This window comes from Myxine glutinosa, chromosome 8 (genome assembly GCF_964187855.1).
Source record: "Myxine glutinosa chromosome 8, kmMyxGlut1.1, whole genome shotgun sequence".
NCBI classification, from domain to species: Eukaryota; Metazoa; Chordata; class Myxini; order Myxiniformes; family Myxinidae; genus Myxine; species Myxine glutinosa.
Genome location: NC_136268.1, coordinates 151,670,986 through 151,743,074, shown reverse-complemented (window position 1 = coordinate 151,743,074; position 72,089 = coordinate 151,670,986). Strand labels below are relative to the sequence as shown.

Sequence of the window (72,089 nt, the reverse complement as noted above, 5' to 3'; positions counted from 1 at the left end):
GAGACAGGAAAATGTGAAAAAATCAATGAGAATCATTAGAGAAGTGAAGATTAACATAATCCCAGAAAATGAAACAGTGATTTCAGAGTTTTTGAAAAATGTTAAGGATTCTGCAAATTATATATGTTGTTCATGTCACCGTTTAATGTACAGAATGACAGTTATACACTTGAATGAAGATAGATACAAGAAGTGTTCCAGCAGTTTGTTCAATGATGTACTTTCATATAGATTAAAGTCGCATGATGGCCAAGAGTGGATATGTAGAACATGTGATTTGACTCTGAAGACAGGAAAAATGCCTGCACAATCAAAGGCTAATAACTTGTCGCTACAACAACAGCCACGTGAACTGAAAGACCTAAATGCGCTGGAACTAAGATTGATATCGCAAAGAATCCCATTCATGAAAATGGTTGGTTTACCAAGAGGAAAACAACATGGTATACATGGTCCTGCAGTTAACGTGCCATCAAAATTAGATGCTGTTTGTAAACTGTTCCCACGATTGCCATCTGAATCACAGATAGTGCCCATGAAGTTGAAACGGAGTCTGAAACATTCCTCTCATTATATGTATGATTATGTACATGCTGATAGAGTTTTGAATGCTTTGCGCAGGTTAAAGTTAGACAACCCTCATTACACAAATATTGAAATCAATGAAAACTGGGCCTGTGATGCTGCACATGATGACATTGAGCTTTGGCAAGCAATTAGCTGTGATGATCCTAGCTTGAAGAAACGAAAACAAAGTTCGTGTGAAACACAATCAACACCTGGCTCTACTGACCATAGTTCAGAAAGTGTAGCACAGGGCTGTTCAGAAGAAAAACAACCAACATTTGTGATTGATGTATCAATGTCAGATCTGCCACAACATTGTCAGACAGACTATGCAAAGTTGAATGTCTTAGCTAGGAAAAACAGGATGAATATTGTTGACGTTCCACGTGATGGCAATTGTATGTTCTATTCTGTTTGTTACCACCTTGACAGGCTAGGAGTGACTACATGTAACCCAGTTTTGTTGCGTGAACAAGTTGCTGATTTCATGACCACAAATGCTGAGAATTATCGTGACTTTATATCAGCCAGGATAGCAACAGAAAATTTGTCTAATGCTGATACTGAGCAACCAACGGAACATGATAGAGCTATCAGGGAAATACAGGATATCGAAACACAAAGAGAGTTGCAATGGATAAGGTACATTGATGAAGTTCAATATGGAAATCAATGGGGAGACCACGTAACACTACAGGCACTGGCAGATATGTTTTCATTCACTGTTTATGTTCATGCAACGTCAAGCTCTACCATGCACACTGTATGTTCCAGATATCACAGTGATAAGGAATTTCATCTTGGATTGATTGGTCAATCTCACTATGTTGTGTTTGAGCCATACTCTGTATGCGATGGTACAAGTGTATCCTTGTCAAATGACGAAGTGCTTGAAAAACATGTTAATATGTCTGACACGAGTAGAGTGGCATCATCTTTGGAGACTGAAACGTGTGATGGAAAGACAACTGTGACTAAGGAAAACACATTAAGTGATGACTCTGATGAGGAACTAGTTGCTGAAGATGAGCATGCTTTTGAAGAAGCTTCTAAAGTTTGCGGCTTGCCATATGAAACTAGCATGATGAATGAAAATCCAGAATTAGTAAACAAATTGATAAGTGTTGCACCAGGAGATAACGAGAAGCCAATGCCACTTCTGAGTGATCCTAATTTTGAGGAATTGTCACATCCAGATAAATATCCAGATGGATCAAATGCACTGACAACTGATCGACCAATTCATTTAACTCCACGAAAATACTTCAACCAAAGACTACTTGATGTAGATGGACGATTTGCGAAATCAATTGAATATCTCCTTAGTGCACAATATGCTACTGAAAGCAAACAAGTTCAGAGTGATATCAATCACTTCATGTTTCGTAGAGCTAGTGGCAAACACTTTCGTGGCAAAAGACTCACAGCTGGTATGGTGAAAAGTGTTGAACACATGAGTAGACTTATACAATCTGACCATGCATATAGAATCCTGAAGAATGTTAGAGGGACACAGGCCTACTTTCAAACTGTATTTTATGATGTACTCGCCATGGTTCGACAAGTAGGTAATCCTACATGGTTTTTCACAGTATCTGCTGCCGACATGCAATGGCCTGATGTAATTCAACCAATAGCTCGACAGTATGGTACAATACTGAGTGACGATGATGTGAAAATTATGTCATTTGCAGATAGATCAATGTGGTTGAGATCAAACCCTGTCACTGCTGCACGCCAGTTTCAATACAGATTAGAGCTTTTGTTCAGAGATGTACTGAAATCGAATGCTCATCCGCTAGGTGAGATTGTTGACTATGTGATCCGTATAGAATTTCAAGCTCGTGGATCTCCTCATGCTCACACATTACTTTGGGTAAAAAATGCACCAAAATTAGATGTTGCATCTGATGAAGCTGTTGCATCTTTCATGGACAAACATGTATCTTGTGCTCTGCCAGATGATGATCCTGTGCTACACACATTAGTTGAAAGGTTGCAAGTCCATAGTCACTCGTCTTACTGTAGAAAAAAGGGTTGTTGTCGATTCAAATACCCAAAACCACCGAGTTCAAGAACTATCATTGCCAGAGAACCAGATGAACAAAATTCAAAACTGGTCAAGGAAAGTGCCAAGTGTGTTCTCAGCAAAGTGAAAGAGGTATTGTCCGATGAAAGTACCCCAAAGAATGTTAGTATGAAAAAACTGTTGGATATGGCGAATGTACCAGAAGAACTTTATGCAAATGCGTTGCCAGTTTCTGAGAAAGGCAAACATATACTGCTGAGGAGAAACCCTTCTGAAGTTAATGTTAATCCATACAATCCTACTGTATTGAAAGCATGGCAAGCAAACATTGATATCCAGTTCATTGTTGATGCATATGCATGTGTTATGTATGTAGCTGCTTACATGACCAAGAATGAAAAAGGTGTAGGAGAGCTATTGAAACAAGTGTGCAAAGAATACAAAGATCAGGACATCAAAACAATGTTGAGACGTGTGGGATCAGTATTCTTGAACCATCGTGAAGTAAGTGCACAAGAAGCTGTGTATCGAATTTTGTCAATGCCAATGAAGAAATTCAGTAGACAGGTGTTGTTTGTCAATACTGATGCAAAAACAGAACGATCAGCTGTGCTGAAACCACAAAAAGAGCTTGATGATCTGGATGATGGAGATGAGGATATATTCCAAAGTAACATCATCATAAGATATGCTTCAAGGCCTAACATATTGGAAAACCTGTGCCTTGCTGATTTTGCTGCCAATTATACGGTTAGTCATTGTGACAGAGGTGAAGAGATAGATGACAGTGTTCCTGTAGTATTAGAAATGGATCAAGAACAGGCAGGATTAGCTGACAGAGATAGACTCCCGAAGTACATCAAGTTGAAAGATGGCAAAGGAACAATGCATAAACGTCGATGTGAAGCAGTAAATCGATTTAGAAAGTTTAGTTTTGAAAAAGACTCCAGTAACTTCTATCGAGCAAAACTGATGCTATATTTACCATGGAGAAATGAGGATGTTGATCTGACTGCAGGCTTTCCTGATTATGCTTCTCATTATTTTGCCGTTGCCGATGCCATATGTGAAAATGAGGCAAAATTCACACAAAATTTGGAACTAATCGATCAAGCTATGCATGATCATGCAGAATATGGACCACCGGAACATGCATGGGCAAACATTGCACCCGGTGCTGAGCATAACAATTTGCAAGATATAAATGAAGACATTGATGTGGAGAGGGATATTGACCAGGAAGATCTTGATGCAAATGCCAACATGATTGAATGGCCAAAATGTATCCAGACATCAGAACTTGTAGCACGTTATCAAGCTGAAGCTGACCGAGAGCTTATGTCACCCTCAGAATATCGAAAAATGATTCGTAGACTCAATGTGAAACAGGCAGAGATCGTTTTTTATCACAGACAGTGGTGCAAAGCTGCCATAATAGCAATGAAACAGGGTAAAGCTGTAAAACCATACAGACTTTTCTTGAGTGGTCCTGGTGGTGTTGGAAAAAGTCATGTGATAAAACTGATACATTCAGACACTAGAAAGTTGTTAGCACTGTCAGGTGGGATAAAACCAACAGATGTCACGGTGTTGTTGACTGCTCCTACAGGAGTTGCTGCATTTAATATTGGAGGAATGACCATTCACTCAGCGCTGCTTCTCATAACAACTAAGTATGGGAAAGAAGGTGACCATCTGTCATTTGAGAAACTGAATTCTCTACGATCCAAGCTGGAACATCTGCACTTGGTTATCATTGATGAAATTTCCATGGTTGGATCAGATATGTTGTTGAACATCCACAAGCGTCTAGAGGAAATTAAAGGAGTTACTGGAGATTCAATATATTTTGGTAATGTGTGTATTCTTGCAGTTGGAGATTTGTATCAACTTCCTCCAGTGAGACAGTCACAAATATATCAACCTGTACGTGATCCAGTCGAAAGGTTGAATGGTTGTCTCTGGAAAGAAGAGTTCAAAATACATGAGTTGGATGAAGTTATGCGTCAGAAAGATGACTGTGCATTTGCAGAATTGCTTTGCCGTGTTAGAGTTGGGAAATGTACAAATAGAGATCTGGATGTATTGAAATCTAGAGAAATCAGTTTAGATGATCCAAATTACCCACACGATGTACTCCACGTATTTGCATTCAACTGTGATGTTGATGACAGGAATATGGCAAAATTGGAGAAACTTGCACCAAGTCCTAAACAGCGTATTTACATTCATGCATCAGATGACAAAACGGACAGCACAGGACAACTAAATTTGGAAAGAATACCAACTTCACAGAAACGTTCTGAAACTGCTGGTCTTCATACGACTCTCATTTTGGCAATTGGTGCACGAGTGATGCTCACATATAATGTGGATACTGGAGATGGACTTGTTAATGGTGTAATTGGAACTGTTGAAAGTATCATAGAAAATACAAACAAAGGAGTTGCTATAGTTCTGGTGAAATTTGACAACGAAAATGTAGGTACAAGTGCTATTTCTGGAAGTCAGTGGAAAGACCGATATCCCAATGCAGTTCCAATCAAAAGACACGAAGGGAAATTTGAAAAAGGAAACAGGAAGGCAGCGCAAATCTCCAGAAGACAATTCCCGCTTACACTGGCTTGGGCAGTAACAATTCATAAGTGTCAGGGTCTCACAGTGGATGAAATTGTTGTCAGCATGAAGGGTGCAAAACGATTTGGAAAAGGACAAGCATATGTGGCATTCAGTCGAGTGAAGACTCTGCTTGGTTTGCATATACTTGACTTCGATTCAGCTGGAATAAAAGCTAATGATAAATTGGAACATGAAATTAATGAAATGTGTGTTAATACATTATCAATGGAAGAGTTAAATCTTTTGACCTTGCACAAACCTGACTGGATAACAGTGGGTCACTTAAATATCCATTATTTCCTGGAGAAATTAGCAGACCTGATGAGTCATAGAGAAAATCAAATTTTAGCTGAAACAGATGTTATGTGTTTCACTGAAACCTATCTGACAGATGATCATAATGTTGATGAATTTGCTGAGAAATATGGATATACAGTTTTCAGACAAAATATTCCAAGCATGCATGATCATGGTAATTTGCACGGAGTGATGATATGTGCTCTGACTGATCTGCAACCTAAAGAACTAGAACTGATATCTGTGAAAGGATTGGAGTCAAAAGCGATAGTTTTAGAAACGCAGAAATCACGTTTTGTTGTTACTGTAGTTTATAGGAAACCATCATTCCCAATGAAAACCTTCTTGCTACAACTAAGTAGTCTTCTTGATTTGATGCCATTACATGTGCCAACAATCATACTTGGTGACTTCAATGATGATTTGACAAACCAAAGACAAACAGAGTTGACAAAGCTCATGCAATGCTATGGATTCAAACAATGTATTAACCAGGCAACAACAGATAGAGGTACAATGATAGATCACATATATTTCAATAAAAATGAACCGGAACAAGTTCACATGGACGTGCATGATACGTACTATTCTGATCATGACATGACTTTTGTCACCACAGAGTGTACATGAATGGTTCATGAGACATAATTGATGTCGTTGTAAGTTGTTATAGCAGATATTCTCCGCAAGCATGACATATATGACAGCATACTATGATTTCAAATAGTACATTACATATCTTAGCCCAGACAGAGCTACATTATCAAATATTTACCTGATTGTAATTAACATCAGTAATTAAATATTGATACATGTGAACTTCCTCCAGTGAGACAGTCACAAGTCTATCAACCTGTATGTGAACCAATAAAGGTTGAATGGTTGTCTCTGGAAAGATGAGTTCAAAATACATGAACAGCAACACTTCAAATTGGATACACTTCTTCATCAGAAGCTATATCAAATTCTCTAGAACTGCTAAACCCAATGGTGTCAATCATGACCAGTGAATGATCTCGTCATCTGAATCTTGTAACACCAATGACCTCTGGTGTGATACTATACTGTATGTGACTTGATTAGTGTTGTACAATGTTGACTACCCTTTGTTAAAATACCTGAAAATGAGTTTGTGATTTTACATCATTTGTGATTTTATATCATGTGATTTACATTTTACACGTCCAGCATGGTGATTTTAGTTCGGTGGGAATCAGAATATGGTTTTGACATACACTCAATATCTTGGTTCACATTTCTGGTACAGAGTAGTATGTTGTGCACATGTGTTCTGAGCATCTGTATTAAAGATAGTATCTCATCTTGCATATAATGCACTTGTGTGATCTTACTCTTCACAACCTTTGATTTTCTCCTCAGTGCTAGTGGACACAGCCTTCATAACATTCAATCGACTCAGTTGAAAGTTCAATGACATTCTAGAATGGCTGAAACTGGTCAGAAAGTATCTCTAGTATTGTTCTTTGTCAGGTCGATCTTGATTCCTGGATGTGACTTGTTTTTAGTTAAATACCAAAATGAGTGGTGTTTGGATCAACGATTACAAAGAAATTACGACTGATGAAGCTGAGAACATCTGTTATATTGCAGACAGAGTTAAATGCAATTATGACGTCATAAGGGAGGCACCTATGACGTCATCATTAACATATTTTATTCCCCATGGAGAGTTCTTTACAATGAGCCATGTCTCAATTTTTTCTATTCAGCACTTTTGGAGATATCGAGGTGCAAGGTTTTTTGGTTTTTCAAAGATGGCGGCTGAACCACGTGACCGATGACGTCATCATGAACATATTTTATTCCCCATGGAGAGTTCTTTACAAGGAGCCATGTCTCAATTTTTTCTATTCAGCACTTTTGGAGATATGGAGGTGCAAAGTTTTTCGGATTTTCCAAGCTGGCGGCAGAAGCACTTGACCGATGACGTCATCATTAACATGTTTTATTCCCCATGGAGAGTTCTTTACAATGAGCCATGTCTCAATTTTATCTGTTCAGCACTTTTGGAGATACAGTGGAACAAAGTTTTGCCGTTTTTCCAAGATGGCGGCCGACCACGTGACATATGACGTCATCATTAACATATTTTATTCCCCATGGAGAGTTCTTTACAATGAGCCATGTCTCAATTTTTTCATTTCAGCACTTTCGGAGATGTTGAGGTGCAAAGTTTTCCCATTTTTCCAAGATGGCGGCCGAACCACGTGACCGATGGCGTCATCATTAACATATTTTATTCCCCATGGAGAGTTCTTTACAATGAGCCATGTCTCAATTTTTTCTGTTCAGCACTTTTGGAGATTTTGTGGTGCAAAGTTTTGCCGTTTTTCCAAGATGGCGGCCGACCACGTGACTGATGACGTCATCATTAACATATTTTATTCCCCATGGAGAGTTCTTTACAATGAGCCATGTCTCAATTATTCTGTTCAGCACTTTTGGAGATATAGTGGTGCAAAGTTTTGCCGTTTTTCCAAGATGGCGGCCGACCACGTGACATATGACGTCATCATTAACATATTTTATTCCCCATGGAGAGTTCTTTCCAATGAGCCATGTCTCAATTTTTTCTGTTCAGCACTTTTGGAGATATAGTGGCGCAACGATTTGCCGTTTTTCCAAGATGGCGACCGAACCACGTGACTGATGACGTCATCATTTACATATTTTATTCCCCATGGAGAGTTCTTTACAATGAGCCATGTCTCAATTTTTTCTGTTCAGCACTTTTGGAGATATAGTGGTGCAAATTTTTGCCGTTTTTCCAAGATGGCGGCCGACCACGTGACATATGACGTCATCATTAACATATTTTATTCCCCATGGAGAGTTCTTTACAATGAGCCATGTCTCAATTTTTTCTGTTCAGTACTTTCGGAGATATAGAGGTGCAAATTTATTCGGTTTATCCAAGATGGCGGCCGAACCACGTCACTGATGACGTCATCATTGAGGCACAGTATATTAGAGGGCAAGACCATTATGTGTGCAAAGTTTGGCGATTCTCCGTGCAACGGTGTAGACGCAGTGCTGCAAACAGACAAACAGACAGACAAACAGACAGACAAACAGACAGACAGACAAACAAACGAACAGATCAACATACTTGCCGGAAAATTTTTCCGGCAAGTAACGAACAGATCAACATACTTGCCGGAAAAAAATTTCCGGCAAGTAACAAACGAACAGATCAACATACTTGCCGGAATCTTTTCCGGCAAGTAACAAACGAACAGATCAACATACTTGCCGGAAAATTTTTCCGGCAAGTAACAAACGAACAGATCAACATACTTGCCGGAAAAAAATTTCCGGCAAGTAACAAACGAACAGATCAACATACTTGCCGGAATCTTTTCCGGCAAGTAATGAAAAATCGGTCAGAGACCGAGGACTTGCCGGAATTTACGTTTTTATCGGCCATTTAGGACAAATATGGCGGCCGAACCACGTGACCGATGACGTCATCATTAACATATTTTATTCCCCATGGAGAGTTCTTTACAATGAGCCATGTCTCAATTTTTTTCTATTCAGCACTTTTGGAGATATGGAGGTGTTAAGTTTTTCGGTTTTTCCAAGATGGCGGCCGAACCATGTGACCTATGATGTCATCATTAACATATTTTATTCCCCATGGAGAGTTCTTTACAATGAGCCATGTCTCAATTTTTTCTATTCAGTACTTTCAGAGATATGGAGGTGCACATTTTCGGTTTTTCCAAGATGGCGACCGAACCACGTGACATATGACGTCATCATTACCATATTTTATTCCCCATGGAGAGTTCTTTACAATGAGCCATGTCTCAATTTTTTCTGTTCAGCACTTTTGGAGATATAGTGGTGCAAAGTTTTGCCGTTTTTTCAAGATGGCGGCCGACCACGTGACTGATGACGTCATCATTAACATGTTTTATTCCCCATGGAGAGTTCTTCACAATGAGCCATGTCTCAATTTTTTCTGTTCAGCACTTTGAGATATCGAGGTGCAAAATTTTTCGGTTTTTCCAAGATGGCGGCCGAACCACGTGACTGATGACGTCATCATTTGGGCGCAGTATATTAGAGGGCAAGACCAATATGTGTGCCAAGTTTGGCGATTATAGGTGCAACGGTGTAGACGTAGTGCTGCAAACAGACAAACAGACAGACAGACAAATGAAAAATCGGTCAGAGACCGAGGACTTGCCGGAATGTACTTTTTTATCCGCCATTTAGGACAAATATGGCGGCCGAACCACGTGACCGATGACGTCATCATTAACATATTTTATTCCCCATGGAGAGTTCTTTACAATGAGGCATGTCTCAATTTTTTCTATTCAGCACTTTTGGACACATAGAGGTGCTAAGTTTTTCGGTTTTTCCAAGATGGCGGCCGAACCACGTTACATATGACATCATCATTAACATATTTTATTCCCCATGGAGAGTTCTTTACAATGAGCCATGTCTCAATTTTTTCTGTTCAGCACTTTTGGAGATATAGTGGTGCAAAGTTTTGCCGTTTTTCCAAGATGGCGGCCGACCAGGTGACCGATGACGTCATCATTAACATATTTTATTCCCCATGGAGAGTTCTTTACAATGAGCCATGTCTCAATTATTTCTGTTCAGCACTTTTGGAGATATAGTGGTGCAAAGTTTTGCCGTTTTTCCAAGATGGCGGCCGACCACGTGACATATGACGTCATCATTAACATATTTTATTCCCCATGGAGAGTTCTTTCCAATGAGCCATGTCTCAATTTTTTCTGTTCAGCACTTTTGGAGATATAGTGGCGCAACGATTTGCCGTTTTTCCAAGATGGCGACCGAACCACGTGACTGATGACGTCATCATTTACATATTTTATTCCCCATGGAGAGTTCTTTACAATGAGCCATGTCTCAATTTTTTCTGTTCAGTACTTTCGGAGATATAGAGGTGCAAATTTATTCGGTTTTTCCAAGATGGCGGCCGAACCACGTCACCGATGACGTCATCATTGGGGCACAGTATATTAGAGGGCAAGACCATTATGTGTGCAAAGTTTGGCGATTCTCCGTGCAACGGTGTAGACGCAGTGCTGCAAACAGACAAACAGACAGACAAACAGACAAACAGACAAGACCAATATGTGTGCAAAGTTTGGCGATTCTACGTGCAACGGTGTAGACGCAGTGCTGCAAACAGACAAACAGACAGACAAGATGGCGGCCGAACCACGTGACATATGACGTCATCAGTAACAAATTTTATTCCCCATGGAGAGTTCTTTACAATGAGCCATGTCTCAATTTTTTCTGTTCAGCACTTTCAGAGATATGGAGGTGCAATTTTTTTCCAAGATGGCGGCCGAACCACGTGACATATGACGTCATCATTAACATATTTTATTCCCCATGGAGAGTTCTTTACAATGAGCCATGTCTCAATTTTTTCTGTTCAGCACTTTTGGAGATATAGTGGTGCAAAGTTTTGCCGTTTTTCCAAGATGGCGGCCGACCACGTGACTGATGACGTCATCATTAACATATCTTATTCCCCATGGAGTTCTTTACAATGAGCCGTGTCTCAATTTTTTCTATTCAGCACATTCAGAGATATGGAGGTACAAAATTTTTCGGTTTTTCCAAGATGGCGGCCGACCACGTGACTGATGACGTCATCATTAACATATTTTATTCCCCATGGAGAGTTCTTTACAATGAGCCAAGTCTCAATTTTTTCTGTTCAGCACTTTTGGAGATATAGTGGCGCAACGTTTTTCGGTTTTTCCAAGATGGCGCCAGAACCACGTGACTGATGACGTCATCATTTACGTATTTTATTCCCCATGGAGAGTTCTTTACAATGAGCCAAGTCTCAATTTTTTCTGTTCAGTACTTTCGGAGATATAGAGGTGCAAAGTTTTTCGGTTTTTCCAAGATGGCGGCCGAACCACGTCACCGATGACGTCATCAATTGGGCACAGTCTATTCCAGGGCAAGACCAATATGTGTGCAAAGTTTGGCGATTCTACGTGCAACGGTGTAGACGCAGTGCTGCAAACAGACAGACAGACAGACAGACAGACAGACAGACAAACAGACAGACAAACGAACAGATCAACATACTTGCCGGAAAAATTTTTCCGGCAAGTAACAAACGAACAGATCAACATACTTGCCGGAATCTTTTCCGGCAAGTAACAAACAAACGAACAGATCAAACATACTTGCCGGAAAATTTTTCCGGCAAGTAAAAACAGACAAACAGACTAATGAGTTCTAAAGGGTAATTCCAATGGGTTCTAAAGAGTAATTCTGAAGGGTGATTCTGAAGGGTAATTCTAAAGAGTAATTCTAATGAGTTCTAAAGGGTAATTCTAATGAGTTCTAAAGGGTAATTCTAAAGGGTTCTAAAGGGTAATTCTAAAGGGTTCTTAACGGTAATTCTAATGAGTTCTAAAGAGTAATTCCAATGAGTTCTTCAGGGGTAATTCTAATGAGTTCTTCAGGGTAATTCTGAAGGGTTCTAAAGGGTAATTCTAAATGGTTCCAAAGAATAATTCTAATGGGTTCCTTAGGGTAATTCTGAAGGGTTCTGAAGAGTAATTACAATGAGTTCTAAAGAGTAATTCCAATGAGTTCTTCAGGGCAATTCTAATAAGTTCTAAAGTGTAGTTCTAAAGGGTTCTAAAGGGTAATTCTAATGTGTTCTAAAGGGTAATTCTAAAGGGTAATTCTTAAGGGTAATTTTAAAGAGTAATTCTAATGAGTTCTAAAGAGTAATTCTTATGAGTTCTAAAGGGTAATTCTAAAGGGTAATTCTAAAGGGTAATTCCAATGGGTTCTAAAGAGTAATTCTAAAGGGTAATTCTAAAGAGTAATTCTAATGAGTTCTAAAGGGTAATTCTAATGAGTTCTTAAGGGTAATTCTAAAGGGTTCTAAAGGGTAATTCTAAAGGGTAATTCTAAAGGGTTCTAAACGGTAATTCTAATGAGTTCTAAAGAGTAATTCCAATGAGTTCTAAAGGGTAATTCTAATGAGTTCTTAAGGGTAATTCTAAAGGGTTCTAAAGGGTAATTCTAAAGGGTAATTCTAAAGGGTTCTAAACGGTAATTCTAATGAGTTCTAAAGAGTAATTCCAATGAGTTCTAAAGGGTAATTCTAATGAGTTCTTAAGGGTAATTCTAAAGGGTTCTAAAGGGTAATTCTAAAGGGTAATTCTAAAGGGTTCTAAACGGTAATTCTAATGAGTTCTAAAGAGTAATTCCAATGAGTTCTAAAGGGTAATTCTAATGAGTTCTTAAGGGTAATTCTAAAGGGTTCTAAAGGGTCATTCTAAAGGGTAATTCTAAAGGGTTCTAAACGGTAATTCTAATGAGTTCTAAAGAGTAATTCCAATGAGTTCTTCAGGGCAATTCTAATAAGTTCTAAAGTGTAGTTCTAAAGGGTTCTAAAGGGTAATTCTAATGTGTTCTAAAGGGTAATTCTAAAGGGTAATTCTTAAGGGTAATTTTAAAGAGTAATTCTAATGAGTTCTAAAGAGTAATTCTTATGAGTTCTAAAGGGTAATTCTAAAGGGTAATTCTAAAGGGTAATTCCAATGGGTTCTAAAGAGTAATTCTAAAGGGTAATTCTAAAGAGTAATTCTAAAGGATAATTCTAAAGAGTAATTCTAATGAGTTCTAAAGGGTAATTCTAATGAGTTCTTAAGGGTAATTCTAAAGGGTTCTAAAGGGTAATTCTAAAGGGTAATTCTAAAGGGTTCTAAACGGTAATTCTAATGAGTTCTAAAGAGTAATTCCAATGAGTTCTAAAGGGTAATTCTAATGAGTTCTTAAGGGTAATTCTAAAGGGTTCTAAAGGGTAATTCTAAAGGGTAATTCTAAAGGGTTCTAAACGGTAATTCTAATGAGTTCTAAAGAGTAATTCCAATGAGTTCTAAAGGGTAATTCTAATGTGTTCTAAAGGGTAATTCTAAAGGGTAATTCTTAAGGGTAATTTTAAAGAGTAATTCTAATGAGTTCTAAAGAGTAATTCTTATGAGTTCTAAAGGGTAATTCTAAAGGGTAATTCTAAAGGGTAATTCCAATGGGTTCTAAAGAGTAATTCTAAAGGGTAATTCTAAAGAGTAATTCTAAAGGGTAATTCTAAAGAGTAATTCTAATGAGTTCTAAAGGGTAATTCTAATGAGTTCTTAAGGGTAATTCTAAAGGGTTCTAAAGGGTAATTCGAAAGGGTAATTCTAAAGGGTTCTAAACGGTAATTCTAATGAGTTCTAAAGAGTAATTCCAATGAGTTCTAAAGGGTAATTCTAATGAGTTCTTAAGGGTCATTCTAAAGGGTTCTAAAGGGTAATTCTAAAGGGTAATTCTAAAGGGTTCTAAACGGTAATTCTAATGAGTTCTAAAGAGTAATTCCAATGAGTTCTAAAGGGTAATTCTAATGAGTTCTTAAGGGTAATTCTAAAGGGTTCTAAAGGGTAATTCTAAAGGGTAATTCTAAAGGGTTCTAAACGGTAATTCTAATGAGTTCCAAAGAGTAATTCCAATGAGTTCTAAAGGGTAATTCTAATGAGTTCTTAAGGGTAATTCTAAAGGGTTCTAAAGGGTCATTCTAAAGGGTAATTCTAAAGGGTTCTAAACGGTAATTCTAATGAGTTCTAAAGAGTAATTCCAATGAGTTCTTCAGGGTAATTCCAATCTTACTATTAATTCACCCAATGTCCGTCTGTCCGTTCGAAGGTACCGCAAAAATGGCTGAACCGATTGCAACGATATTTTGGGTGGGTATTCCTGGGATCGCTGGGAGTAAAATAGGCTATATTGTTTTTCCAATATTTTTTCCAAGTTTTCCAATTTTCCAATTTTCCAGTTTCTCCAAACACGATGGAATAATATTTACCGATATGAACAGTGAGATGGCTTTTGTTGAAATTCTACGTACCAGGAGAGAGTAGATCGACTACTGATGAACTCTTCCGATTATAAACGTGCGGCTGCGAAGTAACACGGCAGGGTGTGCAAAGCGACTGAGAAACAGGTGTAGTGGCCGCTTCCGTGTTACAGATTCAGCACGCACTCTTCACACATAAACGTGCGACTGAGAAAAACGTGTAGCGGCCGCTTCCGTTTTGCAGAATTCAATCATTTTTCAAAATGGGCGCCATGTACTGTTTAGATTTTGATGATTTGTGTGTGATATGATTCAACGGATGTTTATATGAATAGTTTAAAATAAAAAAAGCCTTCTGATATTTTGCCTTTTCATTTGGGCTTCCCAAATGAAGCCCCACCTGTAGGGCGGGAACCGTTGCTAGTAAGTTCTAAAGTGTAATTCTAAAGGGTTCTAAAGAGTAATTCTAAAGGGTTCTAAAGAGTAATTACAATGAGTTCTAAAGAGTAATTCTAATGAGTTCTAAAGAGTAATTCCAATGAGTTATAAAGGGTAATTCTCATGAGTTCTTCAGGGTAATGCTAAAGGGTTAAAAGGGTAATTCTAATTGAGTTCTAGAGGGTAATTCTAAAGGGTTCTAAAGGGTAATTCTAAAGAGTTCTAAAGGGTAATTCTGAAGAGTAATTCTAATGAGTTCTCAAGAGTAATTCCAATGAGTTATAAAGGGTAATTCTCATGAGTTCTTCAGGGTAATGCTAAAGGGTTAAAAGGGTAATTCTAATTGAGTTCTATAGGGTAATTCTAAAGAGTTCTAAAGGGTAATTCTGAAGAGTAATTCTAATGAGTTCTCAAGAGTAATTCCAAGGAGTTATAAAGGGTAATTCTAATGAGTTATTCAGGGTAATTCTAAAGGGTTAAAAGGGTAATAGATGAGTTCTAAAGGGTAATTCTAAAGGGTTCTAAAGGGTAATTCTAATGAGTCCTAAAGGATTATTCTAAAGGGTATTTCTAAAGGGTAATTCTAATGGGCGTGCAAAATGAGCGGGAGGATGGTATGAACGATCAGTTCTAAAGGGTAATTCTAATGGCTTCTAAAGGGTAATTATAAGGGGTTCTAAAGGGTAATTCTAATGACTTCTAAAGGGTAATTCTAATGGCTTATAAAGGGTAATTATAAGGGGTTATAAAGGGCAATTCTAATGACATCTAAAGGGTTTTTCTAATGGCTTCTAAAGGGTAATTATAATGGGTTATAAAAGGTAATTATAGTGGCTTCTAAAGGGTATTTCTATTGGGTTATAAAGGGTAATTCTAATGGGTTTCGTTCGTTTCTAGACTTTGCCTATCTCATTTTATAAATGCCAAACTGAACCACTTCCTTCGGACACAAGTGCGATTTTTTTTTCGTCTGTCTGCCTGTCTGCCAGTCAAATAGAATTGAAAATAATTCCCAACAGGAAACTTACTGTTTTTAGGACGTCATAAAGGACACAAGCAACAGGTACGAATAATCAAGGGGACGTGTTAGATAAGGTGGTGTAAAAGACATTGCATCACCGGCGGTATACTTCCCATTTGTTTTTCTACGACCTTTGAAATCTTCATTTTATTTAAGTAGAATTATCTACTTGAACACTGGAAAACACAAATCGCCTTGTTGGCACTTTCAAACCATTCCGCTTAGCAGTAATTGGACAAAATATTATGACATTTTTGCATTATCACTGCCAATCAAATTTGCTGCTTGCAGACTCCGCCCATGTTCTTGCTTCACAAAACTGTGCGGGGTAAGGTGTGTATGAACTCTCCAGTTGACATTGCGCAGGTGTACAGTGTTCACCCATCAACATTTGTGGGTGCATTAAAGATCTTGAGCAGCGAACGAAAAGCAGACATTTTAACAATTACAACCGTCTCTTGTAGAGCTGACAAAATTGCACTTTATGATACCAGGGTCCTTTGCAGATCGGAAAGCTCATTTTAAAGCTTTGGTGGCCTTAAGACTTACCTGTGCTTAACGACAGGACAAGCATGAGCCACCTTATCCTGCTCCGTGAATATGAACTCTGTGTTGGCAAATCAATTTATCTTGCAATCAGATTCAAGGAAAGAAACTTTCAATGCTGATAAGACGTTTTTTCAGTATTTTTGGCAGGTACATATTGCATTATGGGGTATAGGGCAGTAGCACAGTTTATGTTTCTGTATTAGGTATATGTGGGTGAGAGTAGGTAGATGTCTGTCGTTGCGTTGCTGGGTGACAACGCTGTCCAATATTGTGGATAGAGAGAGTAAGGCATTGTGTTTTCTTGTTCCCCCTTGAGTGGGACCATGTGAGGGCAGGTCAGTGTAGATTACATTGGATCACAAAGAACACAATGGTGGCAAGAATCACAAACAACAGCAGCAGCAGCCAGAAAACGAATTTGATATCAGCCGACTGCCGAAGGGTGATTTCTCTTTCATATTCTTAAGCAGATTTTACTCGTCTTTCAGCTCTCCAGCCTGGGCTCGCTATAAACCATAATCCCAGCGAATCACAGGGCCTCACAGTAAAAATGGATCAGTGCGTTAAAATGGATCAGTGCGTTAAAATGGATCAGTGCGTTAAAATGGACCAGTGCGTAAAAATGGATCAGCGCGTTAAAATGGATCAGTGCATTAAAATGGATCAGTGCGTTAAAATGGACCAGTGTGTTAAAATGGATCAGCGCATTAAAATGGATCAGTGCATTAAAATGGAGCAGTGCGTTAAAATTGACCAGTGCGTTAAAATATATCAGTGCATTTAAATGGATCAGTGCGTTAAAATAGATCAGAGGGTTAAAAGGGATCAGTGCGTTAAAATTGATCAGTGTGTTAAAATCGATCAGTGTGTTAAAATGGACCAGTGCATTAAAATGGATCAGTGTGTTAAAATGGAACAGTGCATTAAAATGGACCAGTGCGTTAAAATGGACCAGTGCATTAAAATGGAGCAGTGCATTAAAATGGACCAGTGCGTTTAAATGGATCAGTGCGTTAAAATGGACCAGTGCGTTAAATGGATCAGTGGGTTAAAATGGACCAGTGCATTAAAATGGATCAGTGCATTAAAATGGATCAGTGCGTTGAAATGGATCAGTGCGTTAAAATGGACCAGTGTGTTAAAATGGATCAGCACGTTAAAATGGATCAGTGTGTTAAAATGGAGCAGTGCGTTAAAATGGATCAGCATGTTAAAATGGGCCAGTGTGTTGAAATGGATCAGTGCATTAAAATGGATCAGTGTGTTAAAATGGAGCAGTGCGTTAAAATGGATCAGCATGTTAAAATGGGCCAGTGTGTTGAAATGGATCAGTGCATTAAAATGGATCAGTACGTTAAAATAGATCAGTGTGTTAAAATGGATCATTGCGTTAAAAGGGATCATTGTGTTAAAATGGATCAGTGCGTTAAAATGGATCAGTGCATTAAAATGGACCAGGGCGTTAAAATGGGCCAGTGCGTTAAAATGGATCAGTGCGTTAAAATGGACCAGTGCGTTAAAATAGATCATAGCGTTAAAATGGATCGGTGTGTTAAAATGGACCAAGGCATTAAAATGGACCAGTGTGTTAAAATGGACCAGTACATTAAAATTGAACAGCACATTAAAATGGACCAGTGTGTTAAAATGGCACAGTGCGTTAAAATGTATCAGTGCGTTAAAACGCATCAGCGCGTTAAAATGGACCAGTGCGTCAAAATGGATCAGCGGGTTAAAATGGATCAGAGCGTTAAAATGGATCGGCGTTATAAAATGGAGCTGTGCATTGAAATGGATCCGTGCGTTAAAATGGACCAGTGCGTTAAAATGGATCAGCACGTTAAAATGGATCAGTACGTTAAAATAGATCAGAGTGTTAAAATGGATCATTGCGTTAAAATGGATCAGTGCATTAAAATGGATCAGTATGTTAAAATAGATCAGTGTGTTAAAATGGATCATTGCATTAAAATGGATCTGTGCGTTAAAATGGACCAGTGCGTTAAAATGGATCAGTGCGTTAAAATGGATCAGTACGTTAAAATGGATCAGTGTGTTAAAATGGATCATTGCGTTAAAATGGATCCGTGCGTTAAAATGGAGCAGTGTGTTAAAATAGATCAGTGTGTTAAAATGGATCATTGCGTTAAAATGGATCAGCGCATTAAAATGGATCAGTATGTTAAAATAGATCAGTGTGTTAAAATGAATCATTGCGTTAAAATGGATCATTGCATTAAAATGGATCAGTGCATTAAAATGGAACAGTGCGTTAAAATGGATCAGCGCGTTAAAATGGATCAGTGTGTTAAAATGGACCAGTGCATTAAAATGGATAGGAGCGTTAAAATGGATCAGTGCGTTAAAATGGATCACCACGTTAAAATGGATCAGTGCGTTAAAATGGACCAGTGCGTTAAAATGGACCAGTGCGTTAAAATGGACCAGTGCGTTAAAATTGATCTGTGCGTTAAAATGGATCAGTGCGTAAAAATGGACCAGTGCATTAAAATGGATCAGTGCGTTAAAATGGATCAGTGCGTTAAAATGGACCAGTACATTAAAATGGATCAGTGCGTTAAAATGGATCAGTGTGTCAAAATGGACCAGTGCATTAAAATGGATCTGTGCGTTAAAATGGACCAGTGTGTTAAAATGAACCAGTGCGTTAAAATAGATCAGTGTGTTAAAATGGATCATTGCGTTAAAATGGATCAGCGCATTAAAATGGATCAGTATGTTAAAATAGATCAGTGTGTTAAAATGAATCATTGCGTTAAAATGGACCATTGCATTAAAATGGATCAGTGCATTAAAATGGAACAGTGCGTTAAAATGGATCAGCGCGTTAAAATGGATCAGTTCGTTAAAATGGACCAGTGCATTAAAATGGACGAGAGCGTTAAAATGGATCAGCGCGTTAAAATGGATCGGCGAGTTAAAATGGATCAGTGCGTTAAAATGGACCAGTGCATTAAAATGGATAAGAGCGTTAAAATGGATCAGTGCGTTAAAATGGACCAGTGCGTTAAAATGGACCAGTGCGTTAAAATGGACCAGTGCGTTAAAATGGATCACCACGTTAAAATGGACCAGTGCGTTAAAATTGATCTGTGCGTTATAATGGAGCAGTGCGTTCAAATGGATCAGTGCGTTAAAATGGATCAGTGCGTAAAAATGGACCAGTGCATTAAAATGGATCAGTGCGTTAAAATGGATCAGTGCGTTAGAATGGACCAGTACATTAAAATGGATCAGTGCGTTAAAATGGATCAGTGTGTCAAAATGGACCAGTGCATTAAAATGGATCTGTGCGTTAAAATGGACCAGTGCGTAAAAATGGACCAGTGTGTTAAAATGGGCATCCTGTACGTTACAATTGGCATCCTGTGTGAGAAAATTAGTTCGTGGACGTTAAAGATCCCATGGTGTCCTTTTTGAAGAGAAGGCGAGCCAGCGCAGGCACCATAAACAAATAACAAAATCCTGCCCTAACTTTAGGTGAACGTCAGGCCTCGCCAGCCGTTTCGTGAAAGACTAGGACCAAGCTTCCCCTGCGAACCCCATAAGAACGTGGGAATAATTGTGGCTCCCAAAGAAGAATAAGACGATTGCTAAACAGATTTATGTAATGTCCGACTTTTGAAGAAACTGTTAGTGAAGGAATGCAAAAGAAATGGCAGAAATTTGACCCTTTCCTTTCCCACTATGCAAGAAATGCACCAATCTGATGCCCTCATATCATGGTTTATGCATTCCCGACATTTGTCAAAAAAACAACCACTGAAACTCTCGGTGAGGGAAGAAATGTGGAACTTGGCAAAGGTTCACATGAACATTGTCTATTGTTTGTGAAAGATACTGGGGGATCCTTAATGTCGACCAACAAATCTCATGATTAATGTGACTACACAGCTCACTCCAAGGCAAGACTTACTACACAGCTCACTCCAAGGCAAGACTTACTACACAGCTCACTCCAAGGCAAGACTTAATACACAGCTCATTCGAAGGCAAGTCTTACTACGCAGCTCACTCGAAGGCGTCTTACTACACAGCTCACTCGAAGGCAAGTCTTACTACACAGCTCACTCGAAGGCAAGACTTACTACACAGCTCACTCCAAGGCAAGACTTACTACACAGCTCACTCCAAGGCAAGACTTACTACACAGCTCACTCCAAGGCAAGACTTACTACACAGCTCACTCCAAGGCAAGACTTACTACACACCTCACTCCAAGGCAAGACTTACTACACAGCTCACTCCAAGGCAAGACTTAATACACAGCTCATTCGAAGGCAAGTCTTACTACGCAGCTCACTCGAAGGCGTCTTACTACACAGCTCACTCGAAGGCAAGTCTTACTACACAGCTCACTCGAAGGCAAGACTTACTACACAGCTCACTCGAAGGCAAGTCTTACTACACAGCTCACTCGAAGGCAAGACTTACTACACAGCTCACTCCGAGGCAAGACTTACTACACAGCTCACTCCCAGGCAAGACTTACTACACAGCTCATTCGAAGGCAAGACTTACGACACATTTCACTCGAAGGCAAGACTTACTACACAGCTCACTCGAAGGCAAGACTTACTACAAAGCTCACTCGAAGGCAAGACTTACTACACAGCTCACTCCGAGGCAAGACTTACTACACAGCTCACTCAGAGGCAAGACTTACTACACAGCTCACTCAGAGGCAAGACTTACTACACAGCTCACTCCAAGGCAAGACTTACTACACAGCTCACTCCTAGGCAAGACTTACTACACAGCTCACTCCAAGGCAAGACTTACTACACAGCTCACTCCTAGGCAAGACTTACTACACAGCTCACTCCTAGGCAAGACTTACTACACAGCTCACTCCAAGGCAAGACTTACTACACAGCTCACTCCTAGGCAAGACTTACTACACAGGTCACTCAGAGGCAAGACTTACTACACAGCTCACTCCAAGGCAAGACTTACTACACAGCTCACTCCTAGGTAAGACTTACTACACAGCTCACTCGAAGGCAAGACTTACGACACAGCTCACTTCGAGGCAAGACTTACTACACAGCTCACTCCTAGGCAAGACTTACTACACAGCTCACTCGAAGGCGTCTTACTACACAGCTCACTCGAAGGCAAGACTTACTACACAGCTCACTCGAAGGCAAGACTTACTACACAGCTCACTCGAAGGCAAGACTTACTGCACAGCTCACTCGAAGGCAAGTCTTACTACACAGCTCACTCGAAGGCAAGACTTACTACTTGCCTGTACGCACTGCACTGTGTGTGTGTTTATATGGTGTGTGTGTGTGTGTGTGTGTGTGTGTGTGTGTGTGTGTGTGTGTGTGTGTGTGTGTGTGTGCGCGCTAGCCCTCGAATGGACGTTAAACTTGACGTCCCGTCTGACAGCATTCGTAGATCGACGTTAGAGACCCCACAGTGTCCATATTGAAAAGTAGGCGAGCTGTCGCTGGCACTCTGTACAAATTCCTCCTCTGACCAGCAGAGGGCACTGCATCAGCGGCACAGGCGCATGTCAAGCCTTGTGCTGCACACCAACGAAGAAGAAGAGTATCGTCGTGGGAGGCGGGGCGGGGCCAGTTCGTCATGTCGATTGTCATTTTCGGGAGGAATGCAATGGACATGTTTCGCAGAACATTCAAACCTCCTGTGGAATTTTAAACGCGAACGAGTAACTTTTTAAACGCGAACGAGTAACTTTCTAAACGCGAACGAGTAACTTTCTAAACGCGAACGAGTAACTTTCTAAACGCGAACGAGTAACTTTCTAAACGCGAACGAGTAACTTTTTAAACGCGAACGAGTAACTTTCTAAACGCGAACGAGTAACTTTTTAAACGCGAACGAGTAACTTTTTAAACGCGAACGAGTAACTTTTTAAACGCGAACGAGTAACTTTCTAAACGCGAACGAGTAACTTTCTAAACGCGAACGAGTAACTTTTTAAACGCGAACGAGTAACTTTCTAAACGCGAACGAGTAACTTTCTAAACGCGAACGAGTAACTTTCTAAACGCGAACGAGTAACTTTTTAAACGCGAACGAGTAACTTTTTAAACGCGAACGAGTAACTTTCTAAACGCGAACGAGTAACGTGTTCATTTTCCCGACCAATAGGAAGCTGAGCGCCGCTTGTTTGTTATCGGAAACGACTTCCGTGATTGTGGGAAAGTCCCAAAGTTCGTCTTCCTGCCTTAGTTACGGCGCCGCTCGCACCGAGTACTCACACAGTACGCACACAGTACTCACACAGTACGCACTGTTCTGGTAAATACAGTCACGCGAACTGGACGCTGCGGACTTTACATTCTTCTTCACCTCATTTAACTTTATCCTCCAAATTTAACTTTAATTTTGACCATTTAAACCGTCACTGTATCGAGAAGACGCCTCTCAAATGGTGAGTTTCATACATTATTGTTATATTTAATTATTTACAGACATACAGTGTATACTGTACAGTGTATACCCACCGTGATGACGCGGTATAATGGCAAATGCGTTATTAAATTAATTATTGACGATCAAACTTTATCAGGCTCCATGATGATCGATGACGTGCACTTGAGCTTCGTGACGTTACCTGATGGACTCTGTGTGTTTGTTTCCTAAACACACGAGGAATCCACAGGTTGCCTGCGTGCTGGTTACCTGTGCGGTCACGTGGGGTGCTGGATATGTTCTCCAAAGTGGGAACTCGGTTCCTCGTCGGTTTTATGAACCCCAATTAGGGACTAATTAATGAGGCCTACAATGTACAAAATATACACGATCGTCTGGCCTCGTCTCTCCTACTTTACAAACAAAAGTTTAACGATTACCTGTTGGCATCCTCTTCGGATCCTTTATTTATTTGTGTATGATTACCTGCATATTCCGATAACTTTGCTATCATTGTCTTGGTTAGCATAAAGTCTCTCTAATGTTTGACCCCAGGTTCAAATCCCAAGTGTGATCTACACCATGTATTGTTTACCAATGTCCTTGTGATTTCACCTTACAGTACAGTACCCTTATTAGTCCCCTACCGGTGTACACCGGAGGGGACTAGAGGTTTACACGCCGTCTGTCCGTCAGTCCGTCTGTCCGTCTGTCAGTCAGTCAGTCTGTCCGTCTGTCAGTCTGTCAGTCTGTCCGTCTGTCAGTCCGTCACGCAAAGAACAGTTTTCCGGACTTTATTTCTAAACGCTTAATGCTAATGATTTAAAACTTGGCACATGGTTTCCTCATGATAAGTTACAGATCAAGTTCGAACTTCACGACGTTTCGATCATTTTTAACAAAGTTATGGCACTTTGAACTTTGGGAATTCTGATAATTCTGATGATCCTTAACTCAGTGCCATTTAAAGTTTTAATTTCCTTTAAAAAACAATTTCTCTGCAATAATAGGACCGATTGAGATCAAATTTTCACCGTAGGAGGGACTCGGTCTGTAGAATATTTTAATTGTAATTATGACGTCACAGGTCACGTGGTTCGGTGGCCATATTGTTTTTCGTGAAAACACGAAAACCCCTTTTTCTCTGCAACGGCTGAACAGATCGAGGCCAAACTTTGCAGGCAGAATCGCATACCCATGACGAACAAAAAAGTCAACGAGCATGACGTCATGCGTCACATCGTTTCAGAGTTATGACGTTTTAAAGCATGAACCTTTAAAACCGAGCTCCTCGCTCATTTTTGATCCAATCGAGGGGAAACTTCACAGATCTGTTCAGCATGTCAGTCTACTAAAATGTCCTATTGGAATTTGCGATAGGGCACGTGGTTTGGCAGATATCGTTAATTAAACGAAAATATTTAACGACAGACAGACTGCCGGTAGGGGACATGTATTGCAGCGCAATACTCAGAATGCTTGTTTATATTGAGGTTTTGGCCTGCATGTGATTTATGAACAACTCCACTGTCATACCAAAATCAGTGACGTCATCGTCAGTAAAACTAACAACCCTGGCCAAGTTATAGTCACACCAACATCAGTGATGTCATCATCAGTGATGTCATCATCAGTAAAACTAACAACCCTGGCCAAGTTATAGTCATACCAAAATCAGTGACGTCATCGTCAGTAAAACTAACAACCCTGGCCAAGTTATAGTCATACCAAAATCAGTGACGTCATCGTCAGTAAAACTAACAACCCTGGCCAAGTTATAGTCATACCAAAATCAGTGACGTCATAGTCAGTAAAACTAACAACCCTGGCCAAGTTATAGTCGTACCAAAATCGGTGACGTCATCGTCAGTAAAACTAACAACCCTGGTCAAGTTATAGTCAAAGCAAAATCTGTGACGTCATAGTCAGTAAAACTAACAACCCTGGTCAAGTTACAGTCACACCAACATCTGTGATGTCATAGTCAGTAAAACTAACAACCCTGGTCAAGTTGGACATACCAACATCAGTGACGTCATAGTAAAACTAACAACCGTGGTCAAGTTTTAGTCACACCAAAATCAGTGACGTCATAGTCAGTAAAACTAACAACCCTGGCCAAGTTAGTCATACCAACATCAGTGACATCATAGTCAGTAAAACTAACAACCCTGGTCAAGTTATATAGTCTAGTAGGAAGACTAGGTCCCCCTGCACCCCCCGGAGATATACTTCTAATCAGTGTTTCTAGATTGGAAAAAATGTGTAGAAAATGACTAGCTATGGCCCCAAACTGAAAAAATGTCCCACATACCATTTTTATGCAAATTACTGCTGCCATTATCAAAAAAACGATTTTTGACATATCTCAGCCAATATTGCAGATAATTGAAAAATGAAGGTGTCTAGACCCATGTTTTGAAGGGCATAGATCATGATAGAACTATTCATAACATGATTACATGTGTCTATGGTATACTAGTATGCTAATTAGTGCTTTATTTACAAAATAATCACAGTTTTACGAAATAATAGACTCATATTAAGGTCCGTCTACACAGACGTTAACACAAAGTTTTATTTTTCTAAATATTACAACTGTCAAAATAGTCCTAGCACTCAATGTGACCACTCTTCTCTTGCTTGTTTTAGATAAACATCATTAGCATTAGTGATTCTACACTGAGTCAGTCATCATCATTTTCATCGAAATCGTCAGAGTCAAACTCTTCTTCTCCTTCCTCTTCCTCCTCCTCTTCGTGCTCTCCTGTGTTCAGAAGATCCACCAGTGAGGTTGGTAGGATGGGACCACTGGACCACATTGGTTTCAACAGTCCTTCATCAGTCCTTATCCATCCTTGCTCCTCATAAGGTTTTGGCTTTTCGATGATAGGTTGATCGGCTCTTTTGTACAATGCTACGCGGTGGTTCACACGCTGGATGTGCGGCTTCAGGGCAGACTGGCATGGAGGAAGGCGAGCCAGATCAACCTTGGACTTGGATGTGAGGGTCTTGTCCTCTCCCACCATTTTTCGTAGCAGCTTGGCACGGACAATGTCCACTGATGACTCGCGACTCTGGCCGTACATCACACAGGTGAATTTTTCTAACTGCCTCTCCACCTCAGGGTTGGCATCCCAGTTGTCACCCAGTTCACCGAATGCCCTGTGAAACCTGGGATTCTTCTCCAGCTTTTTCAAGGGCCCGACTTTTCCCTTCCCTTTGAAGGCACTGGTGCAGTCTTCTCCGCTGAACACATAGTACCCCAGGAGAGTGGCACAGTAGTCCTCTCCCAGGGATTCTGCCAGCTCAGAGACGTTGACAAGTTGGCGATGCTTCCCTGACCCTGTATCCAGGTACACCGTCAGCTTGATGTTGTGGGCATGGTGGAGCAGGATCAGGAGGATGTCTGTGTCCGGTGTTCTGACTACAGCGTTCTTGTATCCGATGGTAGCAGCATGATGGAGGTACAGAACCACCCTGGTATCAGTCTCTTCCTGGTTGCTGTAGATCGTGGGGAGTTCACGTACCTCGACCTGAAACACAAAAAGGCACCGCATTTCAATCACCAGTCACTGCCAGTTTCAGTATATCTCCGGGGGGTGCAGGGGGACCTAGTCTTTTTTTGATAATGGCAGCAGTAATTTGCATAAAAATGGTATGTGGGACATTTTTTCAGCTTGGGGCCATAGCTAGTCATTTTCTACACATTTTTTCCAATCTAGAAACACTGATTAGAAGTATATCTCCGGGGGGTGCAGGGGGACCTAGTCTTTTTTTGATAATGGCAGCAGTAATTTGCATAAAAATGGTATGTGGGACATTTTTTCAGCTTGGGGCCATAGCTAGTCATTTTCTACACATTTTTTCCAATCTCGAAACACTGATTAGAAGTATATCTCCGGGGGGTGCAGGGGGACCTAGTCTTCCTACTAGACTAATAGTCATACCAACATCAGTGACGTCGTAGTCAGTAAAACTAACAACCCTGGTCAAGTTATAGTCATACCAAAATCAGTGATGTAGTCAGTAAAACTAACAACCCTGGTCAAGTTATAGTCATACGAACATCAGTGATGTAGTCAGTAAAACTAACAACCATGTCTAAAATTGATGTTTTAGAATGCTATTAAAGAGGTGATTGTATAGCTGATATTAAGACCAGGGAGTGATTGCTACATTCAATGTGTATTATCTCTGAATAACATTTGCAAACCTGATTAAATCAACTGATAATGATCAGATGACTGCAAAGGAATTCTGGAAGGTCTTTACAATAAGGAATGCTCTATGTAATGTTGAGGAGTGTTGGAAGGAAGTCACCCGTTACTGTATGAATGGTGTGTGTAGGAAACTTCGCCCTCAATTTGTTCATGACTTCAAGGATTTCAGCATGAATAATGATCTGTCGAAAGCACGAAGTAATGTCTTCTTAATGGTCAAGGCTGTCGGCTTTGATGAGGCGGAGGAGGGTATTGTAGAGGAGTTGCTGGACTCGTACCGGGAGAAGCTCTCATATGAGGACCTTATACTGCTGGAGAAATAACGCCAGGTGGATCTTAAATATACTGGACAAAACAAGTTAGAGATTGCCTTTTCAAGTTATTTTTTCTACGAGAAAATAAAGTTACTTTTAAAAACTTTTCAATAATTACCACCGTCCATATGTATTCAATAACTGTGTGTAAAATGATAGCACGTGCAACTTGTTTTTCAGCTGTAGCATGATAATTTGTCTCGGTTGCTCTAAAACCAAAGTGTACATAGTGTATCTGCCGTTCTGTAGCTTCAACTGAACTTTAAGAAGGCTACTGTTTTGCTTCTTTTTTTTTTGCATTATTTGACGTTTAGTACACTCGGGTTCAATTACCAGCACTAGCAACGGTACCCGCCCTATGGGCGGGGCTTCAATTGGGAGGACCAAATGAAAAGATAAAATATCAGATTTTGGTGAAGTTGTTGGTGTGCCTCCAAGACACCGAGACTGGTGTGCAGCTGTGTCACGTCCTTGTTCACCAGATCTGTAATTCTTGGACTGCCTCCGAGACTGGTGTGCAGCTGTGTCGTATGTACACCCGATACATGTTTCCTTCATTGTAAAAACTACCAAATAAACAGTTAAAAGGATTTTGAGCCGATAGGTCGTACGGCCTACGCAAGATCGATGGAGACAGCGATCTGTTAGCGTATACACCACCCAAATAGCTATGTGGAGTTCTCTCATGTAGAGATTAAACGTCATTTGAACTTTGGCCGAGGTCATTATTTACTTTTAATGATGTTTACATACGAATGCTGTTTAATGATGTTTATATTGCTTTTGGGTCGTCCTTTCCGCATATCTTGTGGGATTGTAAGTTGGAGAGACGGCCGTGATGGCGGGGAGGGGGATGGAATTCTCTCAAGCAGGGATTCAACCCGTGTCCTTATAAAAGGTCTTTGTCCGAAGTCACCGAGTCCGATTACGGAAAAACTGCAGCTGTGCAGCGATCAATGCAGCCATTTGTGCGGCACCCGGGAAAACAACAACACCTTCTTTGGAAACATCGTCACAATGAACGTTATGCGAACGTGAATGTTATGCGGGAGTCCAAACCTGAGAATGCTGGAGACCAAAGCTGAAATTGGAAAAACTAAATAGCCTATTTTACTCCTGGAGATCCCAGGATTACCCACCCAAAATATCGGTTCACAAGTTTTTGCGGTACCTTCGAATGGACAGACAGACAGACAGACGGACATTTGGTGAATTATAGTAAGATGAGACGGCATCTCACCGTAGCTGAAGCAGGTCGAGCAGTGGGGTTGCTGCAAGCTGGACAGTCACAGAGAAATGTGGCAGCAAATTTTAATGAGAGTCCTAGCGTCATTTCCAGGTTGTGGAATCGCTTTAATGCGACAGGTAGCGTCGCAGAAAGGCCACGTTCAGGTCGACTACATTCCATGACAGCCCAGCAGGGCCACTACTTAAGCCTGTCGGCGAGGCAAAACCACTTTACTAGTAGTCCATGAGCCAGGTACGAAGTCGGTACCATCTGAGGGCACCTCAAAAAACCTATTGTTTATTGATGGTACATATGAGGACACAACAAAAATGCATGATGGACATTCCAAACTCACAGCTCAAGTTTTCTACAGCGATTTTAATATTTTGATGAAAATGTGGCAAAAATGGCCATTTCTGACACATGGAAGTTGTTACAATATTGCTTATGGCGACCAAATAAAATAATCAATAATGAATGTTGCTTTTTTGTGTGTGGTTGTGTGTGGATGTGATAAAACATGTATATTTGTTAAATAAATATTTTTGGAACTTATTTTGTGTCCATTAATTGCATTATCATTTCATATAAACGCGGTATTATTTGTGCAAAAAGTGAAAATTTGATATGTGTGCAAGTTCTACTGGATATTAACAAATACAGGGTCCGGCTGGGAGGTGTGACGATTTTCAGAAAACTCGTACACAGTTATTTTTAGTCGAATTTCAATTTTTATTTTTTTTAAAGACTACATATATAATGCCATTTAATACACTGTAACAAAGACATTTTAAAAATGTAATTCATGTTTGAATTGGGTATAACAATGCAAGTGGGGGGTCTAGCACATGCGTGATGGCTGTTGGTTACTCGTTGTTAGGCGCCATTTCAGTAGCCATGGAGCTGTGGACGATTGAACATCGCGTCTTTGTTGTTGAGACGTTTATTCAAACGGGTAGTTCGGTTGTGCATACACAGCGCAGATTTCTTACTCACTTCAATGTTGGTCGACGTGGCGCCGTTCCGTCTCGAAACACAATATTGAAGTGGGTAAAAAACCTCAGGACAACTGGATCTGTGAGGCCGGGAGCAGCTCGGGGAGGTGATCGAACCGTTAGGACCCCGGAAAACATCGAAAGGGTTCGACAAGCTGTGGAGGCCAGCCCTCGTCAGTCAGCGGTACGGCACGCTCGCGCTCTACGGATGTCAGACAGATCAGTTCGTCGAATTTTGCACTTGGACCTTCATTATCACGCGTACAAAATCATGGTGGTTCAAGAACTGCAGCAGAATGATTTCGTACGGCGGTTTACGCTCGCAGAAAGAATGCTGGAACTGCTGAGGGATGCTGCTGTGCTGAGAAATGCTGGAACTTTTCCACGCGTCTGCAAGAATGCTTGGACAAGAACGGCCGCCATTTAGATGATGTCATTTTTCAAACATGAATTACATTTTAAAAATGTCTTTGTTACAGTGTATTACATGGCATTATATATGTAGTCTTTAAAAAAAAAAAAAATTGAAATTCGACTAAAAACAACTGTGTACGAGTTTTCTGAAAATCGTCACACCTCTCTGACGGACCCTGTACAATTTACTTTACTTACAGGCAAGACATGCGATATTAATTTTTATATTTAAGGGTTTTCAGCTGATATTTTGTTCGTGCTGTGATGATCCACAACAGTTTTTGGTATGACCATATTTGTTATAAACTATAAGCTTATAAAATATTTGTTATGTGCTTTAAATATAAATTTTTAAATGCATAAGCAAAAATATTTAAGATGTAATTAAGTCTAATATATACTTTTACAGATATCAGATGACGAAAATTTATTTAAGGTTTGAAATGTAGATTATCAAACAAAATGAACGATTCTGAACGTTTCTTTATATATCATTTCAGGTGTGTGACTGAGTTCAGAATGTGAACATCAAAACATTATGGAGTCATCTAGGAAGAAGCGCAAACAATCTTCAATCGAAAGAACCTGCATTATTTGTTCCAAACAATCATCTGAATCTAATGTTACCAAGCCTAGAGATGCAGAATCCCTTAACGTACTGTTGAATGCAGCCAAAATACAAAACTTTTATCCTATCCATGACCTCGAGGAACATGAATATGACGAACGCTTGTTTTACCACAGAGACTGTCGAGCCAGTTTCACACATAAGAAAACACTCGCAAAGTTTGTCGAAACATGGGAATCAGAATGTTCCAGTGAAACAAGAAGATCTTCTCGAAGCACACCTACCACATCACGTGTTTTAGAGGCAGTTTGCATCTTTTGTGAAAAGAAAAGCAAGTATGCTTCAGGCTCTAACACTAGAGAGGTCCTCCTGCAGTCTCGAGAGATGCGTGCAGATGATAAAGTAAGAAATGCAGCTCTTACAAAGCTGGATGATCGTATCCTCGCAATTACATCTAGGGAGTTGATTGCTGCTGAGGCTCATTACCACAAGACTTGCTACCGTAACTATACCAGAGATGAGAAACGAACACCTCCAAATACAAACTCAACTGACGACGATGAAGTGGCTTATAAGGCAGCCGAACATGAATCCTACCTACACCTCTTCATGTACATCAGAGAGACATTGTTTGTGGCGCCAACAGTGGTGAAAATGACAGTTCTGACTGAGAAATTCGTGAACCATATGCAATCATTTGGTTGCAATAATGTGAAATTACAAACCAAAAAACACATACGACGAAAACTAGAATGTGAATTTGGCAAATCACTTCATTTTGTCACCAACAACAGTGGTAAGCTTTTAGTGTATCCAGATAGTCTTTCCTTGGAGAAGGTAGTGGTTGAACTGACAAAGATTGAAGATCGACTGGAGTGTTTAAAGCATGTAGATGATATGGAAAATGTTGTGAAACTGTCAGCGACCCACATAAGAGGACAAATCAAGAAGCTCAAAACAAAACCGTGGCCTCCGCATCCTGATGAACTGAACTCTGAGTACAGTATTTTGCCAGATGCTTTACAAACCTTGTTGAATTTGCTTCTACTTGGTGAAGCAGAGGATGGAACGGAAAAACTGAAATGTGTTGTGCAGTCAATAGGACAAGATTGCCTGTATGCTGTGAGTAGAGGGGCACTTGCGCCCACCAAGCACATTCTACTGCCGTGGGGAGTAAAATCCCTCACAGGCAATGTTGAACTTATTAAGTTGCTCAATCGACTGGGACACAGTATCTCGTATTCCAAGCTTGAAGAGATGGACACTGCATTATGTCTTCAGAAACAAAGGAAGGAAGCAGACCGAGGGGTTGTTCTCCCGTCCACCTCTCATACAGGTATTCCAACAACACTTGCCTTTGACAACATTGACAGACTCGAAGAGACGCTTAGCGGTGGTGGTACCTCTCACAGCGTGAATGGAATTATCATACAGCCTCAAGTCCAGACCGTGAAGCTACCAGAGAGTAAATTTGCCCAATCAAACGAGAAGAAGCGGACCATTACACCCGTAGCTCTGGAAGTGCCAGACTACAATGCAGGCAACAGAGAAGGACCACCAGCCATGAAACCTCTGGATATGGATATGCAATCAGCGGTGGAAACAGCGAATTGTAAAAACCTTGTGTGGTCATTGACTCGTCTTTCTGATACCAGAAATCAGTCTATCAGTTCCTGGATTGGCCTCAATTTGACGACGAGAGACGATATATCAGTCAAGAAAGACACCGTAGGATATCTCCCTACAATCAACGCTCCAGCCACACATTTATCAACAGTTCACCAGATCTTGCTTCAGGCTGCCAAGATAAAGGATGAACTAAATGTTCAGGAGATAGTTTGTGTCTTCGACCAAGCCTTGTATGCAAAAGCTCTGGAGATCAAATGGAAACACAACCAACTGTTTCAGAAGGTGGTGCTACGAATGGGAACGTTCCATACCTTGTGTAACCTGTTATCAATCATTGGAAAGAGGTTCAGTTCGGCTGGATTGAGGGATCTAGCTGTTGAATCAGGCATAATAGCTGAGGGCTCAATCACATCAGTCCTCGAAGGTCGCAACTACAACCGAGGGGTTCGGCTCTGTAAGCTTGTGTACGAGGCCTTGCTCAGATTAGCCTGGAAAGGCTTCTATCCATGGTTCGAAGACCACCATGCTGAAGATGTAAAGCACCTGAACGAGACCACCAAAGCCATCAGATCCTTACATGAAGATGTGTCCCACGAAACTCTGGACTCGGTGTTGAGGAATGATTCTGTCTCTGGTGCTTTCGCATTTTACACAGTATCTTGATCATCTACGCAGCAGCCAAGGGCAGCTGGCATCCTTCTGGGTCTCCTTCATTGACATTGTAGGCGTTCTCCTGGATCTTGTAGAAGAATAATTTCTACTGTTCTACTACTAAAACTTCAAGAAACTCGTTTTAGCAAAATCAATGTTTTATTCACTTTAGAGAATTTTGTTGTATACTAAGCCGAGATCTTTAATGAGTCTTTGTTCCAGTCTTTGTTGAAGCTTGTTCGGTAGGTCTTTGTTGAAGCTCGGTCTGTAGGTCTTCAGAACTTCACAGTCGGTCTCCCAGTTTCACTGCTCTCCAATCGCAACTTTCTCTTGGTTATAAAGGCCCAAACTCCTTTGATGTCATGGAGCAGAGGTTAAATACCCCTTGGGACATGAGAGCCTGCAAGCGTCTCTGGTTCCTTTATCCAAAAAGCCATATTTAGCCATAGTTTGGGATAGAAAGCTAAAAGTGCTTCATACCCCTTTGAGAGGTCACTTTGTATGACCTGTCTGAGGGGGAATTTTGCCCATGGCTAAAACTGTCAGAGAGGTGACAGATGCATTTTCTAGCCTGTGTTCAGTGGACTGAACATAGGCTATTTTCGATAGACAGATGGCAGTCCAAGAGCGTTACACATTCTGTTCCTTAAATTAACTCTCTCTTGACCACCTGTTAGCTCTTTAACAGAAGCTAAATAGTTCAAGAGGATTCACAGTTTTATCAAACTGCACCACAGAGCATATTTACACCAGATCACATTCGGTAGTTATATTAACAATATGGTCAATTGTTAATATGAATATTTTATTCCCTGACAAACTCATCCGAGGCTCACGAGAAGGAATCTGGTCTCTCCACCTGTCTGCAGTCAAGAGAATGATACCGTGGTGCTTCGCGTACGATAAGCAGAATTACGCCAGGTATGATTAATAATTAAGCAGTAAATTGGTGATCATGAAATCATATATCAAAATTTCTTCCTCATACGCACCTGCATAATATATTTTTTTTGCAGGTACTTGTCGCTCTATTACTGTGAAATGACGAGGCTTCCAGAGACGCACCCCGAGGTATACAAACACATGTTAGATGGCGGTTTCTCGGTTCAACTGGGTGACAGTAACCCCTTTGGGCGTATTCCAGTTGGCAAACAATCGAAGAGACTATCAATAAAGACACGCAAACAGCAGGTAGCAAATTAAGCTAAAACGTTACATTTCTAGCTGAACAAGTGCAGAAAGTGCACAAAATACCTGTAATGAAACAATGTACTTACCAAGGTTTTATATTACAGGTGGCACGAAAGGATTCTCTCTCAACCCTGGTGCAGTGAGTCGGTTCTACATGACAGCAGAGTATCGCAGCTCATGTCTACAACAACTACGTAAGATGACAGATGTTTCCGAGTCTAGTGTTCATCATGATTTGACATCTTCCCGTATTAAGAAAGATGAAGATGTTGTACAGTCTCTTGGAGATATTCCTGAAGCCAACTGGACGAATCCTTTCGAGACAGGTGAAACCGAGCTCATCAGTATCTCAACTGGTGCAGCTGCTCCACCAGATGTTTCTGCTGATTTGGTGTCTGCACAGAAGAAGGGAGAAGGAACGTACCAAAAATTCCAAGAGGATCGAATAGCGAAAGGAGAAAAATTCTATGAGAAGATTCCAAGGTTGAGCTTGAAGACATTTGACAGTATCAAGCAACGGAAAACCAAGAAATCCACAAACAAGGAAGTTGTTCTGAAGAGTGACAATAAGCTGTTCGGTCATATGGTCTTGGTTGCTTCATCAAGAAAACTCGATATGAAAGAAGTCCTAAAGCATCCTCTAGGTCCTATCCCGTGGTCGTTAGCAAACACTGATGGGACACTGAAAAAGACAAATAAGGCAGCATTGGCAAGAAAGTTGGAAACTATGGCCGCGCCTGCTGACCATATAGAAACCCCGTCTGCATGTATCATTGACGGAATGACTATTGTACAGAAGATGAAGGGTGATAACCTAACGTTTGAAGACTTAGCGGATCAGATGCTGGCATCTGTACTGAGAACTGAACTGAGTGAGCGAATTGACTTGGTCTTTGATGTGTACCAACAGATGTCTATCAAAGCAGCTGAGAGGACAATGAGAGGTTCAGAAACAGGAATTTGATTCACCAATATCATCCCAGGTCACAAGATCCAACAATGGCGACGCCTTCTTTCTTGTGGAGCTAGCAAGATGAAACTTATAAATTTCATTGTGAACCAGTGGAAAGAGCCAAACATGAGGTTGAAACTTGGTGGCAGAATCATGTATGTTACATGCAGTAATCAATGCTTCAAGATCACCTGCGATGAAGTAACAGAGGAAAAGGATCTAAGCACATCCCAGGAGGAGGCTGATACAAGAGTAATCTTCCATGCCAAACATGCTGCACCAGCCATGTCCTCAATCGTCATAGTAGCGGAGGATACTGATATCATACTCTTATGTCTGGCCTTTCAGAAAGACATTGACTGTGCCATATATGTCAAGTGTGGTACGACAACTTGCACGCGATTTGTCAGCATCAGCAAAGTGTCTGCAGCGCTGGGACAGGATGTATGCGATGGATTACTAGGCTTACATGCGTTTTCTGGCTGTGACACTGTTAGTGCTTTTAGTGGTCGTGGAAAGCTTGGTGCACTAAAACTGCTAATAAGCAACGACAAGTTCAGGGACGCTTTCACTAAACTGGGATCAGAATGGCAGCTGTCAGATGACGTTTTCAAGGTCTTGGAAGCATTCACATGCCGACTCTGTCAGTCAGACTGATATCTGTGATGTTAACGAGATGCGGTACGAACTATTCAGGGTGAAAGATGGTAATGTAGAATCTGGTCAGTTACCACCATGCCATGACTGTCTTCATCTTCATGCAGTCAGAGCAAACTACCAAGCTGCTGTGTGGCACCGCTCCTTACAAGCTGATCCCCAGACACCAAGTCCACTGGACAGCAAAGGTTGGGTATTGAGTGATAATGGAGACCTGATGATAAACTGGATGACAGGAGAGCCAGCACCGAACATCGTATTGGAGTTCCTGTCCTGCAAGTGTAAGAAGTCATGCAAACTGCCCCGTTGTCAGTGTATGGTGAATGGACTGCCTTGTACTCAGGCTTGTACTCTACAAGACTGTGACAATATGAAGGTTGACGAGGATCTCAGCGAGGACCAGCAATCTGACAGCGATAGTGATAGTGACACCCATTAAGTATCTGATAGTAAATATGATGAATTTGTGTGTACATCTATATGTAAGAGAAGGTTTAAAATACACATTGAGTACTTAAGAGAAATTCTGAAAGACATGTTGACTGTGAGTTATGAATGATAGGATATTGACGATATTGTACATTCAATTTGTTACTTGTATGGTTATTATGCACAGAATGATAAGTATGCCTTGCCAATTTTGCTATTAGGTGCACTTCTGTTTTTGGCATGATGGACGTTGAAATATTACAAAATAGTGTTTTAAGTATTAATTTTATCACAGTGATGATTGAATTAATTAAATGTGTTCAAAATACGCTATCCGGTTTATTATCAACATGGACCAATAGGATTGGCTATTGGCCGGTCCTCCTCTCAATCTTTGTTCAGCTACAGCGGCCCTATTAAGAACTGGAAGGTTCACTAAGTCGTAAACATTTGCACTGTTTAAATCTTGATTATATGTATTTAAAAAAAATACTTTTGTAAGAGAAATTTCAGATGTATGCAATAAACAATTGAAAAAGTGCTTTCTTTCACTGAACAAATATCACGTTTTTTTCACCTACCCCACCCATATGAATATGGCTCTACTGAGCTTGAGCTGTAAGTTACAAATGTCCATCATGCTGTTTTGAGTTCCAGAAACATCCAGCTATCAGAAAATAGCAAAATTTTGAGGTGCCCTCAGATGGTACCAATTGAACCAAATTAAGGGATCAGCTCATGGACTATAGTGCTGTAAGGCTGAATACTGACTTTCGCCAAGCAATTGGGATACATATTTCTGCACAGACTGTTAGGAACAGGCTTTACTGTTAGGAACAGACTGCACAGACTGTTAGGAACACGCATCCAATGTTCGCGCTCGTCGTCCAGCTGTGCGTCCCATACTCACGCGACTCCATCGTATAGCAAGGAATCACTGGGCCAATGACCATGTGAATTGGCAATTCAACCAAGTGACCTTCCAGCTTTTCCTTCCAGCTAGTTTACTCAGCCAAGTGACCTTCCAGCTTTTCCTTGCCTCAGGAATCAACATGGTCCATGCAGCTGCCACTCGAGTGATCTCCCAGCTTTCCTTGCCTCTGGAGTAAACTAGAGTCCCTGTATAGAGAGAGTTGCGATATGAAGAGTCCGAAAAAAATTGGTCACGTGGTCTGTGGACGACATGTTGTTTCCTGTCCGATCTGCGCGTGTTTCTGGCCTTGCATTGAATACATACGAGGAACGCTCTATTTTATTGTCTGGCTTTGTTTGGTGTCTTTAATAATCTATCTATAATTCCAGTAATCTCTGTTTGTACGTTTGTACGTTTGTCTGTGACCGCTGTTTCTCGACAACCACGGGTCCGATATACTTTTAACTTGCCAGGTATATTGCTGGGGACCCGAGGATGTGCCTTTTCAAGGTTTCATATTAATCGGACAATTACTTACCGAGCTATGTCCAAAAAACGATTCAACCAATCAGAGAGCAGCGAACTATCGCGTGTGCCGAACGTGGCGGACACACTCTGCCTCGGATGGCACATTTGAGAGCGTATTCATTTATTTCACGTTTGCAAACTATGTTGGCGTTAAACTATGTTTTAAAACTAATAAAAACGAATTTGCGATTCATTCGCTTTCCTGCGCGTTTGTGCACGCGATGGCGATTTCTTTACCAAACTCCGGAAGCCGTTCGCTTTGGACCAAACCATTTCATGTAAATAGAGGGGGGGGACCAAAACATTTCATGGACCAAACCATTTCATGTAAATAGAGGGGGGGATATAATTTTAGATATAGATATAGTACGGGCATGCCCTAGTACTTAATAATGTGAGTATTGTCTTTAATACTCACACTCATTCTCATGACGCCAAATACTTAAGATCACACGCTGATAAGACTCTCCTTGTCTGTAATAGAACTCATATGCCATACGGGGTCAAAGCCTTTTGCAACTCAGTACCTGCCCTCTGGAACAAACTACCTATAACTATTCGGACCTCACACAACATAAAAACTTTCAAATCAAAACTCAAAACATTTATTTCCAAAGTAACTTAATTGTATTTTTTGAAAAGTAGCTTTAAGTCATATTCTTCTAAGATTGTGTAATATAAGTTGTAGTCTTCAAGATATGTTGTGAAGCGCTTTGTTCATTTCATGTTAAGGCGCTATATAAATACTGTTATTATTGTTGTCCTCCGTCGCACTGCGGAGCGAAAGGGGGACTATGGTTTGTCCGTCCGTCCGTCCGTGCGTGTGTGCGTACGTCCGTGCATGCGTGTGGAAGCGAAGGACCGAATTCTAATTTGGTGTGTGGGTGCAACCCACGTCAAAATCCAAGATGGCCGCCGCCATGTATGTCGGAACCTTGTGAGCGGAATATCTTGAAAAATAAGCGAAGTACCAACTTCTAATCTTGTGTGTGGATGTATCTAGGCATAAGGAAGAACGCTATTGAAAATTGGGTCGCCACGTCAAAATCCAAGATGGCCACCGCCATGTATGTCTGAACATTGTGAGCGGAATATCTTGAAAGATAAGCGAAGTACCAACGTCTAATCTGGTGTGTGGGTGTATCTAGGCATAAGGAAGAACGCTATTGAAAATTGGGTCGCCACGTCAACATCCAAGATGGCCGCCACCATATATATGTCTGAACCTTGTGAGCGAAATATCTTGAAAAATAAACGAACTACTAATTTCTAATCTGGTGTGTGGGTGTATCCACGCAAAAGAAATAACGCTATTGAAAATTTGGTCGCCACGTCGAAATCCAATATGGCCGCCGCCATGTATGTCTGAACCTTGTGAGCGAAGTATCTTGAAAAATAAACGAACTACTAACTTCTAATCTGGTGTGTGGGTGTATCTACGCATAAGGGAGAACGCTATTGAAAATTGGGTCGCCACGTCAAAATCCAAGATGGCCGCCTTGCGTCTTCCACTTTGTCAACTCACATCACTTCACCGACGGGGGACCTCGGCGTAACGCTTATTATTATTATGTACATGTATGTAATTTGGAATAGTTTAGATGTACACCATACAACTAATTGTACATTGCTATGAAAAACGGGTATGTTTTACATGCATACTCTTCCATTGCAAATCTGGATTACAATTTCTGGGCCTTTTATACAATTACAATTTAATTGTGCTTATGTATTTCTCCCGGAGCGCCTACATGAAAAGTTTAATTACTTTTTAATTTTCATATTTAAAATCAACATTTCTGTCATTTGTCAAGATGGTTTTAAGGCAATCTTGTTATAATAATAGGAATTTATATAGCGTAAATTGCAGGAGCCTCTAAGCGCTTAGAAAACAGAAGAAAGCCAACAAGATGAATATACAAATACAAATTATACAAGAAGAAAACCTAAGACATAATCAGATGTAGGCATTTTCAAATAAATGAGTCTTAAACAGAGATTTGAAAATGTTCACATTGTCGGCTTTGTGTGCATGCATGCCAGTCAAGAAAGTAAGACGCAAGAGAGCAAGGTAGTCCAGAAAATGATAGGCACTTCCTGTCCCCTCTTTCCCTTTTATTCCTTTTCCCCCTCTCCTCCCTCTCCTCCCCACATAAAACTACATTTCTGAACAAAGATTATTGCAATAAACAAAATCCGATTCTTATCTTGGACTAAGAGAAAATCATATCAAAAGCGAGGGGCACGGTGCAAGTAACAAATTACACAATGTCGGCACTCAAATTTTGTACTAGGTTACGCACAATGTATACACACTGGCGGGCAGTGCACTAGTGCGTGGCGCAAACAATGGAAACAAAATGGCTTCTAATTCCGGGTTGTCGGAACTCTCTATACAGGGACTCTGGAGTAAACACCAGCCACTCAAGTGGTCCGGTGACATTCCTTTAGCCCTGCACACTGCGACTGCCTGCCAGTCTATTTAGCACGTACACAATTATTCAGTTTCATAGTTCAATTTTATTATTTTTATTCTCATTAGAATTAGAATTATTCCGATTACAATTATTTAATAATGTACGTGTGTGGGGGGTAGGCATGAAATACCTCAAATACCTCATAGGAAAGTTCAGAATGTGTAGGTTTTAGTATGGATCATGTGGCATGAAGAAGAAGAAGCCATCTCGATGTACATCAGCAGGGTAAATGTTCAGGTTAAGAGTGTTTGCATGCTGCCATAAGGGGCGTGGCTTTTGTGTTAACTAGCTATAGGGTGTAAGATTAATAAACCCAGTATGTAGTTGGCCCCTTATGATTTTTCCCTTTGTTCTTATAAAATTCACTCGGCCAGCCAGGCAATGGGCTCCATTAGCCAACTACGCCGCCAGGGCCGACAGAAACAGCACTTGCCGATCGGCAAAGGAACCCCGCCCAGCTGAACATTCCCAAAGGACGGCTTGGCTCCGCCTCAGAGGACCGGAATTGACAACCACCCCCGGAGCTTCGTCATTGGGCATCAAGAATGGCTGTGAGGCGACGCCCCGAAGGACGGTCGGTTGGGATGATTTGACGGCGCTGGACGATTGGTCAAAAGGATGACGTCATCGGGACGTTTGGAGAAAAAGCAAGAGTAGATGTCATTTTCTCTTTTTCTTTTGTGCTGGCGTTCATTGGAGGCGGTTGCATTCTCTCTTTTCTGCTGGCTTTCGAGGAGAACGGCTGCGGTTGCCTTTTGCTCTTGTCCTGGTTTTGATTGTGGCAGTCGCTTGGTTGTTTTGCGTGGGAGGACGACGGGAGCTGGTCTGTGTGTGCCGGAGAGATCACCGGAGCCATGTTGGTGAAGAAGGGTCGCCTGAACGGATTACCTAACGGTCGGGGTGTGATGAAAAAGCAACTCTGCACCATTTGTGCGTTTCCCACGTGGTGGGTCGAGGCGACGACCACCAAGCCCTGCATTGCGACCAGAACTAAGTGGCTCCACGACCAACATTATTTCATTTTCTTTTATCATTCCCTTGTCTGTATACGAGTCGGACTGGAGGATCCTCAACCTAGGAATTTTAGTTCACCTCACCTTTCATTGTTTTTTACATTACTGTAAATACATTTATATTTGTTGAATTTTACTTGTGTGTCTTGTTTTGTTTCTTTGTTTTGTGGGTTCGGATTAACCCATGTGTTCCCACTTAGATAAGACTTCGGACCTTTCCCACGCACGCCAAAGACAATCCTGCCAAGGTCGAAATACGCCTCAGAGTTAAAGCTCGTTTTGGTCATCCGTCACTCAGGGGTCTTAACCCCGGGGACACGAGAATAATGTCTGACTCTATAGGAGGTGGGAGCAAGAGAAAGAGGGAGAGGGGAGGAGAGAGAGGGTGGGGGATAGAAAAAAGAAAGGTGAGGGGAGGTGGAGGAGTGGGGGAGTTAGCAAAGAGAATGACATATGTTATATGCTTAATGACCACACTGTTACGGATTCGTCACTTCCGTCTTTGTGGTTTTCATCTACTTGAAGCATTTTTAGTTTCAGGTACTATTATTATTACGGTTTTGGTGTGAAATGGAGATAACTGTTTTCAAAGGTAAAAATAGTGTTTCAGAATAAAAACGAAATGGGTGAGAAGAAACCGGAAGAAGAAGAAGAAGAGGAGGCGGGCGATAGGATCGAGAGAGATCAGAGGAGAAAAGGGGCTTATCAGCGGATCTTGTGGACCTTGGTCGCGAGCAAATGTTGGTTTCCCCGGGAAAGGGGTTCCCGTGACAGAGTCGTTATTGCTGTTGCAAATAAACCTGCGTGACGAGTTTTGGTTCCAAGAGTGAATCATCATGGGAGAGCAAGCTAACGCCTCCATTATCGGCCGGTCCGCCATTTCACCTCGCACCAGGCCTTCGCCCGGTTCCACGTGTGTGTCGTGGGTTTTCCCGGAGCGACCTCAACCTGGGAACCGCTGATTGTTCATGTCAGCTTCATTGTCGGGTGAACAGAAGGTGTGAGTTTCGATTCACCTTTTGGGTGAACCAATACCGGACCGACTTTGGCCCGACCTCTCCCCAAGCGGCTCTTCTGCAGCTTTGACTGTCGACCGACCTGGGGTCAGGTCTCAGTACGACCTTTTCGTGTGATCGCCAGAGCGGGGATCGACTTTGGCCTTGTGTCATGACACCGTGACTTTGGGGAATGCTACAGTTTGCTCACGTTGGAGTACTGTGAGTTATTGATTAAGGAAATATTGGTGGTACCATCCTAGGAATTGTATAGTTTATGATGTGCAAGTGAGTTTCCTTGTACTTGCGTTAAGTGTTATTATTGTGTGAGTTTGAATAAGATAATTGGTTTTGTATTAATTGCTTGGTGTGGTTTTACCATTTGTCATTGGGACACACACGTAATAGCACATCTTTCTGCCATGACTCCTTTCGAGGTTCGGAGGTACACCGTGGCCGGGGGTTGGGGAGGAGCACGTAACACACACACACACACACACACACACACACACACACACACACACACACACACGCATGCACTCCCGTATGAGTGCTCGGCGCTTGTGAGTGGACCATTGCAACCGAGGCAACGCGTCCTGTTTGAAGTTCCGTTGCGGTAATCTATACATACACATGCACGCAAAAATACATCAATACGACCACCCCAAAAGTTTACCTTGAAAGACGTTATTTTTACATGTATGTCTTATATTTTACAATTACTATGTTGAAGTGAAGGGTGTCCCGGGCGTCTCGTCTCTGGGCAGTGTTCATGCCTTTATTTCATTTCCGCACACATTTAACAACTAAAATGTTATACACTCCACAATCTCTTAACCTGAACCAAATTAAAAAAAATTAAACTGCAGAATTGAGCTTAACAGCAGTTCCGACTGCTAAAAAGTGGTCTGTTCTGGTTGACCAATATGGCAGACTACCATTTTATACATTTTTTGTTATTAACACCTCGTTAATCATCTTCAAAAAGGTTGTTTTAACACACTTAAACACTCCGTTTTCATTCACGCACACTCTTAGAGGACAAAAGGTGTGCTTGCAAAGTTTGGGGTCACCCATTTTCATACTTTTGGAGTCATGGAGGAGACGTGCACACACACTACATGTTATTATTATAGACATAGACTCTACATCCTCTTTTGGTCTGTGCATCTGCATGTTTGTTTCATGGGTCATACTGTTCTTATTGGTAATCCTTATGAAGTGGGGTTAGTCTGTGTGTGACAACAGCTAGATCCTGTTTGAATTAATTAATAATGAATACACAGGTTAACTTTCACTCTTTATACGAACCAGGACATTACCATCATAATTTTCATGGTGTTTATGGATGTGGGAATTTATTGGGTGAATTTTTTGCCTCACATGTTCCTATAGGAACAATAACGTGAAAACCTATTATCATGGTGCTGTGTGTCAGTCAGTCAGTCAGTCAGTCAATCCGTCAGTCACGGGCTTGTCTGCACTGATTCTCAGATATTCTGTAATCTATATCTTCTGGCTCATCTGCTTTGTTAAATGCTTTGTCTTATTTTCCCATTTGTGGAACCTCCACTGTTTAAATTCAGTCCCACACCATGCTCCAGGCTTCCAAGGTTGCTGTCTACAAATGCATTGCATCTGATTTATTGACCTTGTATGTCGAGCACTTTGTTCAAATGCCTGTATGCTCGGATTCGGAAGTTTAAAATTCTAACTGTCTGACAAGGTCATGGCATGTTTATTCAAACGCTAAGCATTTAAAATCCTCAAAAGGTATCCCATCCCTTTTAAATTCCCAATTTGAATTAACGGCATACATGATTTAGGTACTGTATTTGTATTTATGTATCGCTGAACCTTTTTGACATTAATACTGCACATTCAATAAACAAACTGCCCTTAAGTGAGAAACTTGTGCAGTATTAATATTCCAACCATGAATAATATTCCAAAATGCATACAAGCCTCAATTCCAAACTTTATGTTTGAGACAACACAGCATTTTCATTTTGAATACAACTTTCAGTAACTTTAAAACCCCATGATCTCTTCCAACTATTTGATATATTATCAACCATCAATTCACTTTACCTGAAAGACAGCGGAACAAACCCCAAAAACTCGCAGCCTGAACGCATGCAGGTGTGGGGAGGAGAGGGGGAAGGAAGGGGAGCGAGGGGCTGTATAATCATACGTCTAATAAAGATTATTAGTAAGGTTTAATCAAGCCATCGGCATGCACACTACGCTCTGCCCTAAAGCCGTTCCTGTGGTAATTTTGTGTTTAACATCATCCGATTTCCATTGGCGTTGTTACCCACATTGCGGTCCACATGTGTCTTTTGTTTCCTCTTCCACAACTGAGTAAAATGTGCTTCACTCGTGGTTTAAACTGTGGGTTTAAACTGTGGGTTTAAAACACATACGGTGGGGTGTCAAATTTTATCAAAAATAGCGTTACAGAATTTTGAATGACCCCATTGGGGTTAAACAATCCATGACCATGTAACAAATCAGCTCGTTCTGATATAACCGTGGCAGAGGGTGACATGGACAAGAGGTGTCGAGTTAATTATTTAATAGCGCTTTTTTTTTCCTTTTTTTTGTATACTGAATTAAATGCGCGTTTCCCAATCAGCCCCAGGGGCGTATCCAAGAATTTCAAGATGGGGGTACATGAAACGATAGCATTGGGGGGTTAGGGGTTGTGGGGGTCCTCCCCCAGGAAAGTTTTAAAAAATGATCGTCAGAAACGGCATTTTGTGTGTTCTTGGAAGTTTCTGCAGTTCCTTGTGTTCTTCCCTAGTCCAACAGTTCAACAGATTCGCGATGACTAATGGTCAGATAGAGGAACTGGTGAAACGACTTGCCCAGCTGTTCCTTCTGCTATAAATTGGTGTGTGTGTGTGTGTGTGTGTGTGTGTGTGTGTGTGTGTGTGTGTGTGTGTGTGTGTGTGTGTGTGTGTGTGTGTGTGTGTGTGTGTGTGTGTGTGTGTGTGTGTGTGTGCGGCATGTGTTTTTATGTAGTTCTACTGGAGCTTTCTGATATGGAATTTCTGATTTGTGTAGTTCTCGCGAAATGATTGTTATGATCTCCTGAGTTAATTAGGCTCATTAACTACAAATAATCCAGAACAATTCCCATGTTTCTAAACGCACGTCATGTTAAGGTGTATAGAGTAGTTTAATAGGTGCTGGTCAAAGCCCGGCAAAGCCATGCACCGAGGTTGTGAAGCTCAAGGCAGGGGGTTCTCCCCACAAAAGAGATCAGATAGGACAGCGGAATGTGAATTATTTTATTAATCGTAAATTATGCTATTTTGGAATAGACGGCGCTTGTGTTTCTGAATGAAAATGTCACACACATCATGTGGGGATATGGTGAAGTCATGGTGTATGTTCATGAGGGCCAGAGATGCCATCTGACTATCTCCCATGGAATATCTTAGGTCGGTCTTCAGACGACGCAGGCAAGAAAATGAGCGTTCGGCCTCACAGGAGCCTACAGGGAGGGTGTATCTAATATGGAGTAGGACTTTGATGGATGGAAATTCGTCTCCATCTACTGCGCAGAAACAATCCATGAATGTGTTTGGAAGCGTGTTGTTGGGCTTCCTTCTCCAAAATATCTGACGGTCTCTAAGCTCATTTATCAGTCCTGCGGGATGTTCCATGTCGTTTTTCCAACGCAATAGCTTCCGATGTGGTGCTGGAATGTCGCAGGTATCAGCGATTATTGCAGATGGCATCTGCAGAAACAGATCGCTACCTTCCCGATTTTCAGCACAGAATCGGGTGTCCATTTCCTGGCTGAGGTGGTCGAGAAATGGAATGCACATGTTTCTGAGGTAGAAGAGCAAGGGAGTATTGGTGTTTGGACGATGTATTTGTCGTTTGACAACTCTCGGCATTGTGACGTCACCTCCTACAGATTCTATCATGGCCTTAGCGTGATCGAACCAAAGAGAGAATTCAGTTTCAGCATTTGACCGTAGTTGAGTGAGCGCATCCTTCTTGTCGTCAATCATAGAGTATGCCTCCAGCACATCCATGCCATTGCGTTGCAGAGGGGGTGGGGGTGCGCACCCCTGCACCCTCCTCCCTGATCGAAGGGGGGGGGTGCACACCCCCTGCACCTCCCTCCCCCCTCACTCCCTGGATCCGCCGCTGAGCCCGTTACCGGATTTTGTCGCAGGTTGTGACCACAGTGCGGTCATTCTTGTTCCTTCCTGAGAGTTTGCTTCTGTTTCCATCTTATCCACCCCTTGCGTTCTCCTGTACACCTCATCCTTACTCACACGTTGCTGTCCATCTCCATCTATTCCCGCCCTCCTCACTCCCCCCGTCTCTTTCTGCTGTTCCTTTTGTCCTGTTGTGTCTTGATCCATTCAATGTTCTAGCTTTTCCACGTGCCTTGACTCTGTATACAAAAAAACCCATAAAATGATAAAGGTTTCCTTCATTTAAAAAATTATTTTACGACTTTTTTGTTTCACTTTGCTTTGGTGCACCTTGTTTTTCAGGAGAACAGGGATGTTGGAGAAACTCTCCAAATGGTGACCATTCAAACTGAAGAGTTGAAGGACATAATGGAAAAAAATGTGGAAAAAGTGTTGCAGAGAGAAAATAATCTGGATAGCTTGCTGATGAAAAGTGAAAACCTCGAGGCCTCAGTAAGTTATTTACACACTTAGTAAGGTCTTGTGCATGTTCAAGGTGCCTTGCCAGTTATTCCATCCCATATACTGAACTATAAGGCTGTTACGAGTTATTGTATGTGGATGTATTCCTTTAGTGTATCCTCAGTGGAAATTTATATTCCAATGAAAGAGGAATTGCGTTTATAATGTGGCTTCCACGCTTTCCAATAGTTCTGAGTTTAATGGTTGAATTATATCTACGCCACCAAAGGTGGACGGCGGTTATGTTTTCACCCATGTTTGTCTGTCTCTTTGTCTGCCTGTGAGCAATGTATCTCAAAAGGTTGTGGACGGATTATGACAAAATTTGGTGGATGAGTTGGGTAGGTGACGAGGATGAATTGCTTAGATTTTGGTTAAGGTCGGGCTGCAGATCCAGCCTATCAGTGGGATACAAAATGTAAACTGTTCAGCCTGGTGGAGGTTTGAGCTCTCCCAAGTGCCATCACAGCTACTCTCGCCCCAAAAAAGATGCAAGACTATTGCAACGCCCCTGTCTGTCTGCCTGTGCCCGGGTCTATATACTGTATTAATGGGGGAGCTAGGGAGAGCTGTTCACAGCATGTCGGAGATTGTAGAAGAGCTAGGACAGAGGGCAGGATGAGGAGAAGGAGGACGAAAGGCTAGGTAGTGATGGGATGAGGCACAATGAGAAGTAATATGAGATGGAGCAGAGGGAAGTAGAAGATTAGAGGAATGAGTTTGAAGAGGGAGGGTGGGGGAAGGAGGATGCAGCTTTGTGGATGCATGAGGGGCAACTTCGAAAAGAAGGGGGTGAGAGGGGAGATTTGAGGGAGAAGGGGGGGAGCTTTGGAGAGGGGTGAGGGGTAAGAGAGCAAAGTTTGCTTTGAGGAGGGATGAGGCAGCTGGTTTGAGAGGGAAGGGTGAAAGGGAAGCTTTGAGTGGGAGGGGAGACGATGAGAGAAGACACGGCATTGGGGGAGGAGGGAGAGGGTGGGGTGAGGAGAAGATTGAGACTGGGTAGTGGTATGGTGAAGATGGGAGCAGGTGGGAGGATGAACAAGATTTGAAGGGGAGGGGTTGGAGGAAGGTAGTGATGGAATGGGGGTAGGAGGTAGTCGAGGGATGGAGTGGGACGCTGGTAAGGGATAGGGTTTGTAGGATAGGGGCAAGTAGAAGTAGGGGTGGGAACAGACAGGGAAAGGATTTACACTGAAGATGGATAAAAGGAATGAATAATGAAATACAAACAGCCATTGCATGCTGGGGTTCTTGCGATTTTCAAGTCGGATAAACATTTGAAAAGTTAGAGGAGGGGTGGACTAAAGGCGAGCAGAAAGGAAGAACTGTAACTGTTGGAATGATATTGTAGCGGCTGCCGCTGGGTTTTCACAATCGCCTTGCACCTATCAAGGACGCGGAGCGATCACCATGCCGGGCTCGTCCAGGACGCCCGGGCAGGCTCGCCCTCAACTTGCCAGGCCGCAGCCAGGACGCTGGGCCACGCCCCCTGGCGCCGGGCCTGGGCAAACGCTCCGGGATAATTGGTATATATATTGCTGCCCGATAAACGGGTTTTCAGAGTGCCTGAGTGTTTGATTTGATTAAAGCAACTCGGATGAATTCCAGCTTTTTGTCGCGTCCATTCTTCCGATCGATGTGGGAGCCCCAGCTCCTTCATTGGTGACCTATCGACATGGACACGGCAGTCGCCCTTAAACTGCCTACCTTCTGGGAGGCTCACGCGGCGGTTTGGTTCGCACAGGCGGAGTCCCTGTTCGCCCTGCGAGGCATCACGGCCGACGACACCCGCTTCCACCATGTGGTAGCTGCGCTCGGTTCGGCTACCGCGGCCCGCGCCCTGAGCCTCCTCGAGAGCCCGCCAGCCGCTGACAAATACGGCGCGATTAAGAAGCTTCTCCTCGATGCTTTCGCCCTCCCATCGGCGGAACGCGCACGGCGCCTGCTCGAACTGCCTGGGCTCGGCGACACGCGCCCTTCCGAGCGAATGGACTACATGCTTTCACTGCTCGGCGAGCACTCTCCGGCATTCCTGTTCCGGGAGCTGTTCCTCCGTCAGCTGCCTAACCCGGTACGCCTCGCCCTGGCAAGCACGACGATCACAGATCCCCGGGCCCTTGCCAGAGAAGCCGACAAGATCTCCGCCGCAGGACAGCGCATCGCAGCGGCGACATGGGACCCACCGCCGTCCGACGCAACACCCATGGCGCCCGAGCACCCGGCACGGTCGACGGCCGAACTGCCGACGCAATTGGCGGCCGCTACACCGAGCCGACCACCTCCAGCACGACGACCGGGGCCTCCACCTGACCAAGCGTGGTGTTACTATCATGCCAGGTTCGGACAGAAGGCCCGGACATGCCGACCCCCGTGCACCTTCGGCAGGCCGGGAAACGGCCGGGCCGGCGTTCATTACCAGCCATGAGCGCCGGCCACACGGGCAACTTACTGTTCATCACGGATAAAGCGTCCGGACGGCGCTTCCTGTGCGACACCGGCGCCCAACTGAGCGTCATACCCGCCTCTGACCAGGACAGGCAATCCGCGGTTTGCGGCCCCTCCTTGGTTGCGGCCAACGGATCGACCATCCGCACCTTTGGCCCGCGCAACGTCACCCTCTGCTTCGGCGGCCAACGCTTTGCTTGGACGTTTGTAACCGCAAACGTGCCCATGGCTCTGCTAGGCGCCGACTTCCTCTGCGCACACGGACTGCTGGTGGACGTCCAACGGCGTCGTTTAATCAACGCCGAAACCTTCAGCTCCCTGGTATGCACATTGAGCAGCTCCGCGCCGACCGAGCTGGCATGCACCGTCCCGGCGGCGAACGAGTTTGCTCGCCTGCTCACGGAGTTCCCGGCCCTCACGCGGCCGACGTTTTCGGCCGTCGCGGTACGGCATGGGATCGAGCACCACATACCAACCACGGGCCCGCCGGTCTACGCCAGGGCCCGCCGCCTCGACCCAGCCAAGCTCGCCGTAGCGAAGGCCGAATTCGACGCGTTGGAGCACCTCGGCATCGTGCGGCGCTCCGATAGCGCGTGGGCCTCGCCACTGCACATCGTGCCAAAGCCGGGGGGTGGATGGCGCCCGTGTGGCGACTACCGCCGTCTCAATGACGCTACCACCCCCGACAGGTACCCGATCCCGCATATCCAAGACTTCTCCGCCCGTCTGGCGGGACGGGTCATTTTTTCGAAAATTGATCTCATACGGGGATATCACCAGGTACCTGTCAGGGCGGCCGACGTCCCTAAAACGGCAGTCATCACGCCGTTCGGCTTATTCGAATTCTTGCGGATGCCGTTTGGTCTCAAGAACGCGGCTCAGGCGTTCCAGCGCTTGATGGACGGCGTGCTGCGTGACCTGCCGTTCCTTTTCGTTTACCTGGACGACATCCTCGTCGCCAGCACGTCCCGGGCCGAGCACCTCCTCCACCTCCGAACACTGTTCGTGCGCCTCAGCGAGCACGGCCTCATCGTCAACCCGGCCAAATGCCACTTCGGCATGACGGCCGTTGATTTTTTGGGCCACCACATCACCAAGAACGGGGCCGTGCCGCTGCCAACCAAGGTCGAGGCCATCACCACGTTCCCGCGTCCCCGCACCATAAAGGCCCTGCAGGAATTCCTGGGAATGGTGAATTTTTATCACCGCTTCGTGTCCCGCGCTGCTCAACTCATGCGGCCCCTCTACGAAGCCCTCCGGGGCAAGCCGGCCAAGCACGACATCGCCTGGTCCGCAGCAATGGACGCGGCCTTCCAACGCTCAAAGCGGGCCCTCGCCGACGCAACACTGCTCGCTCACCCGGTGCTCAACGCTCCCATCGCCCTCACCACGGATGCCTCTGACTACGCGGTGGGCGCCGTACATGAGCAATGGGTGAACGGGGTTTGGCAGCCACTCGCTTTTTTCAGCCGGCAGCTCCGGCCGAACGAGCTCAAATAGAGCACGTTTGACCGGGAGCTCCTCGGTCTACACCTGGCCGTCCGCCATTTCCGCCACCTCCTGGAGGGCCGACCTTTCACGGCGTTCGTCGACCACAAGCCGTTGGTTTACGCCATGGCCAAGGTCACGGAGCCATGGTCGGCCCGCCAACAGCGCCACCTCTCCGCCGTGTCGGAGTTTACCACGGACATCCGGCACGTCGCCGGCAAAAACAACGCCGTGGCCGACTGTCTTTCCCGGGCCAGCGCGAACGCGGTCCACCTGGGCGTGGATTTTGCGCTTATGGCGGCGGACCAAACCACCGACACCACGGTGCAAGCCCTCCGGGCGGCGGACACGGGCCTCCGCCTGGCCGACATCCCCTGCGCGGACACTGTCCTGCTCTGCGACGTCTCCCAAGGCCAGCCTCGCCCCATCGTGCCCGTCACCTGGCAACGCCGCATCTTCGCCTCCCTCCACGGCCTTTCCCACCCGGGCCGGAAAGCTTCCCAGAAGCTGGTGTCGGCGCGTTTCGTCTGGCACGGCCTTCGTCGGGACGTCCGCGATTGGACCAGCACCTGCACGGCCTGCCAACGGGCCAAGGTCCACCGACACACCCAGGCCCCGCTGGCACCTTTCACCGTGCCCGAACGACGTTTCGACCACGTCAACGTGGATCTGGTGGGCCCCCTCCCCCCGTCACGGGGGTTCACACACCTGCTCACCATGGTGGACAGGACCACCAGGTGGCCGGAGGCCGTTCCCCTCGTCTCCACCACCACCGCCGACGTGGCGCAGGCTTTCATCGCCACCTGGGTCGCCCGCTTCGGCGCACCGGCGGACATCTCATCAGACCGCGGACCACAGTTCACCTCCGAGCTGTGGGGCGCGGTCGCCCGCAACCTGGGGGTCAAGCTCCACCATACTACGGCCTACCACCCCCAAGCAAACGGGTTGTGCGAGCGATTCCACCGCTCCATGAAGGCCGCGCTCATGGCCGGCCTTCAAGACGGCGGTTGGGCCGACCGGCTGCCGTGGGTCCTTTTGGGCCTTCGCACGGCCCCCAAGGAGGACCTCCAGGCATCCACCGCCGAGCTTGTCTATGGCCAGGCGCTACGCGTCCCGGGCGAATTCGTGCCCGACGCTACCAGTCCCTGGTCCGCAGCTCACCAGCGCTCGGACCTCCAGGAGGCCGCCCGACGGTTTGCCCCCGTGCCAACATCCCGCCACGGTGACCCCCAGTCCTACGTCCCCCCAGCACTCCGCACAGCGGAGTATGTTTTTGTGCGTCACGACGCACATCGGTGGCCACTCCAGCCGCCGTACGACGGGCCCTTCCGGGTGCTGCGACGGGACGACAAGTCGTTCGTCATCGACATCGGCGGCAGGTCGGACCGGATTGCGGTGGACCGCCTCAAGCCGGCACACGTGGACGTCGACCACCCACCACGGGTGGCCCTTCCGCCGCGGCGAGGCCGCCCCCCGTCCACGGTGCCCCCCACTCGACCGCCCACCACCTCACCGGACCCCCTCCCACGACCCGCCAGGGGTCGCTTCGGCCGGGTCATCAGGACCCCCCTCAAATTGACCCTGCCGGTGCAAGTCGATTCTGGGGGGACGTGTGTAGCGGCTGCCGCTGGGTTTTCACAATCGCCTTGCACCTATCAAGGACGCGGAGCGATCACCATGCCGGGCTCGTCCAGGACGCCCGGGCAGGCCCGCGCTCAACTTGCCAGGCCTCGGTCGGGACGCCCGGGCATGCCCGGGCATGCCCGGGCAGGCTCGCCCTCAACTTGCCAGGCCGCAGCCAGGACGCTGGGCCACGCCCCCTGGCGCCGGGCCTGGGCAAACGCTCCAGGATAATTGGTATATATATTGCTGCCCGATAAACGGGTTTTCAGAGTGCCTGAGTGTTTGATTTGATTAAAGCAACTCGGATGAATTCCAGCTTTTTGTTGCGTCCATTCTTCCGATCGACGTGGGAGCCCCAGCTCCTTCAATATAGGATTTATTTGAAAACAGACTTTGAAAGAAGAAGAAGAGTGAATTATAATAGAATAGATAATTCAACACTGGAGGAAGACGAAGTTTAAACATTTTACATGGCACCGTGAAGACCATCTGGGTAAGTCGTGGAGGTGTATATAAGCAGATGGTAGGTACGGCAGGAGCGTTACCTTTTTATTTATTATTATTATTATTATTATTGAAGGTTATGTAGGAGAGGGGTAAAGCAAAAGCTTGAAGAAAAGAATGTTGGGCTGTGTGGTGACTAGTTTTACGATCAGTGTGTGAATGCAGAGTGGAAACGGCAAAATGGAGGAGAGGACTGAAGAGAATGTAGAAGTGGGGGAAGTGGGGAGATTGCGGGAGGTGAAAGTTTTTGAGATAATAAGGAATGTTTTTTGTTTGTTTGTTTGTTCTTTAGATATTAAACAGAGGAGAATTTGAATGAGAAATAAGGGGACTGGGGAGAAACCAAAAGGGCTGAAGGAAGTAGGAGAAACAAAAATAAAAAAGACTAGCGTGGACTAGGAAAATGGGGTGAGGAAAATGGAAAATGTAAGCCTCAAAAATCCGGCACGAAAAGTCCGACAAATACTCACAAATTGGCAGAAGTTTCACAACAAAACCCAACTTGAAGCACACAGTAAACACCGGGACAGCAAAATAAACAGCAAAACTCGACAAAACTACCGGAAACGGTAACAAGCGCTTCTTCTGCCTCTTGTTTTATAACTTTTGCTGTGTATTTACCTTAACATTAATATAGCTGTAAAGTTTTCTATAAAGAGCTCATTATAATCACTAATTCTTGATTTGCTTGAGATGTTTAGCTGTTTGCAGAATGCAAGCGCAATGGGCTTTTCAAACAGTCGAAAGAGACCAGACTTTGCATGAGAAAGGAAGCAATTAAAAGGGATTCCTCTGTTTGTGTCTCTGATCATAGTTAGAAGATCATAGTTAAAAGCTCTATGTTATTTAGAAGCTGAGATATTGAGAAAAATTAGTTCTACGGCGGCAATTTTGAAAATCCAAGATGGCCGCCATACAGGAGTCTGTGCAAATAGCAACATTGGTTTTCTGACTGACTATACAATATAGTTTCCAAAAATATATAGTTTTCCAAATCCCCCAAAAATTCCAACGAAACTTTAAATCTGGACATACTGAACCTGACTATTTGGTGAATTTTCGTAAGATTATGAACGTTCAACATTTTTAGTTTGTCTTTTAACTTGTATATCATTGTATCCTAGTGCTCTTGAATGTAAAACTATTTCACAACCCACTTCATCAAATAGATAAAGATTATGTTTATAATGTCTGCACGTAGGATGCACCCGAGGAGTTGCTTGCAGTCCTCATATATAATTAAATTAAAAAGATTGAAACAAAGAAATGAAATGAAAGAAAATATTATTGTAGGAGATTTATTGTGCTCTGTATAGAATAATCAATTTACCCTCATTCTTTGTCTTGTTAACAATAACAATAATTGTCCCAATTTTTGCAGACAGATCTGTTCGAGAAGGTGTCGACAAAAGTTCGGCGGAAGGCAGAGAGATCAAATCGCAAACAAACTTGCATCTGTGTCGCGGTTGTTATTTTAATTGTGATTGTTGTTATTTTGTTTTTTGTTTGGAAGTGGTTACCCGATACTAATAACGCCTCTGCAACTACCTTGGCACCCAGAATTCAAACCGTGTCAGGATTTAACAGGTAAAACAATATGTCCTAGTTTGGCTGCAATGAATGTACTCACTGTTTGTTTGTTTCATATTCTTTGTGTTTTTTTTTTCCTGGTGTGGTTAAGCATCGTTTTTAAATATATGAAATTCATGCAAGTACATGTCCTGTGTTTGTCATTTTACAAGTGGAATTGCTTTTGATTTTTGCTTTGATGAAAGGCTAATGGTTTTACCATAATTTACCAATGAGATAAAGTTCTTGTCGATTTCTATTTTCTACTTATTATCAAATGCATATTATCAAAATGTTTTATCTTTGACAGATTGTCTTAAATGCTCGAAATATATTCTGAAATGATGTTTTTCTCATTCTTTATAAAAGTAATGCCACTGATAGCTACAAGTACACTTGTATTAATTAGCATTCTTGGCATTATTTTCTGTACACAAACTGAGATTCCAGATTGAAGTGTTTATTTTTCTATTGTCAATAATCATCTATTGTTAAATCTTTTAAAAGTGCACCGATGTCTTCATTTTTTTGTGCTGCATGTGATATGTACACATGCTTCTCCCTGTGAGTACTAATCACTGTAAAAAAAAAATACTATACATGTAAATATTTATAAAATAACTAATCGAAAGCACCCGGCGTTGCCCGGGTTCTTTTTGAATGAATTTACTACTATAATTCAGCTTTTACTCGCGGCCGTAGAAGATTGACTACTATAATTCAGCTCAGCTTTTAATTGCGAAATGGGCCCAGCCCGGCCGAGGTGAGCCTCGCCACCCAGTCTAGAACCTTCCCGGGTCCCGACATTTTTTGTATAAGAGGTTTCCTCCTATCTTTCACCGTTCAGGTGATTAGCGCGTGCAGACAAACAAACAAACAAACAAAAACTTTCTTTTATATATATAGATAGATAAACCATTCTTCAAATTATTGGCATTTGTTTATACTGTATACTTTATTTACATTTTCATTATCCATATATATGAACCTCTTTTTTTCACATTTCATCATCAAGGAGTACGATTATACACTATATATATTGTTACGTGGAATGTGAGTGGGATCCATAGTTGGATCATGGTAAGTGTAGTATGGTCCATGTGTTTTGAGTAGCTGTTAGATTTACATGTAACAGGTGTTGAAGCCAAGTTGTTGGACCACTTGAACCATGAAATGGATCACCAACCACTTCAGACTGTAACAATGAAATGTATTGAAGTTACGTGTACACGGAGAGAAAGTAATCATATATGATGAGTATATGCAAGTACCCCTACTGTTCTCTGAAGGCCAAGCGTCGAGCCCATGGTATTTATACAAAAGCAGGGAAACACCAGCAGGAACAACTCAGCATGTTACCTCCCTTATAAGATTTTGGGATGCCAACATGGCAATAACAATTTCTGAAAATGATTTCTTGCATAAACAAAGTTAAAAGTTCAGCACACCCCCTACTCCACTCAGCTATATTTATTTAAGCTCCATTTCCAATCTTCCCCAGCAAATCAACAAACCCTTCACCTAAAGCTGACTTTCATCCAATCAGCAGAAAGGTTGCGTGATAACCCACAAGCCCACAAGTTACAATAACAACTGCTGTCAAACCCAGAATGCAATTCATTTTTCCCTTGTACTCAACTACCCATGATAGTGAGATGTGCATGGAAGAAGTTTCGGGAACTGAGTGGCGTGCTGACGAGGAAGGGAGTGTCGTTGAAGCTGACGGGAAAGGTGTATGCTGCATGTGTGAGAAGTGTTATGATTTATGGGAGCGAGACATGGGTAATGAATGTAGAGCAGCAACGAAGGCTGGAAAGGGTGGAAATGCGAATGGTTCGGTGGATGTGCAGAGTATCGTTGAGAGAGAGGAAGACAAATGATGAATTGTGAAAGATGATGGGAATATAACCTGTGATGGATGCTGTGAAGAGAAACAGGTTGAGATGGTTTGGTCATGTGTTGAGGAAGGATGAAAGTGACTGGTTGAATAGAGTGATGGAAATGAATGTAGAAGGAAGTAGAGGACGGGGAAGGCCGAGAAAGACTTGGCTAAAAATGGTGGAAGAAGAAATGCGGGCAAGGGGGTTAACAAGGAGAGATGCAGAAAATAGGGCAAAATGAAGAAGATTGTCATGGGACCATGTCATGGGATTGTCATTTCCCCGCTTTAGCAGGGAAAATGGCCTTAAAATGCCTGTTGTGTTGTTGTACTCAACTGCCCATGATACTCCTTATTTTACCTTGACTTTGATTGGACAGAAATGACAATTACCATTTGTCAGCTTCTAAAATCCCGTCTTTTCGGCATTTCTGACAATCTGTTATCGGACTCCCTTCCCCAGTCATCCCTCGTCACTTTCCCCATGGAGAGTTTATACCTCCACCAGGATCCCAAAACCGGGTTGCCCAGGCCCCGGAGTCACAAGGATTGACAAATTCCTAGTGGGGGTTCCACCCTCCTCCTCGAGGCAGACCAGAGGCGACCTGGAAAAGAGCCTTTTATTCATCACTTTATACAAAATTTGATCTTAAGCCCATTCTGAATTTCTTCTCAGCAGGCGTTGATTCATAATCGATTTTTTTTTTTTTTTTGTGTACAAGATCGATGCTCGTGAAAGAGCTAACATTAATCACACAAAAGGTCAAACCGACACATAAAACATATAATAAGGGGAGCGGTAGACAAGATGGGGAGAGAGGGGGAAGGACACAAACACAACATTTGAGCGCAGGGACATCGAGAGATCTGTGGGAGGGAGGGGGCTTGGAGGGAGGTTGGAGAGGTATAAAACATATTGTTGTGGATATGAGAATTGTGTTTTTTTTATTGTGTAGTAAATGGTAAAATATCACCCTCCTTCCTCCAGTTGTGTATAAAGGTCAAAAGGGCGTCCCTTACTTAGGTCATATACAATCACGTTAGCCAATCATAGATTTCCCCTTTGTTGGTAGTTATTTCCTTATTCTGTGTATTAGGTTAAGGCTATGTCTTCCATTAATTAATACTCCATTGCACCGAACTCAAATAGATAGATCCCCTTTCATTCCCATTCCCAAAGCCTCTATTGCCAACTGCATTCGCCGCCATTGCCCATGTGCTCCAACTCGGAGAAGAAGGGCGTGGCCCGCCCATCGTCATCAAGAGGTGGAGCCAAGAAGCCCCTACGACCAACCAAGAATGAGTGGGTATGGCTCAAGAGGGCGGGGTTATAAAACCCGTTGCATCAGCCCCCACCGAGAGTTGCGCCAGGGACGGCAGATGAGTAAGGGATCCCCACGTTGAGTCCCCACGATCCCCACGATCCCTAAGCAGATGAGTTGAGTCCACCACAGGGAGACCACCACCACCAGCTTGGAGTCCACCACCACCAGCTTGGAGTCCACCACCACCAGCTTGGAGTCCACCACCACCAGCTTGGAGTCCACCACCACCAGCTTGGAGTCCACCACCACCAGCTTGGAGTCCACCACCACCAGCTTGGAGTCCACCACCACCAGCTTGGAGTCCACCACCATCAGTTGGAGTCCATCACCACCAGCTTGGAGTCCACCACCACCAGCTTGGAGTCCACCACCACCAGCTTGGAGTCCACCACCACCAGCTTGGAGTCCACCACCATCAGTTTGAGTCCACCACCACCAGCTTGGAGTCCACCACCACCAGCTTTGAGACCACGCAGTTTCGACCCGCTGCGACGCGGGAGCCAGATTGCGGTGGCATCGGTGGCCGTCGAGGTCCCGCCCGACGTCCCGTGCGGGATCAAGCTCCAGCTCCGGTTCCCGTTGGACCTTCCTCTCCTTCCAGTCCTTCCATTCCTGCCTGCAATTTCCCCATTCGTGTGAGTTTGATTGTCGTCCGTTTTGCGTGTCTTGTCCTGGGGTATTAATTAAGACTGTAGGTAAGCTAGCATTTTCACTGTGTCCGCTTCTTCCTCTTCTGTGGTTATTTTCTTATCCTTCTTTCTCCTTGGTTATTTTGACGTGTAAATAATAATAATAAATTAGATTTGTTCTTCCTACCTCTTGTTTTCTTTCCTCTACATCCGTCGTTGTTGTCTTTTCCCTCATTGGACACCTGTGGCACGATTTTGGCCAACGTTTCAGGATCGGGTTAGTCTTGGTAACAGTTCGTGCTGCGGTTGCTAAACACCGCTCGGCAATCAAGTAACATCTTATCCGCGGTACGAACGGGGCTGTGCACCGGCCTTTCCAGAGGCCGCGGTGCAGCTTCAGGGACCATGTCGGTCAGTAACAAATGAGGGGAATAATCCCCCCTCAAAGGGGAACCATAGGCCGACGTTGGGTTCCGCAACAATTGGTGTCGGGAGCGAGATACGGACCTGAAGCGCTTAGCGCGCTCAAATTACGAGTGGGCCGAAATTTTGTTTTCTAAAATCCGAAATTTGAAAATCGTGCCATGGATGGTCAAGATGATTGGATGCCGGTGGGGGAACTAGAAGAGGGGTTAGAGGTAACCCAGGACCAGAGGGAAGAAATGGAGGAGAGAAATGATAATGTGGTTGAGGAGGTGTCAGGTGCACAAAATGGCGCCCTCGCGCACGTGATTGCAGCGGCACCAAATTTAGCGGCACCCGTGACCGTAGCAGCACCGGTGGATTTGAACCTTTTTATGATGCAAATGGAGGCCCTTATGGCCAAGAATAGTGAGCAATTGGGAAACCAAATCGTAGGGTTGGAAAGCAGAATGAGGGACGAAGCGAGGGGTACTAGTGAGCAATTACGAGACGGGTTAAACAATATGGGAAACAAATTTGAGGGTTTAGACAATAAATTTGAGGGGTTAGAAAACGGGATAAAAGAGGTAAAGAATGGGTTAACGGGGCTAGAAGATAAGATGGAAGGCAAATTGCGGGAGATAGGGGAGCAATCCGCCCGGGAAATCAAACGGATGGGGAACCAGATAGAGGAGGTGAAAATCGGGTTAGACACTAAATTGGATGCTCAGAGGAATGAATTGGGACAGATGAAGGCGGCATCTACTAAAGAAATGGAGGAGATGGGGGAGGAAATAAGACGAGGTGTAAGCGAGGAGGTCTCGGGGGTACGCGAGGAGGTAAAGCGAGGTGAGAAGCGTATGGAGAAAGAGGTGAGAAATAGCACGGCAAAGTTACAAGGGGGCATAGAAGATCTGACGCAGGAGGTGGAACAGCTGACGGTGGGACAGAGGGAATTAGTGGAGCAGGTGGAAAAGAACACCGGTACTAGGAGGGTTAAAGGCGACACAAAACGAAATAAAAAATGACTTGATAGCGACGAAGAGGGAATGTCAGATGGTACGTGAGGGACTGACAACGAGGTTGGACGAGGTGATGGAGGCAATGGAGACAAAGGACCGGGAGGTGAGGACGCACATAGAAACGGTCAAGGTGGCCTTAGAGGACGAAATTGAGGAGACGCACCGGGAAATAAAAGAGGTGAAGCAAAAGTTAGAGGATGTGGAAGAAGGGGTGAGTGAAATTAAGAAGAGACGGAGGGAAACTAAGAGGGAGATAAAGGAGGAAGTAATGGAATATGTACAAGGTCGGTGCTCAAATCGTGAGGGTGTGCTTGCTAACCAGATAAGGAGTTTGCAGGTGGCGGAGGAGGTGCGGAGACGAGGTGCCAAGGTGAGTGGCGATATACGCGGAAATGTATATGGTGTGAGGGGAGCTTCAGTCGGCTTGGGGGTTGGTTTGGACCCGGGTGTTCGTGAGAGGCCGCTGGTGAAGTGTGCGACAGGTACGGAGTGCGAAAGAGGAGGTGTGCGAGAATGTCCGACTCTGGGGTGTGTGAGGAAAAAGTGCGCGCCGAGGAGTGAGTGTGCTGTCGAGAGTGAGTTGGTCGTAGCACGTGTGTGGGGGGGCGCATGGAAGCGTGGGATGGGGAGTGTTACAGGGGATGTAACGGGAGAATGCACGCCTGTGGTGAGTGTTACGGAGGGTGTAACGGGAGAGTGTGCGCAAGAGGATGCGCGAGAAAGGTGTGTAACGGACGGGTGCATGAGGAAAGAGCGCTGTCAAGAGTAAGGGTGAGTGCACGACCGAGAGTGGTGGTGAAAGTAGTAAGAGTGACACGGAGCGTGAGTTGGTTGTGGCAGGTGAGAGAGGATGTACACCTGGAATGAAAGGATGCACACCTGGAATGGTAGAGCGCGTATGATAATGCACACTTTAGTTAGTAGTGAGGCACGTGATTGGGTGTGCAAGTGAGTGCACACCCGTGGTTGTCACAGAGGAGGTGACCGAGGAGGGGGCGCGAAGAGGTGTGTTGGTGAGGTGTGCGAACGAGTGTGTGCAAAGGTGTGCGGTGGTCAGGTGTGTGACCAAGTCTGTGAGCGGAATGAGTGCACCTGAGTGTGTAAGAGAGGGTGCAATGACAAATAGCATGGAGACAGCTGGATGTGTGAGCAAGGGACGGAACGCGGGGTGTGAGCATGCAAGTGGAGCATCGACGCTAAACGGGTTAGCGGTTAGATCGACTTATAGCCGAAGCGGCTCTCGGTTCGTGCCGGGCAGCTTCGTGTGCCGCGGGGACCAGGGGGGACCGTAACCGCGGCGGTTTTGAAAGAACCGCCATACGCGATCCACGCCGGGCCGCGCTCTGAACGGCCGCGTCCGTGCTCCGCCAGGCGGAACGGGCGGCCCGGTAAGAAGGGTCGTCATGGCGACCCCTTTTTGTTGAGGCGTTCCGGCAGGGCGAGATCGGGCCATTGGACGGCTCCGTGCCGAGATGGTGCGTGGGATCTCGGCCCGGGTAAGCGTCCTTCCCTGCACCGAGTGCCGGACGCATCCAACCGCCGGCACCAAACCGCCTGCATTCATTGCTCGGCTTTGCGAAGCCGAGCTTTGGAAATGAATTGGTGCACCGAGAGGCTCAAGTGAGTAGACTGTGATGATGATAGTGTTTTGGACCCGAAATTGAAAAACAAAATTTGATGATTGGCAAGGATTGGCAGAGTGATGATTGGCAGATGATTGGTAGTGATTGGCAAATTTTTAATTGGCTGAAATTGGATGGGCCAAATTGGTAGTGAGAGATGCCCGATGTGGTGGGATGGCAACTCTGCCATCCCTCACAGCAGGGGCAAAGGAGCAGTAGCTATGGGGTTTGGCACTGAAAACTAGCCCGGGAGGGTTAGGATATCGTGTGTAGGGACCTAGAGATTGACCATAGGTAACGCTAAGGTTAGGTAGTGACACCAATACCTGTAGTGGGGACGCAGGTAGATTAGTTTGGATGATAATGACGAGAGAGCGCAATAATGTAAGGGGCGACGGGGAAGCGCGAGTGTTAGCGGGAAACCAGTTAGATAAGATGATGCCGTGTGAGTGTTGGAGGTGTATTCAGAAGTGTATTGTGAAAAGTGTATGAGTGAGTGTTGATATCGAGCAAATGAGGAATTGCGGGGCAATGCTCGGGAGAGATGTGTGTGTGACCATGGGAGAATTTGGGTGCCTGAGGCAATGGTGTTTGAGGATCGGAAGTGTATTGAGCGTGGAAGTGTATGGAGCAGTGAGTAAGGAACGATTAAGATTGCACAGGTGTGCAACTGAACAGGTGTATGGAGCAGTGTATGAGTGAGTGATGGTGATGTGTGTTGTGTTGACCAAATGGTCCAGGAAGGAAGGAGGGTGCAGGGGGCACCAGGTGAGATTGCACAGGTGTGCAACTGCAGGTGTATGGAGAATGGTTGTGTGGATTACATGGAGTGTGGAATATATGGAGTATGGAATGGATGGTCGTGGAGTGAGTATGGTGGAAACTGTGGAGTGGAGTGGATGGTGCGAAGGTGTGGATGGGGGAAAGGAGGATGGCTCCCATCACGAATACCCGGGGAGGGTAGAGTAAGTGTTAGGTAGAGGGTATAGGTAAATTGTGGTTGGATATTGGCGTCTGTGGTGCGTGGTGGAAGAATGATGGTTGAACGGGTGCATTAGTGTCGTGGAAATGGCTGGGCGTGTAGTTGGTTGGGCACTCCACCACTGTGAGGATGTCGGCCAGGTGAGGCCGCAGGTGGGCTCTGGGAGCCGGTAGAGTTGTTGTGGATGGGGCCCGAGGATCCGGAGGACGGACCCGGGTAGCCCAGTGCCAGAGAGCACCGATGGGGTGACAGAGCCAGGAGGGGCCTTCCCCAGTTAGATAGGTTAGGTGAGAAGCAGGTAAGCTCGGAGGCAACTACAGTGGTGGAGGTGTGCAGGTGGGTAGACCTGCTGGGAGAGCTGCACGACCCAGCCCGGAAATTGTGCAAGGGCACCGGGAGATGAATCGGGGGAGTGAGACCCCAAATTGATGAAGCACCACAGTTTGGTCAATGGGAATTGGTTTTTAGAACCCATAGTGTAAGTTGGCCAATGGATTGGCAGGGAAAGACCCCGGGTAGTGTAAATTGAGTTAATGTCATTTAGAGGATAGTTAGGATTAAGAATCTCCTCGCACCATCTACATCCACTCACCTGAGGTGACGTACCTCCACACCATGCCAGGTTGTTTTTATTATTTTTATTGTGCAAATGTTTGGAATGTGAGACACATCATGACGTGGGTGTGACATTGTGCTTTGTTGTTCCATCTCTCCCTCGTTATGAGGATTGATGATGAGTTGGTGATGGCAAATTTTGGATTAGTGGGAGTGAAGATGAATTTGGTATAGGGGAAATATGGGGAAGACGAGACATTAGTGATGAATTTGTAAATGTGTAGATTGTTGTACATATGGGGTAAGGGCAAGGGTAGTGTAGGTCACATGTGGGGGGGCGTACGGTAGGGACGAGCTTTCTCACTTCGCTCTCCGTACGCACCTCGTCTTGCATTGCCTTTATTGATGTGTACCCTTGTGACCTTACCCCTCGCTCACCTGTCTTTCCCCTCCCCTTGTCTCCCACACGAGGACTGTGCGCCACTGGGCGCCGAGGGGAGCGTGTGTGAGTCCGCCATTGTGCGCCCGAAACTCTCGCAACCACAGCTGTCTGCATCGATGCACCACCTTATGGACCACATGTCTGTGGCTGAGCACCACTCATGGACCCCATGGGTTGGGGCATGGCCCCTCTGCTGGAACCGGCCATGAAGGCCCGAGATCTTGCTGGCGGACCTTGGTCACAGGGCACCTGTGCCACACAGGTGAACCATACATAGTCGGCCCCCTGTGGGCCATAAATAAATAAAAGCAATGGACACATTTCGTGCACTTTTATTATGTCCAAATAGGCCGCCAGCAAAGAAGATGACAACATCTGGAAGAACCATGGCCAGCAGAGGGAGCCGAAGATGAAGACCAGCACCAGGGTTTGTTGGGTTTTTTTATTGAACAGTGATGACTGTGCCCCGATTGGTGCTTGAGGGTGCTTTGGTGCGTTTTGGGTGCTTTCTGGTGCGTCAATGCAGAGCAGACTGTCTTCCCCCCCCCCCCCCCCCCCAAAAGAACAATCACAGGTCCTGGGTTAGTTTTGTAAATAAAATAGCGTCAACTATAAATAATATTCCCCCATCGTAAATGTATAGTTTGAAGACAATTCCGCAATTCGGTTAGTTGTGGGTGTAAATCTGTTAGGCAGGGTGCAATGGAGCAGCGGACATACTTATTTGTGTTTTAAAACTGTCACACTCAGGGTCAGGTTAAATGTAGAGGGAACTACACCTACGTGCCACACTAAAAGTAAAGTAATAGGCCCGGGACGTGCCTAAGAGGAGGAGGGTGCAGTGTTGTGGATATGAGAATTGTGTTTTTTTTATTGTGTAGTAAATGGTAAAATATCACCCTCCTTCCTCCAGTTGTGTATAAAGGTCAAAAGGGCGTCCCTTAGTTAGGTCATATACAATCACGTTAGCCAATCATAGATTTCCTCCTTTGTTGTTAGTTATTTCCTTATTCTGTGTATTAGGTTAAGGCTTTGTCTTCCATTAATTAATACTCCATTGCACCGAACTCAAATAGATAGATCCCCTTTCATTCCCATTCCCGAAGCCTCTATTGCCAACTGCATTCGCCGCCATTGCCCATGTGCTCCAACTCGGAGAAGAAGGGCGTGGCCCGCCCATCGTCATCAAGAGGTGGAGCCAAGAAGCCCCTACGACCAACCAAGAATGAGTGGGTATGGCTCTAGAGGGTGGGGTTATAAAACCCGTTGCATCAGCCCCCACCGAGAGTTGCGCCAGGGACGGCAGATGAGTAAGGGATCCCCACGTTGAGTCCCCACGATCCCCACGATCCCTAAGCAGATGAGTTGAGTCCACCACAGGGAGACCACCACCACCAGCTTGGAGTCCACCACCACCAGCTTGGAGTCCACCACCACCAGCTTGGAGTCCACCACCACCAGCTTGGAGTCCACCACCACCAGCTTGGAGTCCACCACCACCAGCTTGGAGTCCACCACCACCAGCTTGGAGTCCACCACCACCAGCTTGGAGTCCACCACCACCAGCTTGGAGTCCACCACCACGAGCTTGGAGTCCACCACCACCAGCTTGGAGTCCACCACCACCAGCTTGGAGTCCACCACCACCAGCTTGGAGTCCACCACCATCAGTTTGAGTCCACCACCACCAGCTTGGAGTCCACCACCACCAGCTTTGAGACCATGCAGTTTCGACCCGCTGCGACGCGGGAGCCAGATTGCGGTGGCATCGGTGGCCGTCGAGGTCCCGCCCGACGTCCCGTGCGGGATCAAGCTCCAGCTCCGGTTCCCGTTGGACCTTCCTCTCCTTCCAGTCCTTCCATTCCTGCCTGCAATTTCCCCATTCGTGTGAGTTTGATTGTTGTCCGTTTTGTGTGTCTTGTACTGGGGTATTAATTAAGACTGTAGGTAAGCTAGCATTTTCACTGTGTCCGCTTCTTCCTCTTCTGTGGTTATTTTCTTATCCTTCTTTCTCCTTGGTTATTTTGACGTGTAAATAATAATAATAAATTAGATTTGTTCTTCCTACCTCTTGTTTTCTTTCCTCTACATCCGTCGTTGTTGTCTTTTCCCTCATTGGACACCTGTGGCACGATTTTGGCGAACGTTTCAGGATCGGGTTAGTCTTGGTAACAGTTCGTGCTGCGGTTGCTAAACACTGCTCGGCAATCAAGTAACATCTTATCCGCGGTACGAACGGGGCTGTGCACCGGCCTTTCCGGAGGCCGCGGTGCAGCTTCAGGGACCACGTCGGTCAGTAACAAACGAGGGGACTAATCCCCCCTCAAAGGGGAACCATAGGCTGACGTTGGGTTCCGCAACAATATGTACACGACAAGGACTTCCAGGAAAGAAGTTGGAATTTAAAAAAAGTGGATCTGGGGTGAATTAGAGGGGGTAGAAAAGATCAAGATTTTGGATGGGGGAAGATAAGAGATGGTGGTGAACAGCTGTTTTAAAGACCTGGAGGGAGGAGTGGGATTGAAGGGAGAGGGGGAGTTTGTTCCAGAGTTGGGAGAAAAGAGGAATGAAAGAGTGAAGGTGAGCAGAGAGCCTAGATTTTGGCAGTTTAACCATAAGAGGGTTGCTGGCAGATCTTGTTCGACCTGTAGGAATATTTCAGGGGCCGAGCACAGAAAGTGCTAGGGGAGCAAGGCCGGAGAGGAGTCGGTAGAAGACAGAAAGACCACCAACCTAACCTGCCTGTGATGAGTGAGTGAAAGGCCCTCCAATGCTTTCAATGCAATGCACTGCAATGCAATGCAAGGTTAGCTTCATCGCAGGAGATTCCAATGATTCTGAAAGCTTTGGTTTCAACAGCGTGAAGCCGAGCTAGGTGCGAGGCAGGAGCACCGGCCCAGAGCGGGGAACAGTATTCCATTGAGCTGCGTGTGGAGACCTGCCATTGGAGTCACTACCGAGCCACAAAATTGTGCAAGGGCACGAGAGAAAATTTATGGGCCAGTCCCAAATTGTAAGAGCACTGAAGCATGGTCTCGCAATCCGATGTCCCAAATATTTGTCCGATGTCCGAGGTCCGCAGACACGAAAGACACCGCACTTAGAATATCAGCCGTTTAATGGAGAAAAATATACATGTGGGATAGGGACATCAGCTCGATTCTGGCCAATTTCCCTCTCAAAGCTTGCCCTACGATGGACTCTGCTTATATACATAGTCAAAAACCCATTCGAAATAATAGCCCATTCAGAAATTAGTGCAGCAGAGATAAGAACATCCAAGAGTAAATTTCCTTCCAAGAACATGCCACGCACTCATAATGCCACATGCAATCTTGAAGGTCAGCTTCCAGCATGGGGTGGCCTGTACTCCTGAGAAACTCAAAAATGTGCTTTTAAAATCTTAGATAAGCAGAGAGAATGCAGAGAATGTGGCATGTCCCCCAAATATTCCTACAGGTCGCACAAGATCTGCCTGCAACCCTCTTATGGTTAAACTGCCAAAATCATGACTCTCTGCTCACCTTCACTCCTTCATTCCTCTTTTCTCCCGCCTCTGGAACAAACTCCCTCACTCTCTTCAATCCCACTCAACCCTCCAGGTCTTTAAAACAGCTGTTCACCACCATCTCTTATCTTCCCCCATCCAAAACCTTGATCTTTTCTACCCCCGCTAATTTCGGTCCCCTTGTGTTTTATACCTCTCCCCCCCCCCCCCCCCCCCTTCCCACACCTCCTCCCCCCAAGCCCTCTCCCTCCCACACTTCTCCCTGCTCTCAAATGTTGTGTTTGTGTGCTTCCCCTTCTCTCCCCATCTTGTCTTCCGCTCCCTCTTTTTATATATTTTGTTTGTCTGGTTGATTTGTTTGTGAAATAAATGTTAGCTCTTTAACGAGCCTCGATTCAGTATACAAAAAAAAAAAAAGAAAAAAAAATAGAGAAACACATCAGCTTTGTGGTCATAACAGCAAATGCAAAAGAAAAAGATCACAGAGAATGAGATATGCATTTTCAGCCTGTTCAGCAAACTAATGAGAAAGGATTTGATAAAGCAACCATCAGCTCCCATATTCCCTTCTCCTGTTCGAATGTTAATTAATTAATTTTATTAACATCAAAGAACAACTCTCGTGGAACTTTAGTAACGTTTCGATCCGCAACAAAGATGGCTGGTTCAGTGAAGATGTGCCCCACTGGAGGGCCTGTCACCTCCCCCGCAGGACTGGCTCCCTCCGCCTCTCACAACCACCAACCTCGCTGATCTTCAAGTTAATCAAGTTCTATATGCATGAGGGCTTGGATGTGTTGCTCCTCTGGGGAAAATATGAGGTCGTTAATTTTTGCAACATTCGCTCTTGCTTAGCATAGAAGTCGTCAAAATCAAAGGGAAAGAGAGAAACGCCCCTTGTGTCGGGATCATCCGTGACTGAGGACTCCTTGAAATCTGGAGTGACGGGTAGGTCAGGCAGTTCCCCGTCCTCGTCCTCGCTCTCGTTCATCTCTAGTTGGGCCCTTTGGTGCCCGGAAGAGCTAGGAAAAAACCTCTCCATACACATCCGAAGTAGATGCTTTGTTATAAACACAACTAAAATTAATCCCACAATTATGGTGAGACCCCACAATATCCAGGAAATATAGTGTACCCAAAACTGCTAAACCATCATGAAAACCAATTTGTTATGCCCAAATCTTCCCAGGATGTCCTTTCCACCTGTAGCCTCCTGCTGGTCTCTTTCAGTCTTTTAATAGCTGTTTCTACCCCCTCTGACGGGTCTGGTACCCACGTGCAACGCTTCCCTTCGATTACCCCACACACCCCTCCCCGTTCTGCCAACAAGATGTCAAGTGCCACTCGGTTTTGCATCACCATCGTTCTCATCTCTACACAGTATTCAGTAATTCCCTATGAGCATGTACGGTATCATTAGCAACTTTCTCTAGAGCCAAGGCAATTTTGTCTATCCTATAACTATTCATCACGGTGCCTGATCCCTGGAAGAAGAATCCCAATGCTTTTTCCCATCCATGTCCAAACAGAGTAGTCTGTCCGTCCTGGGCCCACATTGCCCTGCGAACCCTCCTTGAAGAGATGTAGAGGCTATCTAACAAAAGGACCTCCGGTATCACTGTAAAATCTCAAAGATTCTTCTTCTCTATTTGGCATATTGGGAGCTCCCAATTTGGCATACAAAAACGTTGACACCCCCTTCCATGCAGGACATCGTTAATCTACAAGTGGCAGTGGAAAACAAGGAAATGTTGGGATGGCTACAACATGGGTGCACCCAGCAAGACAATGACGTATGGATTGATCGCCAGGGCCGTACGGTAGCACCAAAAGCATTGCTCCCATGGCTTGCACGTGTGGTGCATATTAATGGTCACATGTGCAGAGAAGGGATAGTGAAGGTGATCTTACAGTCATGGTATGCCCCAGGTATTACAACCAAAGCCGCGAAAGAAATTAAAAAGGAAGCTTACCAAATGTTGGTTCAGGGAGCGATTTGTCGGCATAAACAGGACGAGTTCCCTGAACAATGGAAAGGGGCCAGTGCTCCAGTACGAGAGGCTGGACATAACCCAGGTTGGAAAAAACCCCTACCCTATGTAGAAAACTAGCACTCCCCGGGGATGTGGGAGGATGAGAGAGATGCGGACAGCACCTGTCGCCCAGGTAAGACTATGAATGGATGTTTTTATTGTGGGGAGCAAGGACATTGGAAAAGAGTGCCCCTATAGTGTAGCAGCATAGCAAACCTGTTGTGCATTTTGTGATACAAGCACCAAATTTGGCACAAATGTACATTAATATGTTGCGAACATTTTCAGATATTGGGCCACTTGAAATTCCGTAATTTTTTTTTTCAAATTTTTTCAAATTTCGTAATTTCAAATTTTTCGGGTGACACCGTCACAATTTCGGTCTTCGAGGCCGGCCGATATAGTGGGGCGGCTTAGCCCAAATATTCAAAAGAATTGTGCATTTTGTGATACAAGCACCAAATTTGGCACAAATGTACATTAATATGTTGCGAACATTGTGTGGTCAGCAATGAAGACGAGAGTCTGAATTACATGTATGCAAAAGACCTTGTGAACCAGTGAAGCAAATACACGGGTAAGCATGAATTAAATCTAGGGCATGATATAATTTCCATGATGTTTACCTCTACACTCAATGGTGGAAGGAGGTAATGTTTTGATCCCAGCTTGTCTGTATGTCTGTTTGTCTGTTAGTCCACAAAATTCCAGACAAAGCTTGTAGTAGTGGTAGTTGTAGTGGTAGTGGTGATAACAGAAATTGTTATATAGAACTGAACTTATATTATTATTATATGCAGAAAATAACTTCATTTCTATATGCCCTGCAGTGGACAGGTTAATTGGTTTATGCACTGAAGGGGTCACCCTGGTGTGCACTGCTGTGTTCTGCCTCACTGAGTTGTTCAGGTATGATGTACTCAGCACAAGCTTCCGGTCGGCCCGGAGGTGGGGGTGCGGGGCCTGTCACGGAACGTCAAAACAAACGGCCTGCCGGGGCCGCCCAAAAGTCGGGCGTGAGGGGCGCGTCCACTAATGGAACGCCTCTCGCTTCCCAGATCGAGGGCCACGTGGTCAGGAGAACCTCGTCCCTTCCGGTCACACTTTGCCTATCGGCCGGCCTCGAAGACCGAAATTGTGACGGTGTCACCCGAAAAATTTGAAATTACGAAATTTGAAAAAATTTGAAAAAAAAAATTACGGAATTTCAAGTGGCCCAATATCTGAAAATGTTCGCAACATATTAATGTACATTTGTGCCAAATTTCGTGCTTGTATCACAAAATGCACAATTCTTTTGAATATTTGGGCTAAGCCGCCCCACTACTACCTTAAAGGGTGTAGGAACGACGGCGGACGGGGTGGTCAGCGAACTACGTATGGGGATTGACGCAACCTGGGCCGATTCAATGGACGGGATAACCCTATAACTCAATATTGACATGATGCGAGCGAGACGTCCCACCTTTTCCCCGCCTTTACCGATAACCCCATCACTGACCCCACCACCTCATTAGTAATAGATGGGAAACGCTGCAAATTTCTCGTAGATACGTGGGCGACTCTCTCAACTCTAAAGGGATCAGATTCAGGGGGGGGGTGGGGGGTTCTCAAAAGAAAAAGATCACAGAGAATGAGATATGCATTCTCAGCCTGTTCAGCAAACTAATGAGAAAGGATTTGATAAAGCAACCATCAATTCCCATAATGGGAAAGGGAAATTTGGGTTTTTAGAACCCCATAGTTCAATGGAGGCCTATTGGCAAGTTATATAATCCTGGGGAAAGTGTAAGTGTGTAACAATGGTAGAGCAGTTAGGAATTGAGAAGAAAACATTTGCACCATCCACCGCTTGGATGATCACTGGCCACTGGGCTTGCCCTCTTGGTGTACGAGGACCAAGAAGATGGATCACGTCATGCTAGAGAGGTTGCAAGCAATTCTGCCTTTTCCTTCCTAAAGGTGGGTTTTCACGGGACACGCGAACGGTTCGCGAAGGATGCGAATGTCGAAAAAATGGCAAAGTCCAACATTCGTATTTTAGGCTCCAAAAGTTCGCCAAACATGTGCGGGGGTTCGGAAGCATCGTCAATTGTTCGCAGGAGTCGTTTTTTGTTCGGCGGGTATTTCAAAAATGTTTGAAACTGCCAAAACCCAAAAATGTTTGAAATACACGCCGAACAAAAAACGACTCCTGCGAACAATTGACGACCCTTCCGAACCCCCGCGCATGTTTGGCGAACTTTTGGAGCCTAAAATACGAATGTTGGACTTTGCCATTTTTTCGACATTCGCATCCTTCACGAACCGTTCGCGTGTCCCGTGAAAACCCACCTGAAGGGAACCTTGGAGGGGGGGATGGGTAGGAATTTGGCCATAGGAGACAAGACGTAGGAGACAAAATGAAGGAGACTAATTAAACAAAGGGAGGGTGGGGGGCTCGGGTAGTATCGAGCAGAGGGATACTGGATGGGTGCGGGATGGCTATGGGTGACCTCAAGTCTGCCCCACCGGCACCACCACCACCACCGACCGCCCCAGGTATGTGTACAGTGAAGGACCAGCTGACAGTGTTGGACTGACCTAGTGATTTACAACTTATATTACTTGGTTTGCCTTTGCCTGTGGTTTGCCTTGCCTTTTTGCATGCCTACCGCCTTGTCATGCCCGCCCCAGGAACACCTCGAGTTGCCCAAACACCTACTGGTACGGCAAACATGTTTTGCTTACCACAGAGGACTGCACCTTATAGTGGACCTGATTTTGCCACCTGGACTGTCCTGTATGGCAGGTTGTTGTTGTTTCACACCTTGAGGGCTGCCTTCTAGGCAACAAAATGAAGACACGTTTCTGCATCTTTGCCAAATGAATCAGACGGCCACTCATCAAAGCCACGGGTCCCGCAGGGGATGGGGGGAGGGAGGGCTGAAGATGTGTCGAGGTGGACTCCTGCACCCGGAGGGAGCCGAGGAACAATGGAGCCCACATTTCTCAATTTAATTATTTAATCCTGTTCATTAATCGAATTGCTTCACTATGCCCCCAGTGGTGTTTATAATAGAGGACATGGATTTGTCCCCCCAATTGGAGGAAGACCCTCTCGTGTTCAGGCCGTTGGTGCTCCTATGGTTGGCAGCGAGTGCCCCGGAAACATTGACGGAAAGAGAGTGGCAATCATATGTGTGGGAAGATTGCATGCCTGGTCAGGGTCACCCAGATAGCTCAGATGGCAGAGCACTAGTACAGTTTTCCAGAGGACCTGGGTTTGATTCCTGGTCTGGGGATGTAATTTCCCCACAAATGTCAATTTAAACATTAAGACTGCTTGGGAACAATTTGGTAATGTCATGTTCAAAATAACTTATTCCTGTTCAATTTAAG

The 72,089-nt window shown here is 44.3% G+C and overlaps 1 long non-coding RNA gene across 2 annotated transcripts; it reads left to right on the top strand.

Moving 5' to 3' along the window:
* The first annotated feature begins 21,998 nt into the window (after positions 1–21,998).
* On the top strand, positions 21,999–54,818 carry LOC137433022 (uncharacterized). Of its 2 annotated transcripts, XR_013624423.1 has the most exons (4): positions 21,999–22,375; positions 22,531–22,840; positions 46,522–46,671; positions 54,122–54,818. It is a non-coding gene; the product is annotated as an uncharacterized LOC137433022 (long non-coding RNA). The 2 variants fall into 2 exon arrangements; XR_010985622.2 differs by having other exon boundaries at positions 22,022–22,840.
* Positions 54,819–72,089: the final 17,271 nt, after the last annotated feature.